The 60,948-nt window shown below is 44.2% G+C and overlaps 3 long non-coding RNA genes across 6 annotated transcripts; all 3 read left to right on the top strand.

Annotated features, from left to right (window-relative positions):
* The first annotated feature begins 667 nt into the window (after positions 1-667).
* On the top strand, positions 668-21,888 carry LOC109501553. Its single transcript, XR_002159687.3, has 3 exons — positions 668-831; positions 17,480-17,541; positions 20,511-21,888. It is a non-coding gene; the product is annotated as an uncharacterized LOC109501553 (long non-coding RNA).
* LOC109501557 lies at positions 989-2,391 on the top strand. The gene is made up of 2 exons (XR_002159692.2): positions 989-1,834; positions 2,148-2,391. It is a non-coding gene; the product is annotated as an uncharacterized LOC109501557 (long non-coding RNA).
* Positions 21,889-37,266: 15,378 nt separating the features above from the next.
* LOC109501551 lies at positions 37,267-57,189 on the top strand. 4 transcript variants are annotated; one of them, XR_006600683.1, is made up of 3 exons: positions 37,284-38,475; positions 39,979-40,367; positions 55,731-57,189. It is a non-coding gene; the product is annotated as an uncharacterized LOC109501551 (long non-coding RNA). The 4 variants fall into 4 exon arrangements; XR_006600682.1 differs by having other exon boundaries at positions 37,287-38,475; positions 39,979-40,067; XR_002159683.3 differs by lacking the exon at positions 55,731-57,189 and having other exon boundaries at positions 37,267-38,475; positions 40,061-40,849.
* Positions 57,190-60,948: the final 3,759 nt, after the last annotated feature.

The following is a 60,948-nucleotide window of genomic DNA, read 5'->3' as shown; positions in this document are numbered from 1 at the left end:
GGGGGGCAGCCGCCGGGTGGGGCAGTTATGTCAGCACGGCTAAAATTGGGTCCCAGCTGCATCACACCTGCTGCCTTCAACCACCGCACCAGGTCCACCGGGGCATCCCGGAAAGGGTGAACCGGGGCCACAGAACCTGTGGGTTCTGCTTCTTGAAAAACCAAAGCCGGGGATCTTCGGGATACCAAACACACATCATGATAACAGATGCTCGCTGTGCCAGGTGCAGTTCTAAGCATTGCTTGTAGCGACTCACTTGGTTAGTCCTCATAAGGATCCCCCTTTACTGTGCAGCTGAGGGAACTCAATTACAGGGGTCAAGTAACTCACCCAGTGGCCCAGAGCTGGGATTTGAACCAGAGCATCCTGGCTCCAGAGCCTTACTCTGAGCCACCCTGCTCTCTTCAGACCCCCGGGGAACGAGAGGTGGGCTGACAAGTTGGGAAGATGGAAAGTCTGTAACCCGTGTCTGTGGTCTCCAATGGTATTAGCACCACCCTCCCTTAACATCTCCAGGACCTACTGCAGGGCCAGGCTCCTGGACAAGCACACCAGAGACGCTTGTCTGTAGAGTATTTGCTACGTCCCATGGCCAGCCGCTGCAGAACGGTCCCAGTGTGCCACACCCCTCATTTGCATCTAGGTGGGCAGAAAAGCACACGGTTTGCAACGGCTGGTGTCTGTCGCCGGCTGCCACCTCCTCCGCACGGCAGGGGGGCGCCTTCCTCATGACACCTGTGCTGCCGTCACAAACAGCTGTTAGTCTGTTGCTGTCTTCTTTCACCTCCCATCTGACTCGGATTACCCCGCACGCAGAGTGCCCCGCATACGGTAGGTGCTCAGTAAATAGAAAATGCCAGGGGCGCCTGGGTGGCTCAGTCGGTTGAGCGGCCGACTTCGGCTCGGGTCATGATCTCTCGGTCCGTGAGTTCGAGCCCCGCGTGGGGCTCTGTGCTGACAGCTCAGAGCCTGGAGCCTGTTTCGGATTCTGTGTCCCCCTCTCTCTGAACCTCCCCCGTTCATGCTCTGTCTCTCTCTGTCTCAAAAATAAATAAAAAAAAGAAAAGAAAATGCCAGAAGAAGAGAATTTCGGACCACCGTGCAGAACCGTTCGGTTCGCGGCGCTCCTGCCCCCTGTGAGCCCGGGAGCTGCGCCCGGTGAAGGGCTGACGTTCTCCCTTAAAGAGAACCCCCTTAAAGTGCGATGGCAAATTTAAACATTAGAGCATGAGGAATATTTTTATTACTACCCCTTGCCAAATGGAACTCGATATAAAAATTGATAGGAAGCAAAGGAGTGAATAAAAATAGAAAAGAAATCACCGAGCTTTGAAAGGAAGTACATAAGATGAAAATGGAATTAAAGCTACCTTGACTAGAGGAGATTACATAAAAATGAAGAAATCGACAGTAAATTAACAGGTAGCACATCTACACTCTGTCTTGAGGGAATAACAGGAGATATTTTTATTATCTCCATGCAGAAGTTCGGTTGATTCCCCCCCCCCCCCATTGGCTCCTGAAATGAGAGGTTTCGTTTTATATAGAAACAAGTGTTGTGCTTTGCCCGACTGCCGGGGAGTCTGAGATGTGTCTCTGTCTCAACCTCCCTGGATTTTCTTGGATGAAATTTTGTGTGAAGCTGACAGCGATTGCCTAGGGGTTGGAGTGTGTGTGCACATGTGTACGTGTGGGTGTGTGTGTTGTTTGGGGTTGTGGGAGACGAAACATTTCAGAGTTGAAACCCTCAGAAGTCTGATATGGCAGCTGCAGAACCTAATGAGGAAGCGGAAGACCGGGTCCCGTCTCAGAAGCTTCCAATAGCTTCTGTCGGGTAAGTCGCCTCATCTCCGGGTCTCAGTTTCACTAATTATAAAATGAAGATGCTAATTGCTACTTTCCCCATCTCATTTACGAAGATCAAATGAGATAATGGACGTGAAAGTACTTGGAAGAGTCGAAATACGAGGCTAATGCAAGGAATTATTTTATAATTTCATCTCAGTAATAAAATTATTGTAAGTGCAGTTTCTAAGACAGCAAAGGTTTATTTTGAAAAAGTAGAGGACTAGAAGTACGTAGTAATTGCTTATATTTATAAATTATCCTGTAATTTGAAAACGCCACCGTCCGCATTCACCTACCAGGTTCACCCAACAGTCCTGTGAGAGAAGCAGCTCTTTGGACAGATGGAGAGAGGCAGAGTAAATTGCACCAAGTGCCCCGGCTCTTGAGCGGTGGAACCAGCCCTAGATACTCACATGCTGCTCCATGAACAGCTGCATGTGAGATACTCTCACGGCTGATCCAATAGCTGCCATCTTGAAGTCGTTGCCATTCTTCCTATGTGTGTGAATAACATTTTTGGATTAATAAAGACACAAAAAAGTGGATGGTTCCATGCTTTCCTTCCAGTGCTTTCTTCTGGACATCTCTCTCTCTCTCTCTCTCTCTCTCTCTCTCTCTCTCTCTTTTTTTGACATTTGGTGACATTTTTCAATAAATATGTACCATACCGGAGCCCAAGATGGCTGCGTGGTGAAGAGGTCATTGCCTTGGTCTTCAGGAGACTTCTGATCTAGAGGGGAGGAAGGACATATAAACGGGCTGGTGCACCAGGTGACAGATGTTACAACGAGGCAAGATGACTTCTGGGTGCCTGCCCCAATTCTGTGCGGGCCATAGGGGGCCTCCAGAGACGAGTGGTGCCTTGGATGAGACTTGAGGAAAGGCAGTAGCCGGGCAGGTCAAGGAGGAAAAAGCGTCAGGCAGAGGCAGTTTCAAAAGCCTTCAAGGAGAAGCAGGATATTTCTCAAAAGTATTTGAAAAAGGCTGAGTGTAAAGTGTGGATTTAGGGGAAGGAAGGGGGGGGGGTGGTGAGAGGTGAAGCTGAGACACAAGCCGGGGTGTTGAGTTCTTGATCAGTTTGGTCAGGAGAGTGACAGACTATTCCGGAAGTGTGCAGAGAATGGTATGGACAGGATTCAGTGAGGAAACAAAGAGATAAGAACAAACAAAACAAGACAGGATAAGGGCCTGAACTAGAGTGAAGGCATGGAATGGAGGACATTTGAGAGAGATTGAACCTGTTGGAGAAAGAACGAGAAGTCTTTCAAGGAGTTCTCTTGAAAGAGAAGTCAAGGATGACACCCAGGTCTGCAATCAACACAGGCGGACGGTCCATGTATTTGGAGACATCTCAGCAATGGATTGGCTTTTTCACGAAATGTTAGGATTGCCTGGAGCTACAACCCCCCAGAGGCCACTTTATTTTACTTCCGTCCAAACTACTGAGCAAAACATACGAGTGGGAGCGTGATTGCCTCTGCCTTCCGTCTTTTCCTCCTAGGGAGACCAATCCACTGCTCTCTCTCCTTTCCCATCTAGCCTTTTCTCCTCCCTGGCGTCCCCCCCCCCCCCCCCCCCCCCCCAGTTCTTAAGCTGCAGGAATTTAAGCCAACCCGTCATGGACTACTTCTATTTATATTTGGAAGAGGATTTTCACACACACAAAAAAAATCTGAAGAGAAACGAAAACGTGTGCATGCAAAGACTGGTCGTGAATGTTCATGGAGCCGTATTATTCAGATCTCGAGACAGTGCAAATGTCCATCGACGGGTGAGTGGAGAAGTAAAACACGGCGTATTTGTGTCATAAAAAGGACTGAACCCCTGAAACATCCACGACATGGATAAACCTCAGAAACAGTCCGCTAAGGGACAGAGGCGAGGTGCAAATGACCACATATGAGATGATTCTATCTACGTAAAACGTCCAGAAAAGGCAAATCTGTAGAGACAGAAAGTAGGTTAGTGGTTGCCTGGGGCTGGGGGTGGGGAGAGATTGCAAATGAGGGATCTTTTTGAGGGTGCTGGGAATATTCTAATGCTGGAATGTAGTGATGGGTGCACAACTCTTAATTTACTAAAAAAAATCAGTAAATGTCAATTATTCTTAAATAAAGCTGTAAAAAAAAAAAAAAACCACTGGCGGGGGAGGGGGTGACTCAAGGAAATGAATGATAGTGTACATGTGCACTTGAAAGGGCCAGCTGTTGGAGAGGAGGCCTGGGTCTTAAATTAGATTTTCTCACAGGTGTGAAGGTGGAAGGAAGCCAGAGTCTAGGCCAGCTAAGGAGTGCTTCAAGGAGCAGTTAGTCTCTCAGGGTGTGACAAACTCTGCTCCCATACCTGAAGGACCGAGGAACAGACGGTTTGTCCTAACATGGGCAGCGATCAGTGGATGTCCGTGAAAGGCTAGTCAGGCAGGCTGAGGGACTGGGCTGTGCAACCTCAAGGTGCCTCATTCTGGACTGGACTCCAGAGGAGTTTTTAGACTTTGGGGATGGCTACTGTCAAGGACAAGGGCACAACCCTGCCCCCAGGTTTCCAAAACCAGACTAGCTGAAGAAGAGGGAGAAAACAGGCCATAAGCATTGGAGCATCGGGGGAGGACGGGACTCAGAAAGACCATCAGAACAGGTGTTCAGAGTCAGGGCGTTTGAAGATCCGGAGGAGTCACAGGGCCGTAGTGGAGGGCTGTGGTCTGTCCACCATCAGGTGGATGCCAATGATCAGAACTGGGACGCAAGGGCCTAGGCGGACAGCGGTGACCACACTGAGCTCAGACTGAGGCTAGTGAGCACACTTAATACCCCTGCCTCAGGTCAGGGACAGGTTAGGGACTCCAAATGCTCACTTTTTCCACCCCTACATGGGATTCAAAATACAACAACACTGAACCTGATCATAAGTGTGTGGAGGTCTGACGAAATTCTGATTTTCCTTATGATGACCACATCAGTACTTTTTAAGAAAAAAATCAGCATTATTTGTGACCATTCTCCAGTTTCTGGCTTCTTCCTACTCTGCTCTCTTCATCCTCTTCCTCATTACATTGCATCACTTTCTTTTTTAAAAAAAAAATTGTTTTAATGTTTATTTTTGAAACAGAGAGAGACACAGAGTGTGAGTGGGGGAGGGACGGAGAGAGAGGGAGACACAGAATCCGAAACAGGCTCCAGGCTCCGAGCTGGCAGCACGGAGCCCGACGCGGGGCTCGAACTCACGGACCGCGAGATCGTGACCTGAGCCGAAGTCGGACGCTTCACCGACTGAGCCACCCGGGCGCCCCTCACTTCATCACTTTCTAATATACTATATAATGTGTTTATCTGTTTTGTTTGTTGTCTGTCACTAAGATTTAATGGTATAAACTCACTGCTGTGCTTCTAGGGCCGAGAACAGTGCCTGACGAAGTGGTGCTCCTTAAGTACTTACTGAGTGAATGAATCAACCATAAAACTCCCCATTTTTTTTCTCCTCTGCCTTGCAGATGCTTTGAGAATAGTTTAGGTTACAAGTTGGGTAACTTGGCACTGCCTCAGGTCACAATATGTCCTGAGAACTGATAGCCGGGCCCTTCTGAGCCCGGAGTGAAAGATCTAGTGAGTGCTGGCAGAGGGTGGAGTGGAGAGGGGCTGCAGAGGCCAGGAAGTGCTGATGATGGGATCTCAGTACCTGAGGCAGGCTGGTGGGGGGCTATTTATGCGGGGCGTTGTCCTGGCCTTTTCCAATGGCACCAGCAGGGGTTCCATTGTTGTCACTGGCAACCCAGACAGGTTCCCACCTTTGGCAGAGGAGCCTAGGGATGTCAGCAGGAGCTGTCTGCAAGGAGGACAGTGAACATCTGGCCAGAGTTCCTCTGGGTTCCATACTTCCCATTTTAGACAATCAGGAAAAAAAAAAAAAAAAAAGGAAGGTAGACATATGGTAAGACACAGTTGCTCTGCTAGGGTCTTTAAAGAAAGAGGACAGTCTGATTCAGTGGGAGTCTCAGGATAATTTTGACAGGCTCAGCGGAGCACTGGCTTCTGTTACATGCGTCACGTTATCTACCCCAGACGGTCCCTACCCAAGTTTTTGTAACATTGCTCACATTTCAGATGTTCTAATAAGTCTCTGAAGTTTAGCAGTGATTGATTCCTATTTTTTTTTCTTTTAGTCGAATTAAGAACATGAGTGATTTTGTATTAGGGGAGGAAAAGTTCATTTGTTGGCGAATGAGGTTGCCTTTTGGAATCTCTTTGGGCACCAAGGATTAAGTCATATATCTTCAGTAGGCAGACGCCTTGACGTTTGACGAACATCTTTGGTTCAGAAGTAATTGTTTAATCTTCTCCAAATGTCTCGATAACATTTTTGTTGAAGTAAACTTTTTATTGAAGTATATCTCTGCTCATTCAGAGAGGAACGCAAATGCAAAGAATTTTCCTGAAGTGAACACATTCGTGTTACAGTGTCTGGACCAAGAAACAAAAAGACCAGCTCACTGAAAGCCCCCTGGAAATTCCTTCCAGTCACCATCCCCCTCTGTCCCCCCGCCCCCCATCATGGATCACTACCATGATGGTAGTTTGCCTGCTTGAGAACTGCTAGAGGAATACAGGCATACGGTATGCATTCTTTTGTACCTGGACTCTTGCTCAACAATTTATTTGTGAAGACAAAGTTCTGGACCTGATAGCGAGGGGAGTAGAGGAGAAGAAAGGGCAGACAGTCTGGTCTAAAGGCTGGTAGACCTGGGATCAGGCAGACGGTGGCCTCGGGCAGAAACAAACAATGAAAGGAGAACCCAGATTTGCATGAACGCTATCCCCATTCTACTCCTGCGATGCCACCAACTCCTCCAGTGCCATTTTGATTTATTTGAAGGGACACCTGAGAGGACTCCCTGAAGGAGTGATTACAAGTGTGGACAGGAAAGGGGAGGCATCAAGAATGATCCTTTAGGTCCCACTTGAAAACCGGGTTGCTGCTAATTACTGAGCTGGGGAAGACTGGGGGAGACACAAATTTGGGGGGAATGTTAATCAGCTGTCTTGTTTTGGCTAAGATAGGTTTTGAGATACTTCTTAAAATCTAAGTGGGTCTGGAGCTGGGGGGAGCAGTCAAAGTTTGAGTTGCAAATTTAGGGATCATCAGAATGAGGATGATTTTTAACTCTATGGGCGGTCAGGGGGCAGTGTTGTTGATATCACCTGGGGAGAGACAGAAGAATGGAGTGAACGGCAACATGGTGCCTCAGGATGAAATCCTGTTTCTGTTCTTTCCCATCAGCCTTCTCTGTATACTGTGCTTGCCTTGCAAAGTGCATCCACTCAATCCCCAGGCCCAAAACCTCCCCTTGACCTCCTGCCCTTTCAGTTCCTCTCCTCCCCCACCCCTTCCTATGTTTGGTATCACAAAAGTCCAAACAAATGAGGAAGAGGAAATTTTCTTGAGAAAGGGGGAGGGTGGGAGAGGAGGGAGGGGGGTGGTAGGTCTGGCTGTTGGAAAACTTTTTGTGACTAGAAGGAGGAAGAAAGCCTTAGTACACATACCAACTCATACTGGCGTCCATACTAATATTTTTATATTATATTAACCATGTTTTTATTATGGCGATTCATATGCACGAGTTGTTCCCGGAATTTTCTTAAAAGTTGTTCCTCCCTGTGTTCCAAGACAATTTTACTAAGGTGTAAACCAAATAGTTTAACAAAATATATGTATTGGATAAATTTTCTCCTTGCCAAAAGGACTAAATTGCTTATTTATATATTTATTCCAATACTTACCAGTTCAACTGTAGTAAGGTAAATATTTCCTGGGCCAATGTGTGCGTGCGTGCGTGTGTGTGTGTGTGTGTGTGTGTGTGTAACTTAAGGAATCATAAGTAGACTCCTACATTGTGTAAGCAGTGGTATTTGGGAATAGAAAAAGAATCGTTTCAGATTAGACTTCCTCTTCATTGTTTAAGTGTTGGCATCCATTGCTGGTTGAGTACTTATTTTTCAACCAGGGATAGGACGCTGGAATGAGGCCCTGGCAATCTCTGGTGACTAAACCCAAGAACAATATGTGCCTTCCCCCTCAGATATTTTTGGGGATTAATTCACTTACATGCAACCTCTAACGGATGTAGCACTTGGGGGGAAAACAGAACCCTTCTTCAGGCCTAGATTTCTCTTCTTCTCATAATTAAACCATAAAGAAAATAAAAGATGAGGTGAAATATGCATCCTTGCCTTAAGAAGACACAGAAATGCTGAGGAAATGGCACAATGGGGGGATTGACAGACTCCCTGGGAGTCCGCACCTTGGCCAGCTGCCAGTCTGCTGCTTCTCTGACTACCACCTGCCTCCCTCCTCTTTGGGTCTCCACGCGAAGCCCTGACTTGAGTCCCTGGGCTCTTTGTCATCTCTGCCCTGATGGTTATTTCTCTTTCTCTTGTATAACTAGTAGTTTCACATTTCCTCAGGACAGACTGAGAAATAAGATCACATTAAAAAAAAGAAATTCTATATTGTGCTAGCAAAATCAGAAATTGACAAGTCGATGAGGGCCCAAGCAAGTTGATTCGTAAAAATGAAGTCATGGACAGTACCTTCCTTTCAGAGAATACACATGCATGTTTTGTTTTCTTTTTTAACATTTTTTTTTAACACTAATTTATTATCGAGAGACAGAGAGCATGAGCAGAGAAGGGGCAGAGAGAGAGAGAGACACACAGAATCTGAAGCGGGCTCCAGGCTGAGCTGTCAGCACAGACCCTGACACGGGGCTCGAACCCACGAACCACGAGATCATGACCTGAGCTGAAGTCGGACGCTCAACCGACTAAGTCACCCAGGCGCCCCAACGCATGCATGTTTTTAACCTTTGAGACTCTGTGGGGACCCAAAGACATAGGATAGGTGGATATAAGATAAGTTTACTCACAGATGGGGGCCAAGTGATGCTCCACAGAATGAGAGGTCTAATGAGCTCTAGGAGTCACATACCCTAAAACATGTCTCCCACTTGCTCTGTGACTAAAATTTCTATTTGAGAACAATATTGGTAATGCCTTACACGTGATCAGTGTTGTGAATCCTCCTGTTGTGAATATATTGTGAAGCTTTGCATTTGTACACACGGTTCATTGCTGCTTATGAAGGGCCTTCCTTATGTGGCCCTCACTGAGCTAAAGAATGGTGTGCCCTGTCTTCCCTGGTTCTCAGAACCACCCTAGAAAGGGGGCACGGTTTAACCGATGCCCATTTCACAGATCAGGCAACTGAGGTTCAGAAAGAACTTGTCTAAGTCAGGCCTCTTCAATGTGGTGGGGCCAGGAGTTCTGACTCATGCCTCTGGACCCTCCTTGCCTTCTAACCCAGCCGGGAGCTGGCAGTTTTAGCCATTTGTTGAGGACACGGATGTATGGTTGCCAGGGAGCCCTGGCTTGTTCATCAGACTAGCTTTATTAGAGGACCACACCCTCAGAAGGTGGGAGAGGCTGGATGGGAAATAGAAGGGCAATCATGGCAGGCAGGGAGGGAGGAGGAACGGAAGGCCAGATTCACGTCCTGGGTCACCACAATGTACCCAGGACCTCCCTGCACATAGGTGAGAGTGAGGAGGAAAGAAAAATGGTATACTTTTGCTGGAATAGGCATCCTTCTTTCAGTCAAGATGACAGGCATTGTACAGGGGTCCTCTTAGACCTGGGGAAACCCACAGCCCTTCAGCCTTCTGTGGTTTCAGTCCTCAGTCTGCCTAGAACAGCGGCTGACCTCCTTCACTGTTGTTGGGGAGCACCGTCCGCCAGGGTGTGGGTGTGTAAGGACAGCCCAAAGGAGGAGCCGCACATCAGCAAAGACCCCAGCAGAGGGACCCGTCACCGGCTCAGCTCTGGTCTGATCTTAACTGATCTGCAGCTACCTCTCTGTCAGACCCTCAAATGTGGGAGGAGGGGGCCCCCGCATCCCCTTTGCCCATCCTTCTGTCTCCTTTGGGGCTCCAGTGTCCGTGATCTCTGATGCTGGCCCCTGTGAATCTGCCCATAACACCTTTGCACTACAGAGCAGAGAATAGCTTTGTGCTATGTCCTGTTCAAAGGTCCATTTTCTCCCTTTCTTTTTCCTTTTTTCCTTTTCTTTTCCTCTCCTTTCTTCCTTCCTTCCTTCCTTCCTTTCTTCTTTCTTTCTTCTTTCTTTCTTTCTTTCTTTCTTTCTTTCTTTCTTTCTTTCTTTCTTTCTTCTTTCTTTCTCCCTCCCTCCCTCCCTCCCTCCCTCCCTCTCTTCCTCTTTCTCTTTCTTTCTTGCACATTTTCTCCATTATAAGATCCACTACTATGTAAGCCACATGGAAGAACCCTTGCTTTCTCACACAGACCATCGCTTCCATATACTCGGGTAGGCAATAAAATTTGAATCTCCAAATAAGGGATTTCCCATAACTGCTGCATTTCTAAAGGTTTCTCTTTGTTGTGGATTTTGTGGTATCTATTGCAATGTGTGCGAGGGAGTGGTTTTGTTGCCTGGGTCACGCGTAGATCCGTCTGCGTGATCAAAGGCTTCCTCACATTTACTGCGTGTGTGCGATGATCTGCCCTCTGGTTACTGGCGTTGCCATCCTCTTCAAGAAATAAGCTATTGCCCTGCCATCTAGTCCCTCGTGTTGAGGGTGTGGCTTGTAAGTGACCATTTCCCTCATTCACGCTTTTCAATGGATTCTCTGTCCTGAGATTTCTCTGATTTCCAATAAGGTACAGGTTCTGCCTAAAGGGTTTTCCACAGTGATTACATTTAAAGGGCGTCTCCCCAGCTTTTGTTTTTTGATGTTGAGTAAGGACTGAGTCCGTGTACAAACTTTCCGGCACTCGTGACACACAGAGGTATGTATTTTCACATGCATTTTACGATGGGATTTGTCTGGCATGAGTTCCCACACTCACTGCGTAAGTAAGATTTCCTCACTTTTCCAAATTTTGAAATAGCAGTGTTACTCGCAATCGCCAAAAGGTGGAAACAACCCTAATGCGCATTGAGGGATGAATGGATGAGCAAAATGTGGTATGTACCTCAGCCCTAAAAAGGAAGGAAATTCTGACACGTGCTACAACGGGGTCGAACCTTGAAGATATCATGTTAAGCTAAATGAGCCACACACCAAAGGACAAATACTGTATGATTCCACTAACGTGAGCTTCCTACCACAGTCAAACTCATAGAGACAGAAAGAGGAATGGTGGTTGGCAGGGGCTGGAAGGTGGGAAGAATGGGGAGTTATTGTTCAACGGGAACAGAAGTTCAGCCTGGGATGATTAAAAAGTTCCGGAGATGGATAGTCACGACAATTGTTCACCAAGGTGAATATACTTAATGCCACTGAGCTGTACGCTTGAAAATGGTGGGGGCGCCTGGGTGGCTCAGCCGGTTAAGCGTCTGCCTTCCGCTCAGGTCATGATCTCACAGTTCGTGAGTTCGAGCCCCACGTCGGGTTCTGTGCTGACGGCTCAGAGCCTGGAGCCTGCTTCGGATTCTGCGTCTCCCTCTCTCTCTCTCTGTCCTTTCCTGCTCACACTCTGCCTCTCTCTCAAAAATAAATAAACAGTAAAGAAATTTTTTTTTAAATGGTTAAGGTGGTAAATTTTATTATATGTAGTTTACTACAATTTAAACAAAGAGTACAAGAGTTTTATAGGATCCTTCTTTCAAAATGCTGGGATTTTTCTCTAATATCGTTTTTTTTTATAAACTCTTTCTCTGGTGGGGTTTTCCTTCTCTTCCCCCTCTGCCGTCTTTTAGAGCAGCCCCTGTCTTCAAGGGATCCTCCAGAGGGCCATACACATCACCTCTGCACACATTCTGAAGCCGACAACCCCTTGGTCTCAGTGTCGTCGGCCCACTCAGCAGACAGAAAATGCTAGCTCTGTCAGTCTTAGGGAGTCTCAGTTCCCTCAGTCTTAGGAACTCCCTCTTAGCTCTGTGAGAAAACAGGACTCTGGGTTCTTGCAATTTAGAAATCTCAGCTTCTCTGAAAGGTGAAGATGCTGGGGAATCTCGGGTTTTGCTATTCTCCAGCCTCTCAAGATACAACCCTTCCTCTCACATCCTCAAACTTTAAGGGATCCCCACACAATTCATGTTCACTGCAGTGGCCAGGTCCCAGAATTCCCAGAACAAGAGCCTGCTGTAGCCTGGCAGAGGGAATGGTGGCTCTTACTGGAAATCCTGGACTTTCCCCGAAGCCTGGGGGATCAGGTGCAGCAATTTACCTGAGTCCTAAAATAACCTGCGGGCTCTGGGACTGGAGTGAGCCCGGGTGCCCTGCAAAGCTCCCCTCCGTGCCATTTGCACTTTGAGAAGGGATCAAGTTCTAACGGAGGCATTTCAAGCTGGAACCAGCAGGTGGGGTTGTATTTCTTCTGGTAGCAGCGCCACTGAATTTTACCTATCGCCACCTGCGTCTTGGTGCCTGCTCCAGAAGTCACAGATGCTAACTAAGCCAGAGGAGTCATGAGACTTGAGTCTGAGCCCCTGGTCTGTCCCTAACTATCAGGCCTCAGGGGTGTCATTTAACCTCATGGATCTGCTGGGGCTACACGCTGTCCACCTGCCTAATGGGGCTGCTGGGAAGATAAAGAGCTATTTCGGGAAAAATGGGGAAATCTGTAGAGCTAAGCTTTATAGGGGTGTGTGTGCAAATCGGGAGCTTTTTGTAATGCTGCCCATATTGTATCTGAATCATTTAGCTCTTATAGCTGGGCCACATACTGGCTGGTAAGATTTACGGGAAAATGTAGCTAGGCGTGGCTGGAGATGGAAAATAGGATGGGAAGGCTAGGGCACAGTGTGTCCTTTGGGTCAGATTAATGGAGACAATTTCATAATGTGTTTCGGTGACTTCTTAGGACAACACAAAAACAACATCAATGGCTCTGCACCTTGGTTCCGGGCGGATATACAGGGGCCAGGAAAGCGGTTGGGGGAAAATGGTCTCACAAAGGTCCAGCCAGGGTGCTGCTGGTCTTCTCCCTAGAGATGGCCCTGGTGGGCCAAATGCCTGGCTGTAAAACCCCGTGTGGGAACAGGATGAAGAACTAATGAGAGGGGGAGTCAACAGCACCCTGTGTTACTTTCCCATTGCTGCTGTAACAAATTACAACAAATTCCGTGACTTACAACAACGTAAATTTGTCCCCTTACAGTTCTGGAGGTCAGAAGTCCTAAGCTGGTTTCACTGGGCCAAAGTCAAGGCATGAGGGGAGAATCTGGAGGCGCCGAGGGGAGAATCTGTTTCCTTGCCCGTCCAGTTTGTGGTGGCCGCCTGGATTCCTTGGCCTGTGGCTCCTTCCTTCATCTTCAAAGTGCATGGCTCCAATCTCTGCTTCCTCATCTCATTGGCTTTTCCTTTGACTCCCCCCTCCTGCCTCCCCCTTATAAGGATATTGTGATGACATCGGGCCCATTCAGATAATCCAGGATAATCTCCCTATCTCAGGGTTCGGAATTTAATCACATCTGTGAAGTCCCATTTGCCAAGGAAGGCAAGATTCACAGCTTCTAGGGATTAGGATGTGGACATATTTGGGATTATCTTCTGTTATTCTGCCTACCCACCCCCTCTTTAATCATTAGTAGAAGAGTGAGAGAAAAAGCTGACTATGGATTAAGAACAGAATGGAGTCCCCAAGACATTTTATGCTAAATTGGCTTAAGACCAAGTCACTGCATTTCAATTTCCCAATGACCAATTTATCTAACTTTTAAATTTTATTGCTATTCAAAAGATTGTCTTTTTTTTTTAAGTTTATTTATTTATTTTGAGAGAGAGAGAGAGACTGAACATGAGCATAAGCCAAAGAGGGGCAGAGACCAAGAAAGAGAATCCCAAGCAGGCTCTGTGCTGTCAGTACAGAGCCCAACACGGGGGCTCGATCTCTGTGAAATCATGACCTGAGCCAAGATCAGGAGTTGAATGCCCACCCACTGAGCCACCCACATGCCCCCAAAAGATTGTCTTTTTTAATGATTTGAAAGTCATTTTTCTATTCTTCAATGCTTAGTATTCTTTGCCAATTCCTCAAATAGCACGTGAATGTTAATTTTGAACTTCCAGCAATTAAAATGTAATTATGTTACATTAAGTCAAATTAGATTAAAACCGTAAAGGCTTAAGATAAAGGGATGAAGTTTTAGCTGGGGATTTTCGGGAAGAAACTGCAGATACAGTTGTATTTAAATTTAAACTTAAAATTTAAATTTGAGAGCACCTGCAAAAAAAAATGAGTGGTAGTCCAAACTACCCTACAAAAAAAATGATGGCATTTTAAATTTCTAAGAAGAATCAATTGAGACAAAACAAACCAAGGCAGCAGGAAGGAAGTGAGGCAGCCCAGAAGATTGTATCATAATGATTTCTATGACCAGTGCCTCAACTTTGATATTCACTGACTGTAAACACAAAATACAAAATCCTAAAACGCTGGAGAGATTGGTAAGGTGAGAAATAAACTGCAAGCTACAGGAACAATCACATCACACAGTAGACTTGAATTATTAAATTGTTGGAGAAGTTGGGTTGACAACATACTTGAGAAATTGGCAGAATCATCACAAAACTGCTGAAATGTTTGCAAAACCAAAATGGCATGAAAGAAATCAGTACAAACTGAAAAATTCTTGCAGGAAGCAAGCACTGATATTTCGGTTATGGGATGATTTCTGAAGTTGAAATACAGTTCAAAAACACTTGACGATTTCTTTAAATGCCTCTATGATGACAGAATGAAACCTTGTCAATAAAAACTACAGAAATCCTCCTAAACTACTAAAACTGTTCCATTGGAGACAAATTAATTTCCTATGATGGTTTATCAATAATTAAGAGAAGCAAGTTTTGTTTTTGTTTTTGTTTTGTAGAAAGGTACATTTGATGAACTGATGATTTTACAAATTATTTTTTGGCAGACTAAGTTTCCAGTAATTTGAGTAACCCACCCTGTTTCCCTTGGTGAGTGGGGTTTCTAGGCTGGGGGGGGGGCCGTAGGGGAGGCCAGAACTGCTCTGAATTCTCTCTTCTCACTTCCTGGGTCTTGCTTCTGGTGCCTGAGTTGACTGGGGGCTTTTCCACTTCCGAGGTCTGGTCCTCTCCTGCCAGTAAATGTCTCCCTCCATGGTACCCGGACCATCACATGCTTCTATCACATCTCTAACACTTGATTACTCTTGTTATTTACATGTCTGTGTCCTTCAACCAGACCTTGAAGCTCTTGGGCTATGGTTATATCTTATCCAATGTTTCCTTTCTGGTCCCAAACCTTGTGCCTAGCATATTGTAAGTGCTTAAAGAGTGATTATTGAATGAATGGATAGATGGGGGACACATTTTAATAAATGTGTTAGTTCTCCAGGAGTCAATTCCTAACTCCTCGCAGCTGGATTCCATGTCCCTGTCCACCTCCTCCTCACTAAAGCAGGGCAACCCTTTTCAACTATACTTCTTTTTTTTTAATGTCTATTTATTTTTGAGAGACAGAGAGAGAGAGAGAGAGACAGAGTGTGAGCAAGGGAGGGGCAGAGAGAGAGGGAGACACAGATCTGAAAAGCAGTCTCCAGGCTCTGAGCCGTCAGCACAGAGCCTGATGCGGGGCTTGAACTCACAGACTGCGAGATCATGCCCTGAGCAGAAGTCAGACGCTTAACCGACTAAGCCACCCAGGTGCCCCCAACTATACTTTCTATAAACAAATACGGGCGCCCGGGTGGCTCAGTCAGTTAAGCATCTGACTCTTGATTTCAGCTCAGGTCATGATCGCACAGTGTGTGAGATCGAGTCCCTCCTAGAGCTCTGCACTGATGGTGTGGAACCTGCTTGGGATTCTTTCTCTCTCCCTCTCCCTCTGCCTGAATGCGCACTCTCTCTCTCTTTAAATAAATAAATAAACTTTAAAAACAAACAAACAAATAAAAGCAGGGCAGCCTTTCTCTCACGGGTGCCTCCCCCGACTCAGCAGCAGTGGGCCCTCAACATACGTCAGTCTAAACTGATTATTTAATGATCTGAAGCGAGCCTCCAAAGGTCAGAAGGAAATTCTCTGTGTGTGGTATTTCCAACACGACATTCCAAACTCTTTTTTAATGTAGACATCTTGAAAGCTGACTTTTTCCCACTCACCTTATTATTTATTATCTTTTGACTGATAAGCAACCAACTTACTCAATAGCTTCTTCTGAATCTGCTTTGTGCTACCGTCCTAAGCAGTAAGAACAGTTGTGAATAAAACAGATGCTCTCTTTCATAAATATTATATTCAGCAATTTCTTTTGTTCTAAATATTTTCTTACTAAAAGCAACTTTGTTAGAAATAGCTGTCCCTATATTTTCCACTCCTACTGTCTTTGTAACATGAGTGGGATTTCCCAGATTAATCTTTCATTTTTTTATGGCTGAAATGAACACACTACAAATTTTTAATTGCTTAGTTCACCCATGAATATTGGAAATAATTCATCATCATCAAATGAGATGTTGTCTCATTTCTCTCTTCACGGAAACAAACCGTTAGTGTTAAAAATGTTCTCTCTCTTCTCTTCTACATTTTTCATTTAATATTTGAAAAACCCTTGTAGTGTTAAAGGGGCATGATTTTGTCATAATAGATTCTAAAAAAGCTGCTGGTGTAAATCCCGAGGTGCATTTGGGTGAATCAACATGATGACTTCAGGTTTCTATAAATATTTTCTGCAAAGGCCTTTGTATTTTCCCGAAGGCCTTTTCCATGAATCTTTCTTCAAGTTCCCATAAAGTGTTATGTATAGTTCTATAATGGCACTTCATGCACAGCCGTTATTATTTACTTGTTTTCCTCCTTTGCTAGATTGCATGGATCTTACCCACATTTGCATGCCCAGTGCCCCGCGCACGGAAAGTGCACCACGGGCATCACGGCATGAAGGAATGAATTCACAGAGACATTTTCATGTCTTTTAAAAATAATAATACCAATGTATTAAAAATAATAATACCAATAATACCGGTGATGGCCCGGGTACCATGGAAGGAGACATTTACTGGCAGGAAAGGACCAGACCTCTGCAGCTGATGTTCAGTGGCTACATTCTCTGTGCCGGGCATTAAGCTAATCTCACTGGATGCATTATTTCCTTTAATCGCTACTGCAGCTCTATCTGTGGTGCAGATATTCTTATTATCTCCCCCTTTTACCAGGAAGGAAACTGTTGGAGATTTAGAGAGGTTAATTAGCTTTCCAAAGGTTACACAGCAACGATGACCCAGTGGGATGCGAGCCCCCATCTGATTCACTGGAGGCTCATATTTTAACATTACTCTGTACTGCAAAGGCATTTCAGTTACCCATAACTTGAAACTGTTTCAGAAGGCTTCCTCTACTAGCATTCTTTTTATATAGGACACGGATGGCTGCATTCCATGGGCATCTGACCAGTGGCCTCGAAACCAAAGCCAGTCGAAGGGGAAGAACCCAGAGAAAAAAGGAAAATAGTGGCAAAATAAAGGGGTCTATTTGGTGCTAGATGGGGCACGGAAGTGGAGTTTTTACCTAACCATTGTGATGTCTCTACGTATCCATCCCTAAATGCCTGGTGATTATATCCTGATGATAAATGAGAATTCTTATCTTTTTTCTAGGTATGTTATTCCAAAGATTCAGCCGAATTAAGGACAGAGAGGAGAAAAAGCAGGCAGGGAAGGTAAGTAACCATTTACACAAGAGTGTCTCAAACTCAGTGTTGTTGACATTTTAGGCTGCGTTATGGGTTGACTTGCGTCCCCTCCCCCCAAGTCATACGTCAAAGTTCTTCTAACACTTAGTACCTCAGAAGGCAACCTTATTTAGAGATAGGGACTTTACAGAGGTTATCAAGCTAAAATTAGGTCATTAGGGCCAACCAATCTGATATGACTGGTGGCTTACAAAAAAGGGGAAATTTAAACACGGGGAAGACAACGTGAAGAGACACAGGAAGACGGACATCTGCGAGCCCTGGAGAGAGGCCTGGAACAGATGCTTCCCTCACACCCTTAAGAGGCACTGACGCAGACTCCAGAACTGCGAGACAACACATTTTTGTTGTTGTTCAAGGTGCTCATGCTGTGGTACTTGGTTCTTTCAGTCCCCGCAAACATGTGTCGATCGGATTCGTCTTTGTTGAGGGGCTGTCCCGTGCGTTATAGGATGGTTAGCAACATCCCTGGCCTCGACCGGCTAGATGTAGTGGCACCTCTTTCCCCCAGTTGCCACAACCCCAAATGTCCCCAAACACTACCAAATAGCCCCGTGGGGCAACCGGTCTAGACTTTCTCTGGCCTTGAGGCAGACGTTGCTGTCAGACATCCGAGGCAGATCCACGGCTAATTTCACAGCCATTCTGCAGGCCCTGGTGATTTCTCATGCAGAACAATACGCTCAATCTGGAACATTCAACTTCGTCTCAACAGGGACCCCTCACAAATCATGCTGTAAGACCGGAAAAGTTCTCTAATCAACTGGAGGTTGAGATAAGACAGAAAAACCCTGAGTCATGCTCAGGGAAAACTCCTGAAATTTGGACAGCGTTTTGTCTGAAGACCAAGGAATCTGCAGAGGTCACCGTTTTGAAAGGGTGTTAGTCTTGCCATTGTACAGGAGCAATTCAAGAAGGGAAGTGATGCTTCTGGGCTTATGTGAAAACACAGACAAGTCACTGCTTCTGCGTCAAAGCTGTGGGGGAAGGATCTGATGAGAGAGTGGAGTATTATGCAAGTATTTTAATAAACTAGCACAAAGGCTTTGATTAAGTTGCTATTTATTTACGTGTGAGTGGCTAGTTGCAGTGAATGGAGCGGAAGAACAGAAACGAACAGCAGCAGGCACGGCAGTGATGTGGCCAAATCCCTTTCGCAGCCTGTAATTCCAGAGGGATTCTAAGAGGTCCCATCTTCAGAGCTACCATAATTTACGTTCTGTCCAGCGCCAACTCTTCTTCATGGCTATGCTGCAAGCTCCATTCAGGTGGCGAATTTTTTCCCAACAGGCCAATGCATCATTTGTAACAGAAAACGATTTCTCTTTGGCTAATAGTTTAAGCTGGTTGACAAAGTCTAGGTTATAAATCTGTAAGAGATCCTTTTAAGTAGGGACACCTACGAATTTAATTAACTCCGGGATTTACTTGATGGTACTGGTCTGTAATTGATCAGGCATTATTTATCTTTTTTCCCACCTTTTAGATGCGTGGTTCTTTCTCTTCTCACGCATGCAAATGCACACACGAGTATTTGTCTCTGTGCCTGTATGTTTTATCATGAGTGACTAAAAAGACTGAGACATTCCGATCCCCTCTATCTATTTGACTGGGGAGTTCCCCAATACGACCCCCAGCTCATCACCCTGTCACTTCTAGACGTGGTGGAGTGTAAGGGTCACAGAAGCAGGAGACAGATCACATGATTAAGTTTTGGCTCTTCTCCATCCTGGCTGTGTTTCTGAGCTCCTCCTTCTTCGTGTGGAATAGACGCACTGATCCCCATGTGCCCACCTTGTATGACCGTGAAAATCAGAGAGGGGCAGTCCAGATAAACACGGTTTGTAAACTGTCACATGCTTCCACGTGGAAGATACTATTGTTGTCTTAATGTCCCAGTGAGTAGGGAGGTCACAGGCCTATGAAAGTAGAGTTGGGGAATTACAGACCCAAGTCTCCTAGGAGTCAGTCAAGCGCTGGAAGGAACTAGGGCACCTTGGAGACACATCTCTCTGGCCCATCAGGGCTGGATTTAGCCTCCCGAAGTAGAAATTTATAACCCTCTACTCGGAAAGAGGAACTTTCCAAAGCTTTGAGATGCACAGTAGAGAAATTGTTAAGACACTGAGATACAAGGCAGGTGGCCCTAAGAGATACCTGTACGCCCATGTTCACTGCAGCCTTGTTCACAATAGCCAAAAGATAAAAGTGCCCTAAGTGACCATCAACAGATGAATTGGTAAATGAGACGTGACACATACATACACTAGAATATTATTCAAAAGGAAAGGAATTCTAACACTTTCTACAGCGTTGGACGAACCTCGGAGACCTTAAGCTAAGCGAACTACACCAATCACGAAAGGATGCATGTTGTATGAGTCCATGTCTCCGAGGCGTCTAGAATAGCCCAGTCCATAAAACAGAAAGTAGATGGTGGTTGCCAGGGGCCGCAGGTGGGGAGGTGTAAACAGGGAGGTGTCATTTAGCAGAGATAGAGTTTTAATTTTTGCAAGCTGAAAATGTTCTGGAGATTGGTTGTACAGCAGGGTGAATATACTTAACATTACTAAACTGCATACTTCAAAATGGTAAAGAGTAAATTTTGCATGACGTATGTTTTACCACAATTTAACAGAGAAATTAAAAAAAGAAGTTAAGACACCGCTGCAAAGTCAAATAGCCAGAGTTAAAATTATTTGAACTCTACCTATGACTCAATGTCTGTAAAGCTTTGTTGCACTACAGGGAAGTGAAAAAGAAAAAAAAAAAAACAAAAAAACCAACCAAAGGGGAGTGCAGTGACCCCACCCTCTCCTCTTCCTTTTCATTTTCAAAGTAGTGGAGTTCAGTATCTGGAGAGTTCTAGAACAGAACTCCTTTGAAAGGGGTGGGATCATAATATACCTCTTTCTTTTCCCTTTGTGTTATTGTAGATTTTCTTAGATTTCCGTAATGACGATGGATTACCTTTGTAAGCGGAGGCAGAAAGCACCGATCCTCTTCTAGAACAAATCATGGTGCACAAACCTCTGACATGCTTGAGTGATTACAACTTAACAACGTTCTGCTGGTGTTTCCTGTGTGCCACCAGGCCAACCCCCAGGAAGGATCTGGCCTCATCACATGGCTGCTCTCGTTCTAAGGAAGAAAAAGAGACCCAGAGATGGTGAACGACCTTCCTCAAGCTCCAAACCGGTTGTACCAAGTCAGGGCTTGAAGTCAGCTCTTGCAACCTCCACCCAGTACCCTTTGCCCGGCTTCACTATTTCTCTGAATCTGAGGTGCTCGGTGTTATTGCCGTCATGTTTACATCTAGGCCTGCCCCATTTACCCCCGGGGTTTCTCAGCTTCGACGCTATGGATAGCGGGGGCCAGATAATTCTTTGTGGAGGGGGGCTGCCCTCTGCATTGTAGAAAGCTTAGTAGCACATTTGGCCTCTCTCCACTCTTTGCCAGTAGCACCCCTGGTCCCACTCATGTGACAATAAAAATGTCCCCAGATATTGCTGAATGTCCCTTGGGGGGCATAGTCATCCCGGGTTGGGAACGAGTGATTTACTCTCGGTGAAAATTCATATCCATTCAGCGGACTTCTCCTTTGGACCTTTGTCCTACCTGTTCATAGTTTACTAGAGTCTGAGAGGTTTATGTCCAAAAAAGAAAATCCTGCACAAACCTCTGGCCTGTTCCTTGGGCTTTACCACAGCTCAACCCTGCTCTTGCTGTGTGGCTGCTAAAGGGATCCTGGGGGTCAGAGTAGGAGGCTGCGTGATGGCTTTGCCACCTTTGCTGCTATCCAGTTCCAGTCTCATCCTTAGCCAAGCTTCCTTGTGTCCCACCTGCTTTTCCAAGGTCTGGGCCCTGCCCACCTGGAGGCAGTCTTTGTCCATGTCTCTCCCCGTGGTGCAGGGACCTTGTCTGGATGGCCCTGGCTTCAGGAGTAGAGGGACACCCCTTGGGTAGCCCTGCGGGGGCAGGGAGCCAGCACTGCGCTCGCATCAGAAAACCTGCCTGTGACTCCTAGCCATCTGATGTGTCCTATCTTGTAGGATTGTTGGGAACACAAAACGAGATGATAGATATAAAGGGCTTAGTGCCATATCTGGTCAAGCCACCCTCGTTGTCATCACTGCCACAAAGCCACTTGACCTTTCAGGCCAACATCCTCATCTGAAAAAGGAAGGGATTGGGTTGGGTTAACTTCTAAGGTTTTCTTCAGCGTCAGCTTTCAAAGACTATTTGGTTGCTTCAACTGTAAGACGGAGCAGTTATAACTCCTTATGAGGTTGTGGCACAAATAACATACTATGGGAAACACTTTGCCAACTGTAGTCACGTCATCATGCGGTGGATTTCGCCGGTTGGGTGGAAGGACCGTGGTCAGGCAGGACGGACACCAGGTCATGGGGCTGCTGAGACTCAGGGCCCACGCTCAGGCTGTTCAGGCCAGTGGTGAATGAACCTCATCTCCCCCCACCCCTGCCAGTCTCTCTGTGGCTCTGCATACGTGGGCTGCCTCCTGGAACCTCTAGAGCCATGGGAAGTCAAAACGAACTACCAAGATGGAAAAGAACCGAGGAAACGCTTCTCGGTCATTCCTCGACAGAGAACTCTTTTTCCCATTCTCAGAGGACTGAGGGGGGCCAAAGTGGAGGCGATATGTTCCTGGAGGTGATGAGAGGTTGCTCAGTCAACCGGGAGAGGCCAAATTCTCAGCAAGAGAATGAAGAGATCTGAGTGAAGCAGAGAAGACCCCCAACAGCTCCGACAAATCCTTATAGAAGAATGCTGTTCCGATTGATCATATTCTGGCTCTAATGGCCATCAACCAGGCGGCACCAGTGAAGTCTTTCAGTTTTTATGAGAACAGTAGTACTGCGATTCCTTCTAATAGTACCGGTAAGGGTACCACTTGTAGTGTGGTACTTGTGTCAGTGGTACTGGTAATGGTGATGATATTGATGATAATGGTGATGATGGTGATGATGGTGATAGTGAAGATGATGATGATGACAGACTCCACCAGCGGCTGTTTTCAGGGCTTTACGTATGTTACCATTTGAATCCTAATAAGAGGATTTAGGTGTTTCGGTATTAGCGCTCCCAGTTTATAGAACACAAAGCCAAAGCCCAAAGGGGTTAAACAACGGGCCTCAGTTGTCTGGTGCAGACCAATGGAGTTTATCTTGAAGCCTTCAGTGGGCGTTGGACGAGAAAGGTTACTACCATCTCCCACGTGACATTGACCTTGTGTGGAGCTGCCACCTGTGCTGGGTAGGCCTTCCTTCTCCTCCAGTCTCCTTTTGGGACTTGGGCTTCCAACATTTAGAACTATATTTATATAGATTGCTACGTTTTGGCAATATGAATGTAACTCTCGATTCTGGCACCGGAAGCATATTTCGCCGCGATCAGTCTATTTTCCCGAAACCTTTAGTAATGTAGAGGACTGCAAAAACCAGTTGAAGCAGGCATCGTGGACCTAGGCATCTAAACAGGGTCGACTTACGAGCGCTGGCATCCGGGGCCAGACAGCTCCCTCCTCTCCATCTTGGTTTCCTTGTCTGTACGTGGGAGTGAATGGTTTCTCCAGTAGGTCGGTATGAAGTGCCCCTGATATGATGGATCTAAAAGTTATCCATAAAGAGTAAATTCTCATCAAAAGGCAAGGCATTCCTTGTCCTGGGGGGGGGGGGCGGATCTTTTATTTTTGCTTTCTTATTACCAAATCAATACTAGTTCACATCATTATTATTCACACACAGAAGGAAAAAAAATCTATAATCTCTTCGTGCAGAAATAGCAGGTAACATTTTAGGGTACGTAGCTCCTTCCTGACTTCCTATGGAAATGAAAGGTACCCTTGTCTTGTAATTTTAAACAACGGGTGCAGATGAGGTAGAGGGGGAGAGCGTGAGAGGACAGCAGGTGGCCCTATGGGAGACGAGGCTGCAGGGGAGCCGTGGACACGTGTCCTTGGAAGATCCCAGACCGGCAACTAGTCAGGTAATCAGTTATAGTAGATATTCAGTAAAAGCAGGGAGACAGTAAAAATGAAAAAACAACGCGACTATTTTATTGAAGTAAAACATCTAAATATACCTTCATGTAACAATATTTTGAAAGGACAAAGCCCCTTCTACAAGCGTGTGACAGCTGACTGAAGTTTTGTACAGAGTTAAAAAAAATTTTTTTTTAATGTTTATTTATTTTTGAGAGGGAGAAAGACAGAGCCTGAGCAGGGGAGGGGCAGAGAGAGAGGGAGACACAGAACCGAATCCAGGTTCCGAGCTGTCAGCACAGAGCCTGATGCGAGGCTCAAGCCTATGAACTGTGAGAGCATGACATGAGCTGAACTGACTAAGCCACTCAGGTGCCCCTGTACAGACCTTTAAAAAACTAAAAGTCTCTGGTCCTAACAGCTCTTTTTTAGAAAAAACAAACAAGCAAACAAACAAACCACTTTTTAAAATATTTATTTATATTTATTTATTTATTTGAGAGAGAGAATGACAGAGTGTGAACAGGGGAGGGGCAGAGACAGAAGGAGACACAGAATTCAAAGCAGGCTCCAGGGTCCACACTGTCAGCCCAGAGCCCAGCACAGGGCTCCAACTCATGAACCTGATCATGGCCTAAGCCAAAGTCAGAGGCTTAACCGTCTGAGCCACCCAGGCACCTCAGCATCTTTTTTTCCCCTTTTAATCTTTATTTATTTTTGAAAAAGAGAAAGACAGCAGGGGAGGGGTAGAGAGAGGGGGACAGAGGATCCAAAACAGGCTCTGCCCTCACAGCACAGAGCCCAATGCGGGGGTCAAACTGACAAGCCAAACCCGGAGATCATGACATGAGCTGAAGTCTGGCACTTAACCAATTGAGCCACCCAGGGGCCCCCTGGTCCCAACTGCTTTAAAAAGTAGAGAGACGACTCAAAGATAGTCAGGAAACCATCTGAGTTCAGAATCTTCTAGATTAAACAAAATTTCCCAATTATTGTCTACTTGTCTCACCCGTGCCAGTAGTAAAGCTACTTTCCCTCTACTGTTTAGTAAACGCATTCAGTGTGGCTTTTATACAATTATTCTTTTCCTCACGCATCTTTCATTGGTTCACAGAATAACAAAAACAAGTTCAATTGGCAAAACCAGCATGTAAACAAACATACGTGTCTCTTGGTGATCCCAAACTGTAGGGGCAGAAGTGCCACGGTGACCCTGAGTCCTGCTTCCTGGACACACACATTCATGCTGCCGTTAGACCGTATGTTTAACTGAGCACAAGGCGAGCACTGGCCGCCTGTTTGAAGATTTCTAATATGGTGTAAATACAGGAAAACAATTGTGTCCATGAAGATGCTTTTGCTGCAAGTAGCAGAAATCCTGACTTAAGCTGGTTTTTTAAAAAAATAAGGAGTTTTATTGTCTCAAGTGACAGGAAGTTTAGAAGTAAGATGCGCTTTGAGGCTGGCTGATTCAAGGATTTAACAATGTCATTGGGGCCCCAGATTATTTCCATCTCTCTCCACTGCTGTTGATAGCATCAGCTTCGTTTTGCAACTGCGGCCAATACTGGAACGTTAGGTTTCCTTCTTCTGGTTAAACGGGAGAGAGAAACAATAGGAGTCCACCAATGGGATCAAGTCCTTCCCTTCCATCTGATTGGCCCAACTTGGGCTCCATGCCCCATCCCTGGACTACTTACTAACCATCATCAGAGAAATGGCGTGTGTGGATTGGTTTCGAATATCAGATATGACCTCACACCTGTCAGAACGGCTAAAACGAACAACTCAGGAAACAACAGATGTTGGCGAGGATGTGGAGAAAGGGGGACCCTTTTGCACTGCTAGTAGGAATGCAAACTGGTGCAGCCACTCTGGAAAACACTATGGAGGTTCCTCAAAAAAATAAAAATAGAACTACCCTACGACTCAGCCATTGCACTACTAGGTATTTATCCAAAGGATACAGAAATGCTGATTCGAAGGAGCACGTGCACCACAATGCTTATAGCAGTGCTATCGACTATAGCTAAATTATGGAAAGAGCCCAAATGTCCATCAACTGGTGAATGGATAAAGCAGATGTGGTATATATATATACAATGGAGTATTACTCGGCAATCAAAAAGAATGAAATCTTGCCATTTGCAACTACATGGATGGAACTAGAGTGAATTACGCGAAGTGAAATGAGTCAGTCCAAGAAAGACAAGTACCATATGATTTCACTCATATGTGGAATTTAAGAAGCAAAACAGATGAACCTAGGGGAAAGGAAACAAAAGTAAGATAAAAACAGAGAGGGCGACAAACAATAAGAGACTCTGAAAGACAGAGAACAAACTGCATGTTCCTGGAGGGGTGCTGGGGGGGGGGATGGACTAAATGGGTGATGGGCACTTGGTGGGATGAGCACTGGGTGTTATATGTAAGTGATGAATCACTAAATTCTACTCCCGAAACCAGTACTATGTTATATGTTAACTAACTTGGATTTACATTTTAAAAAATTAAAAAAATATATCAGCATCCATTCTTGGAGCTGGAGACGAGCTCAGTTTCCTATTCCTGTGAATCTCATGAGCTGGGTGAACCCTTGAGCAAACTGGATTCTATTTTGGAAGAGGAAGGGAGGACGGGATGCTGGGAAAGACGTAGTGACTCCTACAATAGGCTTTCCCTAGTTCACAGTATGGCTGGAGGCCAGCTCTGTTCCCTCAGATACCAGAAATGTACATTCCTGAAGCCTCTTTGGTCCTGGTCAGAAGTCCTACCATGGAATCACCCACTTTTAGCTGTAGCAGCTCAAAGTGGCAACATCAAAGTATGGAAACTAGTCTCACTTTAATTCATGAGCACAAATAGGGATGGGCTCTCCACAGTGCCAGGCGGCCCACCCACACGTTCCTTGCTCCTGCAAGGAAGCACCTCACAGCTTCTGTCCCCATCCACTCCAACACCTGTTTTCTTCTCTTCTCACATGCTCTGGCTGACGCCTTTCTGTCAGATCCACTGAGAAAACAGAAGCTGCCAGACTGTTCCGTGACCATCTCTGCCATGCGGCCTTCTGTGTGGGACTGTAGATGGCCTGGCTCCTGGCTCAGGCCCGCCCTCACCCTCCACTTGCGCCAGGATCCTCTCCCTCCCCACTCACCTCCTCAGGACCTCGCTCTGGCAAATAGCATCCCCCCACCCCCAACCCTGTCAGCATACAGAGCCTCCGGGAGCTTGCATCTTAAAAACAAAGCAAAACCACTCTTCCTTGACAGTCTTTCCCACTCTTTCCACAACAGAACGTCTTTAAAATGTGGTGTGGAGTCACTTGACTCCACTGTCTCGATCCTCCCCCTCTCAACTCACTGCCTTTGACCCTCTCACCACCCCTCCCCCATGCCACTGAACTGTTCTAGGCACAGTCAGGAGTGACCAGGATTTTACCAGAGCCAGCCGCTTGCTACATTTGTCAGACGGGATCCCCAGCGCTTTCCTCAGCCTGTCTCTGTCTTCTCTCAGCTTCGACAGCACACGCTCTCCTGGGAAGATTTCCTCAGTGTGTTTCCTAAATCACTTCCTGTGTCTCACTCTCCCCTCTGAGCATTCCAAGTTTGACGTGGGGCCTTCTTTTCTCCTTCCTTCCTCTCCCCTCTTGTCCTTCCTCTCTCTTCCCTCTTGTCCTTCCTCTCTCTTCCCTCTTTCCCCCTCTTAACTCCCACACTCATTCACCCCAATGTATATGCTCTGCTCCCCTGTTTAAATGCCATTCACCGGCAGGTGATGGGCAGATTCGGAGTTCCAACGCTGAGCTACCCACCAAGCTTCAGGCCTACGGAGCCTACCAGCTCCCGGCACCGTCTTAAAGCATCTCCAACCTGCTGTGCCCCGCATGGAACTTCTGGTTCCTTCCCACCCCCAGTGTTCTTCAAACGTGTTTCTCCTCACCTTCACCACCTCAGTGAATGACACCACAATCTGTCCCCTGCTCCTCCCTTCATATCTTCATCAAGTCCTGTCATCCCCTCCCTAGGAAAAGCCTAAATCCACCTGCCTTTCTCCAGCCCCAGCGCCAAGCCACAGCCACCTCCCTGAACCACTGTGATAACCTGCCTGTTCTCGCCTTCCGCACAGGGGCCAGAGTGAGCTAAAAATATTAGATCAGATCATCTCACTCCCCAGTGCAAACCCTCCAATGGCTTCCTGTTGTGGGCAGAACAAAATCTAGATACCTTATCATGGCCTGTGAGGCCCTAATGGACCCAGTCATGACCCCTCTCTGCCCTTTTCTGGTGAAACTGGCCTCTAGGCACCTGGACCCTCTTCCAGCCAGACTCGTTCCCATGCAGGGCCTTTCAACTTGCTCTGCTCCCTGACTTACATGACTGGATCTTTCCTGTCACTCAGACCTCAGCTTAAAAGTGACTTCCACAGAGACCTTCCCTGGCCACAGAATCTAAATTAGCCTCTCACTCCCCATCACTCTTTACCCTTAACCTTGTTCTGTTTTTGTTCTAGAATGTACCACCATTTAAATGATCTTTTCACTTACTTATTTGTTCTCCATCTCCTTCCCCTTCATATTAGACTACACCCACCAGGGAACAGGATGCTTGATCTTACTTTCTATGTGGTCTCAGCACCTAGAACAACAGTAGGAGCCAATAATAATAATAATTTAGTGAATGAAGAACTCCGTTTGCCCCACTTACATCTGACTTTCCTGGGAATGGTCAACCGAGGTTGCAGGACAAGTAGCTCACTCTTCTTTCAGTCACCACTTAACCCATGTAGCAAATATCACCAGGCTGTGTGCTTGGACCTGGAGGAAGCCAGGTGGAGAACTTCTAGAACCTGACTTCAAGCCCTCACAAACAAGTGGGTGGCGAGAGACGAAGCATGAGAAAGTTTGAGTGCCGTAGTATGGCAAATACCAGGAGAGGGGGAAGCACAGGGCGATACTGGAAACTCAAGGAGGAGCATCGAACACAGGAAGGTGAGGTCGACGGTACGAGTCAGCCAGGTGGAGAAGGGATGGAAGGTAACACTGTAGCAGAGGGAACAAGGGAGGCTCACAAGCCTTGGGAAGCCATGGGAGACACGCAAGGAGGTTAGGAGGACTGGAGACTGAGTTCAAGGAGGACAGGAGGAGGGCACGGAAAGGTAAGAGACGGGACCAGTAGGAAGAGACCATATCATAAAAGGCCTTGTAACAACAGCCACCGCAGCTAACATTGACCGAGAGCACACTATGTGCGAGACACAGAGTTAAGCGCATCACATGTGTGTCTCATTTAATCCCCATGACAACCCTGTGAGCTAGGTTCTATCACTATCCTCAATTTACTGGTGGGAAATGTTAAGTTACTTTCCTGAGGACACACAGCGTTGTGGAGTCAGCATGGAAGCCCATGGAAGCATACTGCAAATGCTTTGAGACATAAGCCCTGGGCCTCTTATAACGTTTCTTAATTTCTCTCTCTAGAGCTTAGTTTTCTCACTGATAAAATGGGGCTGATAGCAGTGCTCCTACCACGCGGAATTTGTGAGAGCAAATTTGTGAGAATTTAACGAGGGCGTTCATATAAAAGTGCTTAGCACTGAATCCATATTAGTCCCTGTTCAATAAATATGAGCTACTACTGTTATTATTAAAAATTTTTCTGGAGGGGTGCCTGGGTGGCTCAGTAGGTTAAGCGTCTGACTTCGGCTCAGGTCATGATCTCATGGTTTGTGGGTTTGAACCCTGCTTGGGGCTCTGTGCTGACAGCTCAGAGCCTGGGGCTTACTTCAGATTCCGTATCTCCCTCTCTCTGCCCCTCCCTTGCTCTCTCTCACTCTCAAAAATAAATAAACATTAGAATTTTTTTTTTTTACATTTTTTGGAAATATTGATACAGAAAGGCTACTATTTATACCTGGGGATTTTTTTCCTTGCAGTGGAAACAGGACTTGACAGTTCCTAAAGTTTGTGGCTCTCCTCTTTCATTATGATTCAGTTTACTCGTCCGCACCATATTGTGAATGTCTAACTTTGGTCACTTTTCTCCTCTTCCTCCTCCTCCTCTTTCCCCTTCATCTTCTTTTCCTTCTCCTTCCCCTCCCCCTCCCTCCTCTTTCTATTTGCTAACATCTTTTTAGATCCAGATTGACAGGTAAAAATGTAGAATTGGTATTTCCATGGAAGGATTAATGGCTTGAATTTTTGTTTTTTAGCATAAAATAATGCATGCACAAGTTTAAAAAATTCTAACAATACAAATGGATAAAATATGAAATGTAAAAGCCAACCTCTTTACCTACACCCTCATACATAATGTAATTGCAGCTGAACATAATCGTAGCTATTATTTCTTTTTTCCCAGAAATTTCTATGTGTGTAAGTGCATGTATATAAATATATGTATAAAAATGTGACCCTTGGAGTTTCGTTTATAATAATACTGTATTCTGCCTTATTTTTTCACCTTAAATAATTTAGTTTGGATAATTTTTCACATCAATATGGATAAATCTATTGATTCTTCTGAACAGCTATATAGTATTCTATTTTATAAGTTATTATAGTTCATTTAATCCTCTCTTGATGGGCATTTAAATTTGGTCTAGTTTTTTGCTCTTACAAATAATATTATTTGTAATATTATAGAATAATTATATTACAAATGTAATATACTACAAATAATTATATTATTTGTAATTATATATTATATTTATATATTTATATATTATATATTATAATATACAAATAATTATATTATTTGTAATACATGCTTCCCCAGTACAGTATATATTTGCCTCCTTGTGCAAGTGTTTCTGTGGGCAAAATTCCTAGAAGGGAAATTGCTGAGTTAAAGAAAATGTGCTTTTAAAATGTTAATAGTTATTGCCAAATTGCTTCCCAAAGATGTTGTAGCAATTTGCATTCCATTAACAATATGTAGAGAATTCATATGTTTCCCATACCCTTAAGTATGAGCAAAATTAAATTTTTACAAAGATTCTAAGTAAAAAGTGATATCCTGTTTTATCTTTATCTTTTCTTTGACTATTTAAAAAGCTGAAAAAAATCTTTTCATATGTTTATTGTCTATTTGCTTTTTGTTTTTGCCACAAACTATCATTTGCCTATTTTTTTCTTGAGTTTTTCCTTTTCTTTTTGCTGAGTGTTAGATCTGTTTTTGTATTAAAGAAATTAATCTCCTTCCTGTTATATAAATCACAAGCATTTTTTTTTTCTATCCTGTGGTTTGTTTCTTAACTTTGTGTATGGTATTCTCTGTTTTGCAGAAGTGTTAATTTTTATGTAACTTTGTCAGTCTTGTATTATCTGTCTCCTGACCTTCTCCAGTTCAAAATCTGGAAAAAAAAATTACCTGTGATTTTTCTAGAGTTGTTATAATTTTGTGTTTTATGTTTAAGCTATTGATCCCTTTAGAAATTATTTGAACCGAAGAAGGGAGGTATTTTAGCATCCCCCCACCGACCCCGTGCCTTGTCTGTCACAACATTTCTAAATTATTCATATTCTTCCATTGGCTTAAAATACCATTTTGTTTATATTCAAATGTATTTGGGTCTGTTTCTGGGATCTCTGTTCTCCACTAACATCTTTGTTATTTCCTGTACTTTCTCTGTAATGTCTTTCTGTGTTTCCTGTAATTTCTCTACCTGTAACATGTCTTAATGTTGGGTATAGTTAGTTGTCCTTCATTATTCTGTTTGGTCTCATACTGGCTACTTTCACTCCATTATTATTCCACATGAGCTTTGTATCATTTTATCAGATTCTCAAAGAAATCCTACTGACATTTGCATTGGAATTACGGTTGTTCCAGGGAGAGGAAGCTGTGTTGTTCCATTCACTCCTGTCTTCTTTTATGTTCCCAAACTAATCGGGATAGGATGGGCTATGCTGCAAGAATAATTAAAGCTTTAAATCTCAGCAGATTAATTCAACAAAATTTTGTTTCTCACGCATACAAATTCCAATGTAGCTCAGCAGCTCTCCAGGATAGGAGTCCATTTCTGTAGTAATTCGATCTTTTTTTTTTTTTCTTTTTGAGAGAGAGCAAGCAAACACGTGTGTGAGTGGGGGAGGGACAGAAAGAAAGGGAGAGAGAATCCCAAGCAGGCTCTGTACTGTCAGCACAGAGCCTGATGCGAGGCTCGAACTCACAAACTGTGGGAGATCATGACCCGAGCCGAAATCAAGAGTCAGGTGCTTAACAGACTGAGCCACCCAGGTGCCCCAAGGCCAACTTAATCTTATAGCTTTGCTTTCTCAACACGAGGCCTCCATGGACTGTGGAAGAGACATTTACTGTTCAATGACTATCCATGTGCTCCTTTAAATTTCTAGCCCCAGAGTACTTAGGTGGGGACATAAGACTAATTCTGGCCAATGGGTTTTGAGCTAAAGTGATGTATGTCACTTCTAGGTCAAAACTTAGAAAAACAGATGTAAATTTCTCCTGTGATCTTTTCCCTTGTTGGACAGTTGCTGAGACCATCAGCTGAGATGATTTGGCCAAAGACAGATAGACCCCTCCTCAATAACTGAGTCACTTCATGGAAGGCAGTTGCCCTGGAGAACTACCTGGCTTATAATCAAACCTAGTACACATATGAAATAACCTTTATTGTATCAAAGCCACTGAAATTCTTGCCATAAGTGTGTATGTATATGTATATATACACACCTATATGCACATATATACACATATACATATATGTATGTATACACACATATACATATATATGCACTCGTATATACCCATGTATGTACACATAAACATAAACATATGTATGTGTAATATATGTATATGTGTGTATATATATATATATATACACACACACACACAAAATGAAACCTATCTTGACCAATACAAAAATTAGTACCAAAAGTGATACATTGCTGAAAAATACACTTAAAATATTGACTTAGCAATCAGTTGGTAGCAATGGGAAAACTGATATCAGAGGCTGGGAAGAAGGCAAAACATTCGGTAAAGGTGTTGCTTTTGATTATCCTGAAGGTGGTTCATTTACCAAACTCATAGTTCAGTGGGGGAGATGTCAGGAAACAGAACCTTAGAACTTATGAGGTTGCTACTGGTTATGTTTGGAAAAGAATTGAAAGAGAGAGAGAGAGAGAGAGAGAGAGAGACTAAGAGAAACAGAACGAGTTGGAGAGGGTTGGGGCAAAAAAGCAAAGGAATAAAGCTCATTTAAGAAGTCCCTCAAAGAGAATATTGATTGTGGTTCCTTGCTCACGGAGATGTCTGGACACAGATAGACAGAGCCTACTGCATTTTTGAGAGAGTTGTAGTGGACTGCCAAAGAAACCGTGAGCTTGTTCTTAAAAGCCAGAGGTCCCAACCTCAATTGCTGGTAGGAAATGGGCTATGAGAGCTGTGTGGCCCTATGGAGGGACTCCTCCAGCCCCCACCCCATGCCCACTTCCGGTTTCATCAGGGAAGGTAATTGAATAGGAAGGACTTCCCAGATGTGGCACCAAGGAGCTCTGAGAACTGCCCCACAGCCCAGAAATGGACCAGGAAGGTTGTGTTTGTACCCATGGTGTGCCGTTTGAACCAGTGTAGGGCAGTTGTCCTGCATTTACCTAATCTGATTCTATCAGAAATTTTGAGACTGGGACCGAAATGTTCCCGTTAATCTGAGAGGCCTTCTTGTTTTGAGGTAATAAGAACTAAGGCTATTGTGGGGGTTGGCCATCTCTCATCCATCAAGCGTGCTGAGAATTCTGTAGAGAAAGCTGATTTTTTTCTTTGGAGAAAAGAAAAAAAAAAGCTTTTTGTGCAGAAGAAGAGATAAGAAACCATATTTATAAGGGGAGGAGAGAAAGAGATAGAGAAATATGATGTGGGTCCTTGGGAGCTTTCTACTCCCCCGGCTACCCCTAGTTCAAGTCCCCAGCTATATTCCCATGGGTTCCAGGAGACACCCCTGTATCATTATAGTCCATCTCCTTTTCTTGTTTAAGTTTGATTGAGTCAGTTTCTAGTTCTTAAAATTAAAAAAAAAAACGTAACAGAGGAAGTTCCCATACCCTATCACTGCAAAACATCTCCAGGAAGGGACCACCCCTTCCTTCCTGCTGCATAGGTTGTGGTCACAGCCATGCCCATGAGATTTCTCAGACTGGTCTGATTTCAAAGTCAGTATGGGGGAAGCTGGAATATTGGCTCATGCTTCCATCCCCACCTACACTGGCCAATTTTAACGATGGCCTCTTAGTAACAACATTGAGAAAACTAAAAATAAAGCATAATGATTCCAATTTTCCTTGGAGGAAACTCTCTTCTTTATTTCCCGTACGCATTTGCCTTCCTGTCCTCTAGAAAGTTAATTTCCTACCATCTCCTTTCTTCCCATCTTGCAACATCTCCCTCCCCTTCCTTCCTCACTGTCACTTGATGACCTTACTTCTTATTCCACTGAGGAAAAAAAAGAAATAGCCAGAAGATGACATTCTTATCCTTCCAGACCAAATCTGCCAGACTGCCATCAACTGCACCCGTGTTCTCTGCCCTCCCTCCAGCGCTATCAGCACTGTCCAAGAGAGCTGTCCTTGATGATAGAGATGTTCCGTACTGTCTCTGTTCAATACACCAGTCCCTTGCCACGTGTGGCCATGGAGAACTTGAAATATGGCTGGTGCAACCTAGGAACTGAACTTTACCTTTTACTTGATTGCAATTAATTTAAATTTAAATAGCCACATGTGGCTAGCAGCTGCTGTGTAGAACAGCACGGGGATAGAGAACTCTTGAGTTCTGCCATGAAGCGAACAAAGAAGTGAATGGGATGGATAGTCACAGAGGGATGGGGTCAGAGCTGCATTTTTTTTTTAATTTTTTTTTCAACGTTTATTTATTTTTGGGGCAGAGAGAGACAGAGCATGAACGGGGAGGGGCAGAGAGAGAGGGAGACACAGAATCAGAACCAGGCTCCAGGCTCTGAGCCATCAGCCCAGAGCCCGACGCGGGGCTCGAACCCACGGACCGCGAGATCGTGACCTGGCTGAAGTCAGACGCTTAACCGACTGCGCCACCCAGGCGCCCCAGAGCTGCATTTTTTAATAAGATGGATAAATAATATTTTTAGCCAAGCTGATGGAAATAATCTAGCAGAGATAGAAAAATAGATGAAGCAGGAGAAAGCAGAGTCAATTATAGAAACAAAGTCGATCCTAGGCAGGAGCAGGTCATTGCCTATGGCGGCACTGTCTCATACGGCAGCTGGTGGTGACCCGTGACTATTTAAATTTACATTAATTCGAACATAATGAGGGGCACTGGGTGGCTCAGTTGATTAAGCATCCGACTTCGGCTCAGGTCATGATCTCGCAGTCCATGAGTTCGAGCCCCGCATCGGGCTCTGTGCTGACAGCTCAGAGCCTGGAGTCTGTTTCAGATTCTGTGTCTCCCTCTCTCTCTGCCCCTCTCCCACTCACGCTCCCTCTCGCTCTCTCTCTCAAAAATAGATAGACTTTCAAAAATTTTTTAAAAAGGACGTAATGACATGTTAAATTTATTTCTCAGTCACACTAGTCACATTTCAAGTAACTACCATATTGGATATAATTTCCATCATCGAAGAAAGTGCTGTTAGAGACTGCTGCTCTACACTTTCTGTCTTCATTTCATATTACATTTCTCTTTCTTGCATTTTTAAAAAAAGTTTTTAAGGTCAGCTTTATCCATGTTCATAGTTTTGAGAGCCAGAAAGCCTTACAATTTGTTTTTTTCATTCCTTTCCCCATTTTCTACTCTCCAAGTAACTACATTCAACTCGTTTAGCTTTTTAAAGAATGTTTGTGTCTCTGATTCTAAATAATTTTCTTGTACTGCTTCTCAATTGTTTTCCAAGGTCTGGGCATTGCTGTGATTTCTTTATGAAACGTATGGATCTAGCCTGCTTACACCTCTCCCCTATGTCACTGCTCAGCAACGTGTGAACACTTCCTGCCCCTAACTCTCAATGGAGTCAAGCAATTTTTATGGTTAGATCAGTATTTAGTGTTTTAACTCTCCAGCAACTTTTAATCACATTGTAAAATCCCAAATCCTTACCCTGATGTGCAAGACCCTCCCTGATCTGTCCCCTGGGCACCTTTTTCACCCTTGTTCACCACACATCGCCCACACTACAACCTTGAAGTGCCTCTGACACGTTTCTATTTCAGGGCTTTCCCACTTACTATTCCCACTGCCTACAATGTTTGACTCACAAGGCTGTCCCCTCAGGCCATTCGACTGTCGCCTCCCCAGACAGACTGTCCCCGGATACCTTACAGGATGGAGGAAACTCTGTCATTCTCTATCCCTTTGTTCTGCTTAATTTTTCTTTTTCTTATGATCTTGAACAATACCTGGCCTTACATTGTTGTGTACCTATTTTTTTATTTGCTCTGTTCTCCACTAAAGTGTACGCTTCATGAGAGCAGGATCTTAGACTTCTGTTTCACTCCAGTGTCCCCAGCACCTAGAACATTGTCTAGCTCATAGTTGGTGCTCAAAAATGACTTGTCCAAATAAGTGATGAGTGAGTGAATTGACGAACTTAACAGTTTAGAAGCTGAGCCCGTTTTGCATTGGCACTGGTGGGAAAAGGGAGTTCTGTTCAGGCAAACCCAGGGAAACAACTCAAATGTTGGTGCACGTCCATTTCCCACGGGCCAGGACGCTGTCCTGAGCAGCTAGAGGGTGGCGTTCTGACACATGATCTTGTTGGCTCCTTAAGATGACCTCTTAGAGGAGCACAGAGCAACTTGTTTCTTGGTTCTTTAAAAATAATCCTGTCCTAGGGGCCCCTGGGTCGCTCAGCCCATTAAGCGTCTGACTTGGGTGCAGATCATGATCTCGCGGTTTGCGAGTTTGAGCCCTGCGACAGGTTCTCTGCTGTCAGCGCAGAGCCTGCTTCTGATCCTCTGTCCCTCTCTCTCACTGCCCCTCTCCACTCCCTCCTCTCTCTCAAAAATAAATAAACATTAAAAAAATAATAATAATCCTGTCTTAATTAGGAGGTAACATGGAAATTCCTTTTTCATCACGGATCATTGGTACTTTGCTAGAAGATCACTTGTGCAGCTACTGCCCATGCAGGTACCAAAGTGTGATAGATGGTGTTCACTTCCTTGCTCTCCACTGGGCAGAATTCAATAACAACATCCTGTCCATCCCTCCCAATAAACCAGAGAATGTATTCAGTGAAGTTAGGACAAGTACCCAGCTGTCCAGAAAGGTAATCCAGCCCCAAGGTTATGGACTTAATAGTTCATAAAATCCCACAGATCCTATAAGTGTACTTAATTATCAAATCTCCTTGGCTAAAATATGCATATAGGTCTTTGTTGACTATATAATTCTAGTGCTCAGTTGGGATACATTCTAAAATCTAGTACATGGGGCACCTGGGTGGCTCAGTCGGTTAAGCAGTCGACTTCAGCTCATGTCATGATCTCACGGTCCGGGAGTTCGAGCCCCGCGTCGGGCTCTGTGCTGACGGCTCAGAGCCTGGAGCCTGTTTCCGATTCTGTGTCTCCCTCTCTCTCTAACCCTCCCCTGCTCATGCTCTGTCTCTCTCTGTCTCAAAAATAAATAAACGTTAAAAAAAATTTAAAAAATATAAATAAAATCTAACACAAAACATATTTCAAAGGTAGCTTCTATTTATTTTTGCAAATGTAATTTTATTTTTCTTACATAAGTAATACTTTTTATTTTTGAAATCTTAGAAACTATAGTTAAACAATCAGAAGAGAACTGAAAATATCTATGATTACCACTGCACCATTGACATTGATTTGTATAACTTCCAGGTCCTTCTGAGAATACGTTTTGATGTAGGCATAACATTATTAAGTAGATAAGCTTCACATTCTTATACTGAGAAGATCCCCTGGAAAATATGGGGGTTAGAAGAAAAAACAAATGCTTTTGGGTAGATACGTTTCAGCAGCATTAATATCAAACTGACTGTTCACAAAAGTTCTGCCACTTGAATATCGCTTTAGCCATTTTTTGCAAAACAATAAAAAAAAAAAGAAAGAAAGAAAGAACGAGAAAAAAGAGAAAGTGTGTGCCGTGTGTGCCAGGCTGCTGTGATGCAAATACCGTCAGTCGACATAAAGTAATGGCCAGAATGAAAACCCCAAACACATATGGCTGGTAGAATATCTGTGGCTAATAATTATTTTTAGGGTTTTTTTTTTTTGAGAGAGAGAGCGCACACACGCATAAATAAAACATTGAAAAATAACAGTAAGTCCTTTTGAACTTACTTTGCTTAAGAAGTAGTGGACCAAAGGGAAGCATTCAAATATCATGTGGATTGAATCTAAACCAAACTCATAGTCCTTGTGAATTTCTGCTCTGAGGATCTGTGAGACTGAAGCAGGGTTTTCCACATTTGCAGAGATAGATGAAGGGTTTCTGGGTCGTGCTGTGAGCGTAACCGGTCATCAGAGGAAGTGGTACAGTCTGTCCGTAGGCTAGAACACACAGAGCGATCTCTACGTGTACTTTGTATCTGGTGCCGCAAAGGCTTTAGGGATATGGGGTGAACAACACAGAAATGCATTCCACCCTCCTTGAGTTCACTGTCTAGTGAGATGACCATTAAACAAACAAGTACTTAGTCCCAAAGGAGAACAAATGACTTCAGTAGTGAATAACTGAAGAGCCAATCTTTGTCTCCAAGCTTCAGATGAAACCTCCCGGAGGATCCAGTGGAATGCCAAAGGTGAAGGAGGAGTTGGTCCCCACCTCAGCCCTTCCCCGGGACTTCTGGCAAGAGGCAACAGAACACCGAAGGCTCAGAGGCAGACATTCACAAAACTATAGGGAGACCTCTGTGGCTAAAGAATAAGTGAAGGAGAGGTAAGTTCTTGGTTTATTCTACTGCTATACACATAAACACCATTATAAATAGGGGTGGTGGATATTTACGAAGAGAATCATCAAACTATGGTGTTAAATCGACAGAATACAAAATTGAGCCCCTTCTTTCTATAATTCTGATCAGCCCTCCTCAGTCTCCCTTCTTTGTTCCCACTTTGAAGGCTGATAAGCTGCATAGTTCTGTCTTTGGTCTTGGTCCTCTTTTGTTCTTATGCTGCACACTCTCCTTGAAGATCCCTGGTGTTTCTCAAACAAGTCCGATAGCCTTTGCCCATCCAGGACACTCCTCCCCTCTGTCTTCTCATGGGTTGCTCTCCCTTCCTTTAGGTTTCTGCTTGGATGTAACCTCTTCAGAGAGACCTTCTGTGATCCCTTACCACTCTCTGTTCCCTTAATGTCCTGTATTTTTCTTGAGAGCACTGATATATCTGGCATTGCATGCTATTGTATTTCTTATTGTGGGTCTCCTTCCCACTCGAATGTAAGTTCCATGGTGCCAGAACCTTCATCTTCTGTTCACTGCTGCGTAAACATTCAGCTACCCATACCATGTTGCTGGTTTAAGTAAACAATAAATATTTGTGGCATGGATAGATTAATGGGTGCATGAATCAAGGATAAAATGCATTTCATGCTGTCAATGGATTGAGCTACTACCCACATGCCCACGACTCCAAAACCCAGACTTCCTGCCTTCTCTCTCTTGAGGGCCAGATCCACTTATCCAGCTTCCTGTGGGACACCTCTGTTGTCATGATCTAGAGGCACTCAGATTAGCATACCCCAAATAGAACTCATCAACCCCAGTAACCTCATCGTGCTCTTCCTCTTGTGCTCCTTTTATGATGTGAATGACTCCACCGTCTGCCCAGTTGCCCAAGCTAGAAGCCTGAGAATCATGTTCCGTTTCTTCCTCTCCCTTATCCTCTGCATTCGGTCACTAAATCCTGCTGATTCTGTCCTTTTGACTTGATTCCATTCCTGTACAGCCCCACTGACAGCATATGATGCACTTGTTTCTCATTTCTTTCCTGAATTATTGCCCCTGACTAGCTGGCCTATCACGAATCTTGTCTCCACCAAATTCATGCTTTGCCATGCCGTAAGGAAAATCTTTCTACGGTACAACTGCAATCATGCTTAACATTCCCCAGCGGCTCCGCTTTGCTATAAGGTAACAGTCAAGCTGCTACGTATGGCGTGCAAAGCCAATCAAAATTCAGCCCCCATCTAAATTCTAGCGCGTGTCTCTCACTAAGTCTCCTTTTGTCTCCATCTTGCCCCGCCACCACCATTCACACGAGCACAATGACGTGCCAGAACTATTTCCAATAAGTATTTCTGGGTCACGTTCTCAAAAAAGTATGTTTTTCTTGGTTTCTTGGTTGACCCTCAAAAGGGAAGGGTCCTTAGAGACAATGTGGCTTACAATGACCTCACTCCCAGCTAAAACCTTTCTGAAAGTCTGCCTCTTTGTGGAAGGCGGAGAGCTACGCCCTCTGAAGGAGCCTGATCAAAAGTGTGAAAGGAAGACCAGTCGTGTTCTCAATTTCTTCATTTCCAGGGAAGAGGTAAGCCTTCAATTTGTAATCAGGGGATCGTCCTGACACCGAGAACTTCTCCATCTCACTGACATGCCTCCGTTGATGCTGGAATTGTTTCCTTAAAGAAACATCATGCCTATCTCTACATGGGTCCACGCAGGTTTCAAGCAGAATAGAGTATTTTATTAGTCTTCATAAATCTAAATGGAATAACCAGGACCCACAAGTAGAAGCTCCAGTCATGCCTATTCATTCCTTGGACTTAATAAAAGGGATACATCCCTGGAAATTCAAGCTGTCCAACAAATGAATGAGCCGTCTGGCAAGGTAACGGGTGCCCCATCATTGAGGATACGCAAACAGAACATAGATATCCACTCCATGGTTATTAGATGTTTCAAAGGAATCTTACATCTGAACAGGTGTTGAGTCAAATGAGCACAGATGTCCCTTCCTTACTCTGATATTCTTATTTGTCTCTGAGTCAAAGGATAATTACACAGTCCTCCATTTTACTTTGGCTGTAGAGACCTAGACTTTGGTTAACAGATGGGAAAACAGACTTCGAAACTAAAAGCCCAGGAATTATTGTGCCTATTTTTGTCAGTTGGTTTTGTATAATCCTGAGATTAAAAAAAAAATACTCCAAAGAAAGTTGTTTGTAGAATGAATTTCATCATAGCGAGTATTGTCACAGTAAAACATTCCCATGGCCAGTATATTGTCAAATCGCAAATGATGAGGCACTGTGATGAACTGATGAACACTTTTCAATGCATTAAATAATTTGGGCCTGTTTTTGAAGTTTACTGGAGTCTGACAAGAACACCTTTTTTTTTTTTTTTTTTTTTTTTTTTACATTCTGTTGGTTGATTCTGTGAAATGAGTGGCTGTTTGATACAGACTTTTAAAGTTCCAGTTTTCAAAATTAAAGATCATAGAGAAGCTTTCAATGAGTTTAAGGATTCAAGCTCGGACAAATTATATATAGTATTCGTTAGGATATACTTAGGGAAAGAGAAACCGTTTAGATATTTCAAACAGAGGGAACTTAATATAAAAATTGGTTCCAAGGGTGGGGGAAAGGCTGGAGGAGCAAGAGGGAAAAAAAAAATCAGGTTACTGAAAAGAGCAACCCCAGGAAAGCAGTTCCTCCCCGAGCCGGGGCCGCTGTGACTCAGGAGTCAGGCGTGGACACCCCAGAGCAGGCCTTGCTGGGAGCTGCCAGACTACTGCTGCAGCCGTGGGACCCCCCTGTCCCCCACCAGGCGCTGGCCCGGCTGCTGTAGCTGCTGCCACTCTTGCTGCTGCCCCTTCCACCCAAACTGACAGCCAAGCTGGGAAGAGAGTCGGTTCTCTACTCTTTGTACCTTCCAGGGTCCCTTGGAGCCTGCATCCAACGGGAAGCAGGGGACAAGGGCCCAGGAAAGCACAGCCGGCAGGATCTCAGCCCCTAACTGTCCAGAGCAGTGCACAGAGGAGCGATTGAGCTAAGGGCACAGGGGCAAAGGTCACTAAAGCTTAGAGGCTGGTGACTGATGTGAAAATGTTGGGGTTCAGAGCAAACGGCTGCTAGGAAAGAATTCTTGGGACACCGTCAGTGCAAAAAGGTGGTTTTATTAAAGTGCAGGGACAGGGCCTGTGGGCAGATAGAGCTGCCCTGGGGTTGTGACAGGTGACTGATTACATACCTTCAAGTTGGGAGGGGGTTAGGGACAGCTAAGTCTCTGAGGAATTTTGGAAGCAAGGTTTCCAGGGCCTTGAGGGAGTTAGCTATTGTTTGGAAAAGGTCATTTATTACTGTTTAGTAAAACCTCCGTCATGAGACCCTTCAGATGTGTATCAGTGGGCCATATACTGGGAGGGTGATTGCTACTATATATCTTGGAGGTAGAGATAAAGGAAGTTCCCAAAGGAATTTCTATATGTTAAAGAAGACTTACAGCGTCCTGGAGATGGGGATAATGTTAAGCCAACATTGCCTTTTGCCCTTAGCAAAGTATTAACATCGAGGTAGCTGAGTTCCTAGAGGAAGGTCACTCTGCCTATATCAAGGACTTGTCATCGGGCTGTAAGTAGTAAGGAAATTTAATTTTTTCTTTTGCCTTCGTTTCCCACATCAGTGACTATTGTCCTAATTTTCTTTTTTTTTTAATTTTTTTTAACGTTTTATTTATTTTTGAGACAGAGAGAGACAGAGCATGAACAGGGGAGGGGCAGAGAGAGGGGGAGACACAGAATGGAAGCAGGCTCCAGGCTCTGAGCCATCAGCCCAGAGCCCGACGCGGGGCTCGAACTCACGGACCGCGAGATCGTGACCTGAGCTGAAGTCGGACGCTCAACCGACTGAGCCACCCAGGCGTCCCGATTGTCCTAATTTTCAAAGAGGGGCTAACAGTGATTTCTGTCAAGAGTAAACCAATTAGAATGGCACCAACCTCTAGCAAGATTCTAGGATAGGTGACTAAGTGATTGTGGGGACTGTTATTTTATTGTGTTTGATACCTCTGGAAACCAGAGAATTGCGAGGGCCAAATCTTAGCAATTCCAAAAATGGAAAATATGGGCCATCTCAGGGTACAAGGGTCTGAGAAACTTGTCTCAAATCCGAAAGCAGACATTCTAGATGAGCATAGAGTCCCCTGGTCCATTAAAGTCCATGCATATGTAACATTTCACAGATGGAGAGGGCTTTTGAGATCTGGCAAGACCACCGAGATCTCCTTTATCTCTGTGACAGTGGCTGGGATTCAGATCACTGAGCGCCTTGTCTGAGGTCACACAGCTGAAGTTGTCGAGGTGGGTGTACAAGTCAGCTTGCTGTCAGTGCTCTACTCCACGCCAGTCCCCACAAAGGATGGAGCACTATGCAGCTAGGTGGCATCTCTGTAAGGGTGATTATTGTCTTTGCTGTTGAGATGGAAGTTTTGCAGGGAATCATCCAAACCCTAGTTCTCCAGCCACTGTGTGACCCATGGCAAGCTTTGGTGAAGCATTGCAGGAGTCGGGAGTGGGGTTAAGACGTGTCCTTGACATCAGGGACATGCCTGGGCAGGCTCGAGCCTGCTGGGTTCCCTTGGTTCCGTATCCTCTTCCTAGTTGGAACTAGAAACTGTGTTTGGAGACTACTGTTTACACTAAAGGTATTGCTTCCTAAATTTATTAAAGTTTGCCTGAATAAATTTAAGCATCACTACTGAAAGTAGCACCTAGTTCACCTCTAGGAAAATTTAATTAAGTCAAAAGGAAATTTGAAAGGAAAAATAGCCCTGCCCACTGTCTTCGTTCATTGGGGCTGCTATGAAAAATACCACTGACCGGGTAGCTTATAAACAACAAAAATGTACTTCTCACCGTTTTGGAGGCTGGAATCTGAGATCAGGGTGCCAGCGTGGACAGATGAGGGCCCTCTTCTGGGTCACGGACTTCTCCTGTGTCCTTGCATGGTGGCAGGGGCTACAGAACTCTGTGAGGTCTGTTTTGTAAGAGCATTAATCCCATTCATGAGGGGTCCAGCCTCATGACCTGAGCACCGCCCAAAGGCCTCACCTCCCAGACCATCACATAAGATGTTAGAATTTCAGCATATGAATTTGGGGAGATGGAGGGGACACAAACGTTCAGACATATGCAAACCTAGCATCCACTTAACTGTCATTCACTAAACTGCCCCTTGTAGACCTGCTTTGTGCCTGGCTCTGACTCTGCCTTTTATATGCATTGCTTAAAGTCCTTAACCACACTTCTAGGGGCCCCTGGGTGACTCAGTCAGTTGAGCGACCAACTTGGGCTCAGGTCATGATCTTGCAGGTTGTGAGTTTGAGTCCCGCCTTGGTCTCTATGCTAACAGCTCGGAGCCTGTGTCTCTCTCGCGATCTGCCTCTCCCCCACTCTCTCTCTCTCTCAAAAATAAACATTAAAAAAAATTTAATAAATTCAAATAAAATCCTTACCACTCTCCTGTGTAGGTGTGATGTAAGGATTACCTGTCCTTTAAGGATAAGAAACAGACTCAGAGGGTTATCACACGCCAGTAGTGGTGAGGTTTGGGGGTGATGGGGGGCGGGTCCGGAGCCGATGGCCAAGAAAGAATTCTTGAAAACGTCTTTGGTGCAAAAAGGTGATTTTTATTAAAGCACGGGGACAGGACTTGTGGGCAGAAAGAGATGCACTGGGGTTGTGAGGAATGGCTGGTTCTACACTATGGAGTTGGGGAGGCAAAGTCAAAATGGAGGCCTCCAGAGGGACTCTGATATGCCAAAGAGGACTCCTAAGATACCTGACGCCTTGTTATTGTCAAGCCAGTAAAGCGTCAACAGTAGGAAGGTAGGGGGTTCCCGGGGAAACTCTATACTCTGCATTTGCCCCAAGTGTCTGCCGATGGGCTGCAGGCCATGAGGCAATTCAGCTTTACCTGCCATTTTCCTCTTGCCTTTGTTTCCCATATCATTAGTGAGGGGTGATGTTCGAGTGTATAGGTTTCTGGAGATCAGGCTATTGACAAGATCACCTTTTTCTCGTAGCTTACTAAGTTATTTGTAAACTGATGGAGACCCATGTCCTGTATGACTGTGGTCTCTATCGGCTGGCCATTTGTTTTCTTTCCTTTGTCCTTGAGGAGCCAGGGGTGCCTGGGGAACATCACACCTATCCCACCTGGGGAGGAGGGGTGCGGCAGCTTGCACTGAGCCCTCAGCCCACCCCACACTGCCTCATCGGTAGAGGAGGAAAGTCTGAGAGCTGAACCGAGTCCCTCTGAGCCCAAAGGGCGTCCTCTTCCCACTCGGATACACCTGGTTTATGTCATTTTTTTTTTCTGGAAAAGTCACAGGAATTGTACCTCAAGGATAGTACTCGAAAATGCATTTGTTAAAGAAATAGAAATCCATTTATAAACACGGGTCGATGTCACGTTCTAATAAAATAAAACGGGCTCTTAGGTGCTTGCAGTGAACTTCTGAAATATTTATGTGGCTCCCAGAGAGAGGTTATTTCGCCACTGATGAGATTCTGGGACTTCATTAACCTTAATAAAATTACGTCTGATTCTTTAAATCAAGCAAGAATAACGTAAAACTGAGGACAACTTCTGGCTTAGAGTAGAACATTGCCCATGGCTGGGGGACATGTCACTGTAATGATACTAAGTATTTGGAAGGGCTGGTGAACATTTGCAATCTGCAGTTAGTGGGAAACCAACCGTAAGGCTAATGTGGTACTGTGCTAGGAATCTATTTTATTGAAGACAAATGATCTCTTTGGGTAGATATTTTAAGAAAGGAGGTTACATTTTTTCTTGTTACATTTATTTCCAAAGTATCCCCACTAACTGCAGCAGAGGTTGGCTATTTCTGTAGAGGAGCAGGGAGTAAACATTTAGGCTTTGCAGATCACATGCCTTTCTGTTGCACCTATTCAACGTTACCACTGTAGTGTGAAAGTACCTCAGACAATAGGGAAAAGAATGAAAATGGCTGTGCTCCAATAAAACTTTATTTACAAAGTGGGAGGCCAGGGAGAGGACTATAGTTTGCCCACCTCTGGACTACAGTGTTAGAAGGCACCATCATAAAAGTTACTTCTACCTATATGCCCAAGAGGCTATCAAACCAAAGAAGCTTAGTGACATTTATTAATTTTTTATGTCACTGTACATACTGGGACATGCAAAGCCAACACAGAATATGACGTTTATGTAATGTGTTACCGTACTTAATTTAAAGGATTTGGATGAAATCTTTGGTGTTAATTTCTCTGCTGTATTTCTTAGTGACTTTGCATAAAAACAAAAGAATCTAGACGCAAGTGATGGAAAGAGGCCAGGATGAGTTTCCAGGTGTTCAGAATCTAACAACTGATGGCAGTGCTAGGTCAATATTCAGTTAGGAGATAATGAGTATCTTTCCAGCTTCCATATTCTGCCATCTCTGAGACTAGAATTGTGCAGGTTAGGGGCGGGCTGATTTCACTTCAATAAGTTATTAGAATTTTCTGTGACCAAAGTATATGCTAACTCTTCTGAAGTGTTAATCAAGATTAAGCAATTTTGGGAGCACCTGGGTGGCTCAGTCGGTTGAGCATCCGACCTCGGCTCAGGTCATGATCTCATGGCTTGTGAGTTCAAGCCCCACGTCGGGCTCTGTGCTGACAGCTCAGAGCCTGGAGCCTGCTTCATATTCTGGGTCTCCCTCTCTCTCTCTCTCTCTGCCCTCTCCCACTCATGCTGTCTCTCTGTCTCTCAAAAATAAATAAAATAAACATTAAAAAAATTTAAAAAAAGATTAAGCAATTTTTCATGAAGTTTCTTGGTTTTCTATGTTTAACCACTGAATGGAAGTATCGTCTTTTAGACAGCCAATAATAACATATTCAATAAGGTTTAGTGACAATAATAAATTAATTCAATTATAGGTCTTTTCCTTAGAGATTTTTTAAGGGTTATGTTTCTTATAAAAAAATGACACTCATTTTACATATTTTTCTTAGTTATGATGGAGAATCTCTATGATAATATGAAAAATTCATTATATCATTCCTTGGAACCTTGGTTATCAATCTCATTACGATGTCATGGCAGGTTAGAGGTTGGAGCTCAACTGTAGGTAAAGAGAAGAGATAACTTTGAAAATGTAAAAATCATTTTGAAATCAAAGTTATTTTCTAATTGAATTTAGTAATAACAGTTTGACTTCATGCAGTGGACTAGCTTTTGCCTGTTCTTTTCCAACTGTGACCTCTTCCGCTCGGCAATATCCAAGGGCAGTAGGAAGGCTGTGGCCATCCTTCACCCTGTGTACTCTGGGATGCAAGGCTCACGTCTTCCACTTCTCCCTGGGTTCCTTGGCCCTCGAGTCAGACTGTCCTTGGAGGTGGCCAAGCCTAGCTCCTCCAAAGGCTTTCCAGACCATGGCTTGAGAATGAATAAGGCTGATGGGCCCTTCTGATCAGCGTCCTGCTTTGCCTCCTATGCCTACGGTGGCCCCTGCTCTCCTGGAGCAAGGGACCAACACTTCTTACAGAATGTGACAGCTTTACTCACTCGGCCCACAGACCCCTTGCCTATCCTGGCTGGTGGGGATGTGTGAAAGTCAGGCGTGTGATCAGTAGGGACAGGGGTCACTTTCCGAGATTGTGGTGATTTCAAGCCTAGAGTTCAAGAGAAGACAGAGTGATCTGGAAGACATGCTGTTCCCTCTTTATGCTATCAAATTCCAAACTGTGAATTTTATATGACCCCCAAATGGAATACTGTTCGCATGTTCTGGAATTCCTTATTCTCCCTATGTGAGACTTGCATTTGTGGCCATTATCAGTGAAGCACAATGATGACTTTGTGACAATCATTGGAAACCAGTAATCACAGGTCACAGGATGCGTGTTCCAGGACCATGCGTAAGTGATATAACAAGGCATTGAATAAGTGCAGAGGTGAGATTCGTATGGTTTCAATATAAACAAGTTCCAAAGGATCGTAACGTTGTGAGTAATAACAACATTGCAACCCTTTGCTGTAGTGGAAAATAAAAAATTATCCAGAAGTGGCACATCCAACAATAAAGAACGTGAGTGATGATTCCTGGGCCTTTGCAGAAAAAGATGGTCCCTGGACACTGGCCAGACTGAATAGTAAATACACCCCCAAAGTATCTCTTCCACTCCTTCCCATTATTCTGCATCTTTATTGATAAATTCCTATACTTTCCAGGGGCCTACACATTTTGTAAAACTATTTAATCAAAGTCCTTAGTTAGACAGGGCCTTGCAAAAAAATTTTCCCTGGGTGCCATATTCCGCACATGGGGTAGCTCTGCTTAGTTGTGACCTTTTCTTTCAGAGTGAATAAGTATTAATTGACTCACTGCATTGTACCGTGTTCTATGACAAATGCTGTGAGGCCACACCTTATCAAAACCTGTAGGATGCAACCACTGCCCTCAAGAGCCATGGTCTTTCTGGCTACACACAATTAAACACATGAAGCGGATCAAGGGAACTAGAAGACCAGACATTAGATGGCACTTATTAAATCTCAAAACATGGCAGAAATGGTTAATGCTTGGGGTTCAGGTAGGGCCAAACTCAGGCTGGGCTGGTATCTTCAGGAAGGCTGGTGGCACACAGGCCCTAGGCCTAGGCTGGGTGTAGAAGACCTCAGAAAGATACAGGCGACAGGTTGGGCAGCGGCAGCAGTGGGAACCCCTTGAGGAGGGAGCCCCACTTCAGGATTCAGACTCGAAGACATTCTGAACTGAGGAAGGCATGGCCCCTGGCCCTGAAGAGCATTTGACTGGCCTGGAGTGGGGGTGGTGAGCTATTAGGAAAACACTGTGAACAGGAGATATTGATAGAACTCCTTTTGGGGTATAAGTCTCTCATCAGAAATATCTTGGTCGGGGGCATCTGGGTGGCCCAGTCGGTTAAGAGTTTGGCTCAGGTCATGATCTCACGGTTTCGTGAGTTAGAGCCTCACGTCCAGCTCCGTGCTGACAGTGTGGGGCCTGCTTAGGATTCTCTCTCTCTCTCTCTGCCTCCCCCCCCCGCCATTTGTGTATGGTTGTGCTCTCTCTCAAGAATAAAAAAATAAACATTAAAAAAAAAAAAAGACATCCTCTTGGTGGTTTCTTCAACACCCATTTCTTGGCATAGACCTAGCCCAACAACCACTCTCTTCCCTGTCTCTCTGTCCACCTTGTTCCTATCCTCCCACCCCCTGCTGGCAGGGTGTGATTTCAGTGCTTTTCTGCCTGCCATGTTCTCTAAGCATGAACGCTGGTTTTTCACCTTGCACTCCTAACCAAGCCTCACGGAGTGCTCATATGATGGCATGAGCCCCAGACGTGACATCAGAAGACCGGTGGCCGAGACTAGGTCCGTCACTTGCTGGCTCTGTGACCTTGGGCAGGTTACTGGATGCCTCTGAACTTCTGTTTCTTTATGCATGGACATGGTGATGCTTTACTACTTACTTTAGAGGGCGTGGTGAGGAGCAAATGACGTTCTTGAGCTTAAGAGAACAGTTTCTAATACTTAAATAGAGCTTACTTGGTGCCAGGCAATCGTCTAAGGGCTTTAAATATACTAAGTGTTTTAATTCTCACAATAACCTTGTGAAGAAGAAACTATTATGATTACATGTGCACTGGGGAAGCTTAGGCACAGAGAGATTAAGTAATTTCCCAAAGATTACCACATTCATTCAGGGTAAGCGCTGGGAGTTAAACCCTGGGGAGTCTGGTTCCAAAATCTATTCCCTTAACAAGCACATTATACTGTTTATCTAATAACAATACGAGAGAACACTTAATTCAAGGCTCACTACTTGTCCGATACTGTACCAAAGGCCCAGTTAATTCATTTAATCCTCACGATAGCCCTTTGAGGTATCTATGAGGCGGGGGCGTTACTAACTGTCGGAAAATGATTTGTAAAAACTTCCACATTTAGGAAGGGAGAGTAGATGAAGCCTTCCCTATTCTTCCCACTGAGTACAACTGAAATCCTGTGCAGTGTATACAAAACAAACACAAGAAGACTTTGAAAGGTGGAGATGAGAAGGCAGATCAACTAGGGACCTTGGAATCAGAGGAGCAGGATGCTTTGAGTTTTCTGTTTTGCCTTCATCTACCCCAGAGCTGGGGCTGAAGAAGCTGGCAGCCTGGAAAGGCCAATGAGTGTAGCCCCCCGAAAGCCCCAACGGAAGCCTGCTCTTGGGAGCCAAGGGAGCAGCCTAACAAGATGGAGACCTTTATCGACAATAGCTGCTCTCCTGCAGCCAAACCCTGCACAGGAATCTGGGAGCCCGCTCTCACCCATGCCAGTGAGGCCCAGAGGGAAGCCTGGACTTCTACCCTTGTGAGGCTTCAACAAGGAGCCCAAACCTCTCTGCCGGGGCTTTCATCCCCCGAAGGTAACGAGGCCCCCTCTGTGTAGTCGTGTCAATGGAGACCAGTTGGGCACCCTGGACTTCCGTCTCCACCCGGAAGTGCTGAGGCGCCTCTCCCCATCCCGACTGGGATGGTGTCAGAGAAGGCCTCATGCAGAATCAGGACTTTCAGCACTGCCCAGCGGTAGTGAGGCCCCCCCGGACATGCCCGCCATGATGTCAGTGGAGACCATAAGAGGAGCGGTAATGAGGCACCCCCTCTTCTGCCCGGCTGGGGCGATATCAGTGGAGGCCCAATCCCCCGCGATCCTCCCATGCCCCGCGAGCTGGGGCATCAACAAAGGCCAAGTGGAAAACCTGAACCTCACCCTCAGCTGGCAGTAATGAAGTTGTCCCCTCATCGTCCCCTGCCAAAGTAGTGTCAGAGGAAGCCAGACAATATGAAGGTTTAAACAAGATTCAGAGTCTCATAACAAACTAGTCCAAATGTCCAAGAAAAAGAAATTGCTCATTATACCAAGGGCAGGGAAGAGCTCAGACTAAATGAAAAAAGACAAGCAATAGATACCAACACCAAGATGACAGAGATGCTGGGATTATCTGACAAAAATTTTAAAGCAGTCATCACAAAAATGTCACAAAAAAGTCTGTGGCTTATTTCACTTAGCATAATGCCCTCTGGGGAGGCCTTCCTTAGGAAGGAGAGTGAAAAGAAGAAAATTAGGTCCACATGTGCTCATTTGCCCTTATTTTTCCCTCTAATATCTTGAAGAAATGTACGTACTTTGACAGTTTTCTGAAATACAGTGTTCCAAGTGTTCCCTGAACGTAACCGTCAGGATTTCTCTAAATCCATTTAAACTAATCTCTTAATAATTTAAAATGTATGTGACCGGGGCATCGGTTTAAAGATATTTCCAGGTTTCTCATGGATTTGCTTTCATTTTCTTGTCAACAACTCATTTGACACAATTTGCCTCTTTCATTCCCTCACACTTCTTTTTCTGATGGTTTCAGCCAAAGGTGGAATTTACCAGGGTTGTACCCCTGAGATTTCCAGTCATAGCGTCATGCTGTTCATCCCTGTGGGTTTTGTCTGTTACCTCTACTAGATGAATTAGTAAGAACTCCTGCATCTTTGAAGAACCTTGGCGACCACGAACAATCTCCTGTTTTCCTTGCCGGTTTTATATCTGTCCTCCACATCTTTCTCAAGCTATAATCTTGCTTTGCCATCCGTTTCTTCTTTATTTCCATCATGGGATTTTGCTGGTAGCCTCCTCCGTCATCACACTGGAAGCACATTATTATTTTTATTTCTTGTCCTTGAGAATAATAAAAAAAAAAAGATAAATATATTTCAACACCGCAGGACACTTTCTTCTTTTTCCAAATTGCCTTAGAACTAATGTTTCACATCAAATGCCTTAAAGAACACAAATCTCAAAATCAATTAAGAGATTTTTTTACCGAAATGAAGGGTGCCGGAATGATTATATAGAATCTTCTTTCCTATTCTCAAGTACTTAGAAAGAAATGCCTTCTAAGCAGGAATGGAAGTCAGACATATTTGGGATTAACATGAGGTCCCCGTGGAATCGTATATCGTGGAGGTCTGCTGTGTCCCGAGAGTCTTGCAATAGATGATTTCAGTTGCCCGACCAGTGCCAGGCATCCACACTGAAGTGTGTTGGGACAGTGTTGGTTGAAGTCTGAGTGCTCTCATCCTTCATTTTTCTGATGAAGCAGCCTCAGCAGTGAAGCAGTCTTGAGTAACCATCATATCTCAGGCTGCGAGACTCTGAGGTATTTATTCATGAGGTTTGATTTTATTCTCCCAGAGCTGGCTGCTGATTCAGAGAGCAAATTCCACTCCACTCAGCCTAAGCATAAAGAACTTATTTTAAGTTCTAGACAGCTTCTGGAATCCTAGGGAAGTTGGGCCTCCTCTGACAGGAAGTGGGAGCTGGAAATCCAAGGAGCGGTCTCCAGATCTCTCTCTCTCCTGCGGTCTCTCATGTGTCTATCTGCTCTCCCTGTGTCTCACTCTTGCTCTCTCTCCTTCTCCCTGTCATTTCATTCTCTTTCACTGTGAACCTGTACCTCAAAATGTCCACCAGCCCCAACATTGCATCATCTCCTTCCTGCCCAACATCCTCCTGTAGCCTAACTCTGTCTCTCAGAGTTCTGATTCCAAATCCCCGAGGAAGAAATTCAGTCTCGACACTGTCTTTTAGAGCCCCGCTGTAAACTTCTAGAAAGCCTATCGATGTGATTTAATCAGTGACTGCCTGGGATCTAGGGCTTTCTCATTGACTCAAGACAGAAGGAGTGCACAAGATTAGATTGTATGAAAAAAGATGGGGCAATTGTTTAAAAAAATTTTTTTGAGAGCACGCAAGTGTGGGAAGGGCAGAGAGGGAGGGGGGACAGAGGATCTGTGCTAACAGCAGCGAATCCAATGTGGGGCTTGAACTCACAAACTGTGAGATCATGACCTGAGCTGAAGTCAGTTGGACTGAACCACCCAGGTGCCCCTGGGAAATTGTTTAAAATACTAGTGTGTTCTCTAAGGACACTTACATTTTTTTTTTTTAGGTTTGTTTATTTATTTTGAGAGAGAGAGATAGATCATGCATGCAATGAGGGAGGGGCAGAGAGAGAGGGACACAGAAAATCCCAAACAGGCTCAACACTCTCAGTGTGAGCCCGACTTGGGGCTCGATCTCACGAAACAGGAGATCATGACCTGAGCTGAAATCAAGAGTCAGGTGCTTAACCGACAGAGCCACCCAGGCGCCCCACTAAGGATACTTGTTTGTTATATTTTGGTAATACCTTTCAATAAGGCTTAATATTTGCTGTACAGGGAGAAGTTTCTTACAATTCAGTCTGAGCCAGACGAGGACCCTTTATTCTCTCTTGCAGTAGAGTCTGTGGGAGCTGCTATGTAATTGAGAGGATTATGGCATTCGGGGGATTGGACTACTGGAAAGAGCAATGGGTTGATAATTGAGAGCCCAAAGATTATGCCTGGGTCCCGACATAATACTAATTTATTAGATTACTAAATACAAATTTATATTTGTAAATACAATTTATATTTAGTATTACTAAAATACTAAATACAAATCAAGTCATTTTCTGGGCCTCTTTTTCTTTCTTTCTTTCTTTCTTTCTTTCTTTCTTTCTTTCTTTTTTCATTTATAAAATGATGGGGCTTGTGTTAATCAGTGATTCTCAAATTTTTGGAGTATGAAAACTTTTCTTAATTTCAAAAAGTTATGGATAACACATGATATGGTGTTGATTTTGTTGCCCAGTGAAATAAATTAAAACAAACAAAAAACCTGTAAACCCTGGTTCCAATACTTGTAATAATTCCAGAACCTCTGGGAGTCCAAATCTCTGGGGTTCCACAGCCTGGAACCCCCGGTGTAGCTGAGTTTGAGGTCCCTCCAGGCTCTGATATTCTTGTATTCAAGTCAAGCAAATATGGGCTCCTTAGAAAAACATTCACTTATTCAAGAGGAAAGCTGACATTCAATACTACCAGATCTGAGAAAAGCACGAGTTTTTGAGAGAGGTGAATTGAGGCAGACTTCAGGGTGTACGAATCTGAGCTGAGAAGATGGGAGGAAGAATCAATACTCGTCGCAGGGGGAGTGGGGTGATATGATGGTGAACAAGGTTCCAGAACGTGGCTCATGCCAGGAAGAGGGTCAGATGCCATGATCACTAACAGAAAGAGGCAGAGGAGAGGCAATCTCACCCCCAAGGCAAGGTGGATTAACTCTTCCGGCCTTAAGTGAATATATTATATATTAGTATATTAAATATAAAATAATATCTTCTTTGTTTTCAATGTTTATTTTTGAGAGACAGCGAGAAACAGCATGAGTGGGAGAGGGGCAGGGAGAGAGGGAGATGCAGAATCCGAAGCAGGCTCCAGGCTCTGAGCTGTCAGCGCAGAGCACGTGGGGCTCGAACTCATGAACTGTGAGATCATGACCTGAGCCGAAGTCAGATGCTTAACTGACTGAGCCACCCAGGCACCCCAATAGAAAATAATATCTTAATGTAATATGATAATATAAGTAATAATATGTACTCATATGTGTCATGTCAATTAATATTCATCTGTAAAAGCACCAGGGCAGTGTATGGTATAGAGTAGGCTGGTCTCCCCGCTCCTCCTTAATCACATCGACAGTTGAAGTGTTAACGAAAGCCTTCTAGTTAGGCTTCTCTAAAGACGAACACCAACTGAGTTGACGTCACGACGTTACTGGCAATGTCTTAGGGTAATGTCTGCAATATATGTACAAGAGAGAGGCTCACGGAAAAATACATTCGTGAAGCGTGCCCCAACACTGTCCCTTTTATGTTTTCAATACTTTGCATGCTTCATATCAAAGAAGAGATTGATTCTGAAAGACATGCTGCCTCACAGCACTCTTCATGAATTTCAAAGGAGATCTGAACTTGACAGTGTACATTTCCCAGAGTTACATACAGATTTGGGTATTAGGTTGAGGATATCAGGTCAAATTTCTACCCAGATAGTCATCTAACTGCAAGGAGAAGCAAGATGGGCAAATAGGGAAAATTCTCGAAAAATCTTTGAAGCTATTAATTCTCAGGGTTTTAAAAAGTTACTAATATTTCAATTCCCATGTTCTAATAAACATTCCCTCTCTCTCTATGCTCCAGCAACCTCAACTGTAGAAACTCTAAGAGGGGCACCTGAGTGCCTCAGTTGGTCGTGTCCGACTCTTGATTTCCTGAAGTCGCGATCTCACAGTTTGTGAGTTCGGGTCCTGTGTTGGGCTCTGTGTTGACAACACGGAGCCTGCTTGAGATTCTTTCTCTCCCTCTCCCTCTGCCTCTCCCCTGCTGTCTCTCTCTCTCTTTCTGTCTCTCTCAAAATAAATAAATATGTTTTTTTAAAAAAACACAAAGTTTCTAAGAAAGTGTTGGTTCAAATAAGAATCAAACCGAAATGTGGTAACATTCCGAGGAGCCATGGGATATAGGAAAAACAGAGCCTCTGAATATTCTATTTCCTTTCTAATATGAATCAAATCATATTACCTCAGCGAAGCGATGAAAAAAATGTTCAGTGAACACTTCCGTGAAAAAAGTTCGTATATTCATCTATCACGAGTGTTGTGTTCTGTTTTCAGAATCAACCGATAGGCAAAATATGTTGGAAGAACAGAGTGTGTTTCAATCTCATCATCGAAAACTGCAAATTGATGCTATGGCTGATAGAAGTTGAAAGTGGAGAGAGGAGGAAGAAGAAAGGAGAGTTCCAGAGGGAGAGAGAGAGAGAGAGAGAGAGAGAGAGAGAGAACAGAGAAAATAATGGGGAAAGCTTATTAAAGAAACAGAAGAAAATTTCCCCCAAATAAAGGGCATGTCTCCAGCCTGAAAGGTCGGACTGATTGTTTAGCTCAGTGAATAAAAAAATATGTCCACCGTAAAGCTACGACACTGTGAAAGTTCGAATCCCCAGGGATGGAGAGAAGATCCCCAGAACTTCCAGACAGAGAAAGAGAAAATCAATGTACATACACAGCATTGGTTATAAGAGTGGCATTGTTTGTAGCTTATAAATCTCGCTACTCACAGAGAGCTTTTCTTCCACTTGAGCTGATACCGTGCTCCTAAAGACCTGTCTTCTAAGTTTTACCTCTGATTGCTTCTCTGACAGTCCTTCTTATTCCCCACCCCCGTTGAAAATATTGCTACAAGTTTCTATCAAATATTCAACGTGACCTCTTCTCCCTTTGACCCATTTCCAGATCTGACACAAGTGTGCACTGGCCTGGATCCGCCTCCTCTTGGTTAAGGAGCCATCTCTACCGTCATCCTCTGTCCTGGGCAGTGGCAAGTGTGGATTTTCTTAGCCCAGGCCAGCTGAGCTCAGACACCAGCGTTATCTGCGGAGACCGACCCCAACCTGCTCTTGGCACGCCGAGATGTTGACAACACCTCTTCTTCTGCTGCTGGAAACAGATACAGTCTGCAAACACCATCACACCATCATGAGAATTCTCTCGGCCTCTTCCCACACCACGGACCCATCCACACAGCATTACCATCAGGCAGGCAAGCTGAGGCAGCAAGAATTTGCTTATGCTGACAGCCGACGCGTGGGTGGGTAGGCACCGTGCCCTAGAAGCAAGCACTATTAAGGCTTAAGGATGCAGGCTTCAATTTATATATTTGTATAAGATCAACCCCCCTCCTTCCTTTGTTCTGTCTCTGCGCTCCCTCATTTCCCTTGAATCTCTTTCATGATGGTGGTACAATAGTACCTACTCCAGGGTGCTGTTAGGCAAGGATTTCTACTTCTTCCCATTAGCAGTTCATTGTTCCGTAGGTTTTAGGTGTTCCTGTGCCCTGCTAGCCTGAGGACACCAGAAACTGTTCCAATGGTGACTTCTACCAGTTAGTGTTTACTACATAACAAATTGCCCCTTGATGGCTTAAAATAACAACCAGTTTTTAGCTCACAACTCTGCCGTTTGGCCATTTGGACTGAGTGCATGTAGATAGTTCTGGCTGGGGATTCGCTGGTTGAAGGGCCTCAGTTGAAACGGCTTATCTCTACTTTGCACGGTTTCTCATCTTCCAGCAGGCTATCTCAGAATGGTCACCTGGTGACTGCAGTTTTCCAAGAACAAAACATCGGAAGTTGCAAGGCCTCTTCCCCCACCCCTAGTTTTGTTGAGAAATAATTGGCATATATCATTATATAAGTTCAAGGTGTAGCACATGATGGTTTAACTTGCATATGTCATGAAATGAGCACCACAATAGGTTTAGTTAATATCCATCTTCTCATATAGATACAATAAAAAGAAAAAAATTCTGACGACGAGTGTTCTTAGGATTTACCGTCTTAACGATTTTCCTAGATATCATCCAGCAGCGTAGCTAAAGTCATCATGTACATTACATCCCTAGTGCTTACCTATCTTACTACTGGAGGTTTGTACCTTCTGACCACCAATTCCCTCTCCCTTCCCTCTTGCCTCAAGCAGCTACAAGGCTTTTTCCATATCTCTTTTCTTACGAGTTTGATTTTTTAAAATTTTTCATTAGAGTCTACGTATAAGTGAGATCATACAGGATTTGTCTATCTCTGACTTATTTCACTTAGCATAATTTCTTCAAAGTCCATCCGTGTGTTGTAGATGATAAGACTTCCTTTTTTATGGCTTACTAACCTTCCATTTTACACACACACACACACACACACACGTATGCGTGTGGGCCACCTCTTCTTTATCCATTCATCCGTCAGTGGACACTTAGGTTATTTCCAAGTCTTGGCTATTGCAAATAATGCTGCTAGGAACATGTCGATGCAGATATAGTTTCAAGTTAGTGTTTTCATTTCCTTTGGATATATTCCCAGAAGTGGAATTGCTGGATCATACAGTAGGTCTATTTTTAATTTTTTGAGGAAACTCCATACTGATTTCCATAGTAGTTGCACCAATTTCCAATTCCACCAACAGTGCACAAGGGTTCCCTTTTCTCCACACCCTCACCAGCACTTGCTAGCTCTTGTCTTTTTGATGATGGGCATTCCATCAGGCATGAGGTAATGACTCAGTGTGGTTTTAATTTGCATTTCCCTAATGACCAGTGATATTGAGCATCTTTTTATGTACCTGTTGGCTTTTTGTAGTTTTTCTATGGAAAAATGCCTCTTCAGGTCCTTTGACCATTTTTTTTAAGTTGGATTATTTGTATTTTTAACTATTGAGTTGTATGAGTTCTTTGTGTATTTCGGACATTAGCCCCTTATGTAGTTTGCAAATATGTCCCCCATTCTGTAGGTTGTCTTTTCACTTTGTTGATGGTTTCTTTTGCTGTGCAGAAGCTTTTGATGCGGTCTCAATTTATTTTTGATTTTGTTGCTTGTGCTTTAGGTGTGGTTTCCAAAAACTCACTACCAAGGCCCATGTCAAAGAGTTTTGTTTCTGTTTTCTTTTAGGAGTTTCAAGGTGTCTGGTCTTATGTTTAAGTCTTTAATTCATTTCGACTTAATTTTTGTGAGCAGTGTGAGATAGGGGTCTGGTTCCTTTTTGTTACATGTGAATATCTAGTTTTTCTAACACCATTTATTAAAGAGACTATCATTTCTCCATGCTCAGCACAGAGCCCGATGCAGGGCTCGATCCTATGACCCTGCAATCATGACCTGAGCTGAAACCAAGAGTTGGATGTTCAACTGACTGAGCCACCCAGGCACTTCTTGTCCCAAATATTTTATGTATTACCTAAGTTACACACCAGAATAATAATCTCCTGACATGTTGAAGGATTCATGATTTTGAGTCAGAATACCTAATTCAAGGTATGTCTCCAGACCTCTTTTAACTATATGTAAGGCCAAGTAATGGCAAGTATTATGAAATCTTCAGCATGGGGCTCAGCACATAAATGCTTAGCAAATGTTTGTTGAATCTGAATGAAAAGATGGGAGCAAAAATGCTATATAAATCAGAGGAAATTAGCCTGAAAACCTATCCCATTAATTCTGTGTTTATGATCAACTTTTATCATGGAAACTTGGAATTTAATAGGTGAGAAAAAAGATTTGATTTAACTTCCATACTTGCGGTATGGGCTGTTGGATGGAACAGCAGCATGTCCACTGTTGTACGTAATAGTTGGGAATTATAACGAAGGGCAGAATGAAAAGGGTCCTTAAACTTTAGTTCACTAAGTCACCAACTGAATTAAGAAATCACGTATCTTTACAAATTCCAACAATGTTCCTCAGCTATTTCAAGCGGGACCTCGGAGAAGCACCTAAACGAACTAGTTTTTAAAAACCTCCTTTCTTTAGAAGTTGCAACACAAATTGGCAAGAAGCAGAAAGTGACCTCTTAATTTTGTTTCATAGGCCCCATATTCAGTTTGGTCTGATGCTCTTTCCAGTCCTGTTTCTCCAAATTAAAAATTGATCAATAGAAACAATAAGAATACATTAGAGAAATTTTTGCAGATTCTCAGTCTAAATATATTTTCCTAAGTCCTATTTAGTAAGCAACTGCAAGAGTAGACTGGCTATTTACTTAATGACCATGAGAAGCCATCCTGACCCTTCCCAGGAAGGTCAAAGAGCAGCTTGTTTTTTGGATGCCTAATTTAATTGGACAAAGGAAATTGCTTTCATCATTTTTGTTTTGCCCTTCCTAATTGGATTGAATGTCAACTTTCCACGCGATGTTCCCCAACATACACTCATGTTCCTAATGCAACCAGATTAGATCAATCTGCATCTGTCTTCATTGTACCCTGGGACTGCATAAACTTTGAATACATATTTATTTTGTGGATTTCATTTCCATGTTAATTAGAATTCAGGTTCCTGGAATTTCCATTCTGAGTATGATAATCTTCTTATAGTCAGCCTGATAGAAACAGCTGCATTCGTTTACTTCATGAAAAATGGTGTTTCTGGCTCAGATGAGCATTGGATATGTACTTTCTAGATCAAAGATTGTGCCTCCATTCCTTCCTATAGACTTATCAGACTGTATTAATGTATTGAGAACTTGCAAACTCCATTTTATGAGGTCACTGTGTTTTTTGGAAGACAAAGTGAACAACAAAAATTATTGGGAAATGATACTAAAATGCATCTCATTGCCTTTTCTTCTACTGTAATCACCGCTCTCCAAGTAGACTTTTTGAAAAGATTAACTAGTTTCTTAATTATAAAAGTTGTCTACTACTGTTAACGTTTTGATGGCTTTCTTTTCATATACATATAGTAGATTTTTGTAAAATGTTATTACTCTAAACAGATAAATATGATCTCTGTCCCAAAATGTGTTTTTCAACAGCCATCTTTCTAATCTAATCAAGGATTTTTTAGACAACCAGGGTGCCTGGCTGGCTCAGTTGGTAGAGCACGTGACTCGATCTCAGGGGAATGAATTCGATCGATCTCCAGGTTGGGCATAGAGCTCATTATTAAAAGAAAAGTTAAAAACAAAACAAAAAAAAAGAATTTATTAGCCAATAAAATAAAGGAGATTCTTCAATCCAACATCAACATATGCTAAAGATTTACTATATTACTATGTCACCCGCCTTCCTCTTTGATGGGGGAGAAGGGCACGAAAATAAGTAAGACACATACTTGCTTTGAAAAAGTTTGTAAACTACAGGAAAAAAAAAACATGGTAAAGTAATTATGTAAATTATGTAAATTACATAGTAGTAACGATATCAACCATTTACTGGGCACTAAGTAGGTACCAATTACCTTTTATTCCTCAGGACATTTCTGTGATGTGGGGACTATCACACTCCTCATCTTACAGATGAGAAAACTGAGGCTGAGCGATGTGGAGTGTTGTGCCCCAGACCGCACAGCCGGTTGGTGATAGAACTGGGAGTTGAATCCAGCAATAGGGTTTCAGCCAGGCCCTTGATCACTGCATTCCACCATAGGGGAGCACTTCAGTTATAACATGCCTTCCATATATTGGAATAAATAAAATTCTCTCCGAGTCTTCTTGACGTGAAAGACAGATCCAAGTACTCTACAGGGTCTGTGCACGGTACCTCACTCTCATTTTCTCAAGAGAAGGGACTAGAACATTAATCGTTGAGCCTGTCGGTCTATAGAGGAGATCCCATCCTTGCAGTAATGGAAAGGATAAAAAAGTCAAATGGCCTGGTATTTTGCCACCCTCAGGATCTGGGATAATTTTCCCTGAGCCTGTAGAGAGTGAGCGCAGGGCAGTTTTATTGTCGGTCTGTGCCCAGGGCACACTCTGCCCCACCCTGGGCGCACGATGGTTAAAGGAGATAAGGAGTAATGAGACCCGCTATTACGTATAGGGCTCCCAGGGACCATCTCTCTCATAAGGTACCATTGGCGCAGAGACCTGAGGCAAGTGAGAGAAGGAGCCACCCACTCTCTGGGGAGGAGGATTCCAGCCAGCACCAATATTCCGAGGCCAGCATGTGGCTGGTGTGTTCAAG

This window comes from Felis catus, chromosome B4 (genome assembly GCF_018350175.1).
Source record: "Felis catus isolate Fca126 chromosome B4, F.catus_Fca126_mat1.0, whole genome shotgun sequence".
Taxonomy (NCBI): domain Eukaryota; kingdom Metazoa; phylum Chordata; class Mammalia; order Carnivora; family Felidae; genus Felis; species Felis catus.
This window is presented reverse-complemented; position numbering and strand designations above follow the sequence as displayed.